The sequence below is a fragment of the Panthera tigris genome, chromosome A1, assembly GCF_018350195.1.
Source record: "Panthera tigris isolate Pti1 chromosome A1, P.tigris_Pti1_mat1.1, whole genome shotgun sequence".
Classification (NCBI taxonomy): domain Eukaryota; kingdom Metazoa; phylum Chordata; class Mammalia; order Carnivora; family Felidae; genus Panthera; species Panthera tigris.
Window position 1 is genome coordinate 173,535,892 of NC_056660.1, and position 71,361 is coordinate 173,607,252.

Genomic DNA, 71,361 nt, shown 5'->3' on the forward strand with positions numbered 1-71,361 from the left:
GTTGAAAAGATCATTTGGACAGGGAGATATGAATCCCTATTGAGAACTCTTCTTTGCCCCAAGGGGTTACCATGGATACAAACTGGTGAATTGATTGCTCAAAAAACAGCTCAAAACCAGAACATTCTCCGTATTTCCCGGGTGTCATGTCCTCACAGCCTGCAGCCAGGAGTCGATGAAACCAAAGTGGTTGGATGGCTGTTGCCACCAGGTAGTGGAAGAAGACTTCTATTAGTATGCTTTCCCATGAACTTTGGTGGATTGTGCAGAAGAGGAGATGGGTCTCTGTTGCCCAGATCAATAGCTGACTTGTATCAAGGCCCCGGCCCACCACAGTGGTCCTACAGCATGACAGAGGACCACAGAGGCACAGTGCGTTGGTGATATACGGCAGGAATTTTGCCCACACTCTCCCACCACATCCTAGGGAGCCCAGCTGGGCTTGTCAAGTGTATCTGGGCTTCTGTACAGTTGACCCCATCAGAAGTAGGGCAGGTGGGACAGGCTGCCAATCCAAGAGAACGTCCCCAAGTACATAACTATTTTTTATTTCCATTTTACACTTGGTGAAACTGACACACAGACCATGCCTTCTGCTTTGTCTTGAGGGATTCCTAACATCAGAAATTGTGACCACTGAGGGGCGCCTGGGTGGCTCAGTCGGTTGAGCGTCCAGGCCATGATCTCACGGCTCGTGAGTTCGAGCCCCGCGTCGGGCTCTGTGCTGAGCCTGCTTCCAATTCTGTGTCTCCCTCTCTCTCTGCCCCTAACCCACTGGCATTCTGTCTCTGTCTCTCTCAAAAATAAATAAACATTAAAAAAAATTAAAAAAAAAAGAAATTGTGACCACTGAGAATATACCATATTAAAAATAATTTTTACATAATCATGAGTTGAGCCGAAGCTATGGTTGACAAGCTATGGTAGACATCTAAAATGTATTTTGTAGCTCTTTAACTGAGCATCATTCATTTTTTAAGTTTACATTTTCTTATATTTTGGAAGCTCTGACTTGTTCTTTCGGTTCCCAAATCTCTTTGTAGGTCTCAGAACAGCATGTGGTTCTAGTGTCTAATGGATGGAATAACCCTGCCAGCAGGGGGCACCCCTGCCCATTGCAGTGGTTAGAAAAACAAGATTTTTGTCAAAGCAGAATTTTCAAAAGATTAAAAACACAACTCATGCGAATGTATAGTCAACACACAACAGAGTTTAATTGAACCCATTCGGGGGCGGGGCGGGGGGAACAAGCAAAGTGGTAAAGTTGGCTCAAAGAAGTATCTGAGAGACAACTCTGTATCTGGAAAGGAAGAACCTTGAAATAAGACTGCCAAGACACAAAACTGGTCAGCGTCCCACAGCACAAGAAACCATAACCTCTGGCATTATCTTTTCTACGGAAGAGAAGTCACTTGCATTTCTACCGGGCCACAGGAAAATCATCTGCAATGATCAGTCTTGTACAAATTAACATGTGGCTGCAGACTCTGGTCCCTGATCAATAATAAGTAGTCAGCAAAGGGACCCTTCCCCTAGAGAATCATCTAACACTGGTCACGCCTGCTAGCCACGCTCCAATATGACACTCGGAGGACACACCATCACCTTTAGCCCTATTTCCATGCTTTGGATACATTTTCTTAAGAATAGAAAAGATGTTTTCTGGGGCAAGTCCTGGCTGGGCTCAGGGCTGGATGTAGATGCATGGGTACCTGGGCAGGTAAATAGTTCGGCACCCCCTCCAGATCTATGTCTCTCAGTCTCTGTTCTACACTTAGTAGAACCAAGGGAAAAATGATTTTTCCGTAAGAACAACCAGATACAGAAAGAAAGTCACTCATTCACGTCTATGGTCCCAGCGAGTCAGTTCTGAAAATACTCAGCAAAACATTTCTCATTTTTTGGTGGTTATTATTCCTTCCTTAGGTTGCCTTTGGGAGTATCCAAATCAAATAACTAGTGGGGAGCATAGTAAAGAGTTTTAATTTTATATAAGACTTTTTTTTTTTTTTTTTTGTAAGCAACAGGAATGACTGGGTTTTAGAATTTCAGTGGGTGTCACTGTGAATGCCAAGCTTGCTCTGACCGTACACGTACATGCCAATTGTATGGAACGGGCAAGTCCATAGGGACTAAAAAGAGACTGGCGGTTGTCAAGGTGTCGGGGAGAGACCGCCAATGAAGTTTCTTTTGGGGATGACGAAAATGTTCCGGATTCAGACAGTGGTGACGATTGCACAACTTCGTGGATGTACAAAAAGTGATGCATTGTATACTTTGGCCATTGTGAGCGAATACCGTCTTTCACACCACCTATGTGACTTGGGCAGGCTGGCTTCCTCCCTGGGGACCCAGAGGAAGGTAAGACTTGGTAGCGCTCATGGAAAGCCTGGGGTGAGCCCAAGGAAAGCTTTGGGAATTTCTTCTAGTTAAATGTCCTGTCCTGCACTCACCGGAGGTAGGGCATCTCTAGGGGGAATATTCTAACTTCTAGGGGATGGAAGAAGCCAAGGCATGATAGAAAAGACAGGTGGGATGGTGGGGCTGTAGGGAGACAGGCCTTCCCCCCCACCCGCCAGGGTCATTGGTGGGAGCTTGGATGATCTGTGCCTCTCTGAAGCGCTATTGGGCCACACGTAGAGTCCATTTCCAGAATTACACATGGAGGTATGTTAAACACACATGCACGCCCCCCCCCACCACCACCAAAACTCACTTGCATATGTGCACAAGGAAATATTGTCAGACGATCAGCATGGTATCGTTTAAACAGCTAAAAATTAGAAATGACTCAAACGTTCATGGCTAGGGGGACACCACAGAACACCCTCTGGTAGTTAGCAACAGTGAAGGAGCTCTTTATGGGCTAATGTGGTTGACCCTTGGAGACACATTGCTGAATTCAGCTCCTACGGCGGAGTATGGCGTTTATGTTAAAGCAAACAAAACTGAACCAAACACCATGCAGCAGACTGGGTAGCAGAGGTTGCATCAGGGAGAATTGCTAGGGGGAAGGAGGGAGAAGGGTGGTCAAAGGGACTCTGGGTTTCTCTGGAATGTTACAATTTTGAAGACAAGCGGGTCTGGGTTGGAGCCTCAGCTGTGTCACTTACTTGGGTTTTTAACTGCTCACTTGGTGTCCCTCTTCAGGCCCCAGCTGGTGGGGACGTGAATCTCTACCTGGCAGGGCTGACTGGTGGAAGAAATGAGCTAGCGTCTGTGGAGGGGCTGACATAGTGTCTGGGCACAAGAAGGGACTCATAAATGTCAGTTGAAAGATGACAGGGTCGTCTGGGAGCCACACAGAGCCTGCAGGTCCCTCTGGGACATATTTCCTTGGGAATCCTGCCAGGACCACTGGGCACATGAGAGCCCCGGTAATGCCCCAGCAATGAGGGCTGTGGTCCAGCCAGGCTGGCACAGCAGCATCTCAGGGCATGAGAGGCACGTTGTGCTGTGTGGCCCTGAGTGGGGAGGTTGGGGATGTGGCACGGACACCTGCAGTGACCTCCAAAACTAACAGATTATGAACCCCTTAGAGCTACCAGCTGGGTGAAAGGAAGCTTCTCCCAGCCACTCTTCAGAGTGTTAGTGACCACGGAAGGCTCCTGAAATGTCCCTGGAAAGCTTGAAATTCTGGGAGGTATGTGTCCTTGGCCATTATTTCCTGCTTGGGTGGCCTGGAAAGAGCTCTCTCAGATGGACAGCGAAGATGGTAAATTCTCCCGCAAAGCTCCAGCTGCAGTCGGGTCAGCAAAGGTGAACCACTGGCTATGCAGCCGAGATGGGATTCCAAATGGATTCCCACAGTCTCGGCTCTGAGCGCTCCCCCCTCCCACCCACCGCGCTTCTAACCTGCGTTGAAGCACAGCCCGGCCCACGTGCCCCAGGAGCGCATCCCTTCAGAAGGTCACGGCTGCCGCAGCCATGTCCTCCCCACACTCCGCTCTCTGCACCTTCCACCAGGCCTTGGTCATCCCGGCACTGGCCCCCGTGTCCCATTCCTTCCATGGTTCCTTGGTGATTTTAGGTTCAAGCCGGTCTCCCTGGAGGGTGGGGAAGGTCCGTTCCTTTGGGCTCCCAGCATGGAGTCTATGGCCTGCAGGAGAGCCTGTGGTAGATCCTTATAAAATGCTACAGTCCACCCTCACTGGCAGGGGCCGCTCCCTCAGCTCGAGTCTGAATGATCTTTCCATAACACACACGGCATCGTTTTAGCCTCTCTTGATGAAGACGCTTCCAAGCCATGCCATGACTCCTGTGCCCAATGCAGCCGCCTTGGGGGGCCTCCCCGCGGTCAGCCCTTCCAGATGCCCTGATCTCCTTTTCCTCCCGCCGCCCCCCACCTCTTTGCCTAGTTAGCAATAATGGTTTTGCTTCTCTCCAGCTCCCTATTGGTGGAACCTAAGCTGGTTGGAATAGGATGCTGGGAATTGCGATTCCCAGGCTTCCAGCCCTGGCCGGTTGCCTACAGTGCCCCACTATTCGTCACACCCACTAGTACAGTTCGGGGGACACTCCCCTGTCATCTTCTTCCATCGACACAAACTGCTTAACACCGTCTATTGGCTCCATTTGCCACTCTCATCTTTCCCAATCCCCCTTAGCACATCTTGGTCTTTTCTCCCCTGAGAAAACCCACGTAACAACCCATTCTGAGCCAATCACTTCCCGTGAGCTTTGGCTGAGCTGACACGGAATCCCTTCTCTGCCTCCGGGGACGTTCGACAAGGCGCGCGCCTCTGGGCCTTCTCTGCAAGGCCCCACGTTCAGGATTCCACGGCCTCCTCCGGGCTCTTCCCTTCCCTCCCAGGGGACACTGCTCCCCGCCCTGTCCTCAAACGGTGACCTCGACTCTGGTCAGCTCCCCCTTTCACTTTCCAAACCCTCTCATCGGTGCCTTTGGGACTCACTCCTGGCACAAACTCCGTGAACTTCTTCTTGACCTTCCTGACCTTCTTGGTCCCTTGCCTGTGCCTACTCTACCGCATGCAGACTTCCTTGATGGACACGTTTTCCATTTTAAAGATCTCCTCTTCTCCTACTTCACAAAGGCGTCTCGGAAGCTGGCAATTTCAGAAATACTCCCTTCTACAAACCCTTATCGAGAGCCTACCACGTACCTGGCTCACAGGGCAAGCGGGACAAAGGCCTGATCCTTCCGACCAGCCTGTCCTTCATTGCCAGCATGGTGTCCTATGATGAACCCTTGTTCCCCGAGGACTCTTTTACTTTTTAAGGTAGCTTCCAAGTTGGCTTTTACCGCAGTGTTTTCTCATAACTCTTTTTCTAAATTAAGACACGCCGTACGACGAAGTCTGGGGAGTATTCCTCACCAGGAAGTGAAAAAATAAAACCGCAAGGCAGCATCTGTTTCGATAGCTTTATTGGAACATGGTCGCAACACAGAACATGGATTTGGGGACCCACCACAGACACTCCTCCTCTAGACAGCATGTGCCCCACTTCTGCAGCCAGCAGAGGCTCTAGGAAGCCTCCAGAAGGGTGGCGGCAGCTCAGAGACAGACCCGAAGGAGGCCCCTGCAGTGGCAGGTGGTGTGTGGGCACGATGGGTTGGAGCCCTGACCAGCTGAGACCGTGATCAGCCAGACCAGTCTTATGCCTCCAACTACTTGGCCATGACTTAGAGACCCACCTGCCTTAGACTCCCAAGAAAACTTGAGGAAGGGATTCTGGGGCTTCCAGATGGAATCCAGCCAAGAAATTGAGCATCTCTGAGGGCCACTGGGGCAAATCATGCCTTCAAGTATGCTGGCAGATAAACCGCGTAAAGCCCCTGCTATGTGCCAAACGCTCTTCTAGGGGCTAGACATACAAAGGTCCAAAGAAATAGGCAGGGCCCATGACCTCCTGAGTGCGGGAGACGGACAGAGAACCACACAGATGACTGTAAATTACAAACAATCAATGGCCTCTGAGGACAGTTCTGGGGTATGTGGGGGAGGCCTGACCTAATAGGGTGGGTCAAGGAAGACTTCCTCAAGAAGTGATATTTCAGCTGAGATCTCATGGTCTCACGTCATGGAAACAGCCTTGTGCATGGCCTAGTAGCTGCAAAGAGCAATAAAATAAACAAACAAAAGAGAGAAGCCAGTGGGGTTGGGGTGAAGCGACAGAGGGGACCATGGCAGGAGGAGGCTGGAGGGACAGGTCAGGGCTGACCATGCAGGGCTGGTGGGCCATGAGAAAGATGGTTTCTTGCATGCGCGACGTGACCATATTAGCGTTTTGCACAGCCCGTTGTGGCTGTTGGGTGGGGAGGCAGGCTGGAGGAAGGCCAGCAGGGAACATGGAGAGCTGTCAGGAAGCTGTCTCAATTGTCCCGACCGAGGGATGGCAGTGGGGCCGAGTGGGGACAGGGCAGGTGCGGAGAATCAACCAGAAGGTGGGGACGTGTGGAACTAGGGCTCAAGAAAACTGAGCAAGAGGAGCTAGAAAGGGAGGTGCCAAGGCTGACCTCCTTGGCCAGTGGCTCGGGCTCTAAAGCCAGTGGCAGACGTCTGTCTGAGACCGGGAACCCGGAGAGGAGCAGGTGCAGCGAAAAGGTCTAGAGTGTGGTTGTGGACATGCTAAAAGCGAGGTGCCTTTGAAACACCCAGGCTGGAGGTCGTGGCTGGAAAGCCACAGTCGTGGCTGGAAAGCTCCCAGAGGAAGCTTGGGGTCCAGGTACAAATCTGTGAGTCATTTCCTCACAGGGAAGCCTCCTGGTAACTTCGGTTAAGAGGGCGCAGACGAGGTCACAGAGGGAGAGAAATCGCAGTGAGAAGAGAAAGCCCTTGGGACAGGCACACCGGACAGCCGGGGAGAGGACAGTGAGTCGCAAGAGGGCTGAGAAGGCATAGGTGTGCAGGGAGGGGGACACCACGAGGGGGTCTTGGAACCAAGGAAGGAGTGGGCTCAGGGAGGGGCAGTGGCAGTGGTTAGCAGTGAGGGTCCACGCACACCCTCAGTTCTCCAGGCTGTCGTCACCCTCACTGCCTTGGGTCTCATCAACAACCCTGTAAATAGGCCATCTTACCCCCTTGGACAGAGGAGTCAAGAGATGGTCAGAAAGATCCCTACTGACGCACCCAAGGTTACGTACCCAGCAGAGGGCGCTGTGGGGCCAACTCCCCCCACCCGGCAAGGCCACCTCTCCCTCTAGGACTCCGGCGCACTAACCACCACCGCCCACCCCGGACCTGCCCCGAATGTTCGAATGCTCGCTCCGCTCCACACCACTTCTTGTTGATGAAAAGCACCAGAGAGGGTTAGTACTGCAGCATGAAGGGATCCCCTAGGCTCCGGCTCTGAGCCTCGCTAAGAGGCAGGTAGGCTGAGTCAAGGAAATACCTTGATCTCTCTCCTGAGAAGCAGTGCAAGGTCATGGCAAGAGCCTGGGCTTGAAGCCGGGCTTTTTACCCATGCTCCTACTTGCTAATTCCCTGCACAGCTATTTTTCGAGTGCCTTCTGTGAGCCGGGAACACATACTAGCTGAGTACCCTGAGGCAGGCCCCGGTCTTCTCTGAGCCTCAGTTTCTACCTCTGTCAAGTAGGTTGGTGATTCTTACCACCTGTTATAAGGATTATGTGAACTCATGTAGATGACGTACCCGGCACACAGAAGGTGCTCATTAAAGGCTAATTTCCTTCCTTTCCTTTCTCTTCTCTTCCCTTCCCTCTCCTTTCCTCTCCTTCATCCTACAGAACCCATGAGGGAGTGAGAGACTAACTCTTTATGGCAACGCCGTCTGCTGTGCTCAGAGGGCCTGCGCGTTCCTGCACGTACAAATCCATGCACACACCTGTGCACGCACCTCCAACGTCCAGCCATCTCTGCTTGTGACTCAGGGCCAGCACCAACGTGAGCTCTGAACCCATGGGATTCAGCGGACCCAGACCCAGGAGAGTTCTGAGCATCTGCTGAGAATGCCCGGCACAGGACAGGCCGTACCACACTAGACCCAAGGACCCCGGCACCCCGCTGCGTGCTCTGGGACTCCCTAGACTCGGGCTAGGGCGCATCTTCGGTGGCTCTGGGGGCTTCTGGGTCCTTAATGGCTCCAGGAGTCAAATCTTGGTGACCAGAAGCAGTATCTTCTGTGTCCTGGGCTGGGTCTAGACAGCCTCGGAGGGCAGAGTCCTCACCGCTTCCTGGGGTGGTGTCCTCAGTGGCTCCTCGGACAGTGGCTGGCCTGGCTGCTCCTCTGAGGGGCCTCTCACGTGTCTCTGGAGGAACCTAAGCCCCCACAGACTCTTGCAGCAGCTTAGAAGGTTGCCGGAGCACACAGTGCAGGATAGCGCTGGCTTCCTGAGGAGACACAAGCACAGGTCAGGGCTGAGGTGACCATGGAGCAAGGCCAGTGGGCCCAGGACCTAGCCTCTGGCCTTTGCTTCCTCTAAGCTGGCCTTGGGAAGGGTGGGGTGGGATGGGGTGGGAGCCCTTCCTTTGCCACCAGGGCTGCCCATGTGCAGCCGGGACTTCCCTCAACCCACAAAGGAGAGCATCCAGGAGACGTGCTTTCCGATCTCAAGTCTGCTTCTAACATGCTCTGTGTGCCCCTGAACTCCTCTGAACCCAAACGGAGGAAAAAGTAACCACCTTTCCAATTATTGGCAGGATTAAGTGTTACACAATATGTACGAAGGTATCCCACACATTGTCTAGCTCACAATAGGAGCCCAGGTAATGTTTGCTGTTTCTGACTCTAGATGAAATGATTCCCGAACAATCTACAGCATGCCTTGCAGGAGTTCGGGGGAAGGCTGGGAGAAGAAGACACACAGATTTATTCAGCCTTGCCTTAAAATCAGTTGCGAACACATCTGTCCATTAGAAAGTGTGCTCCCTAAAGGCAAGGCACTTGCCCCGACAATTATGGCTGGCATATAGTAGTTCCTCCGTTAATCTCTGTTGAGTCAATCTGATCAAAGAATAGATCGCTGAAGACTGAGTTAGCCCAAAGGTTGGTAGGAAAGTTTTTAACAAAGCATTTGGCATACATTTTGAGGAATAAGAGGATTTCCCTCACTTCTGGGCATACAAATTTCCTTGGCCCCGTTGCCTGTTGCAGTGTGGATGGCAGACCTGCTTTTTCTCTTTAGCTACTTTCAGGGAGTCAGAATTCCCTCATCACTTTTATTTCAAGCTTCATGAAGTCAGAGGGAAAGGCTCAGCGTGGCACCCCTGTTTTCAGTGCCTGGAGACCTACCCAACACCTGCAGGTCTCCCTTTATGACCGAGAACAGGTGGCAGGCTCAGAGCTTTCATCAGGCGATTGGGTCTGGTCAAACTTTGATCAGACCTTGTTTTGTGTCATCGTATCTATGTTCACGAGTTCTTTGTGTTTTCCACAAGTGATAGTACATTTCCGTTTATGGTGACACTATCAAGTTTCCTCACAAATAAATTTCAGCGCAAAGTGTGTTATCATGCAGGTGGGAGAAGACTATGGGCTGGACTGGATGGGGAAGGGAATGCGCAAGCAGCTGCGGTTTGGGGAGTGTGGTTCCTCGTCCCCGACACGTTCTAGCTCACCCTCAGTGCAAACACAGGAGAAGCTAAGTATTGTATGGTGACCTTAGAGACTCTGTCTGGGGTCTCTGTAGCTCCAGGGCAGGACAAAATAGCTCTGTCTAAAGCCACCAATGCCTCCTACTTTCTGGCTTCCCTGCCTAGGCTGGAGTGGTAACTTTCCTTGTCGGTTTCAAGCTGGGAGCCACTCATCGCTTGGTCCTGAGACCCACTGCAGTTCCTCGGGGTGTCCTGTGAAACTCACAGGGGGCCTCAGCTCCTGCCATCATCTGTTAAGGTAATCTGGCTGCCAGAGGAATCAAACTCCCTGCTCCTCCCTTCTACATAAAGAGAGCAAAGAGCACCGAGCTCACCTTTAGAATCTGTTAGATGGGGGTTGTGGGTTTGGATGCCTGGCTTTGTAAGACACAGAGGACAGTGGCCGCCGACCCCCTGGCTTTCCTAGGTGTGTAGGTACACTCCAGCTTAGCCACTGCTAGAGTCCTCGAGTGGCCCAAACTCTCTCTGTAGGTCTGGCCAGCCCTTCTCTCCCCAGAACACCTGCCCTCGCCTGGACCTCAAGGTCATACCCCTGGCACCTCCGAGGCTCCAGTCCTCCATGCCAGCCAGTGTACATATTTGACCAAGCAGGCAGGTATCTACCCTTGGATTAACATTCCAGACGCAGCTCTGATAAACTGACTTTCACTGAAATTATCAAAGAAAAGCTAGCTGTGGCTAGGAAAGAACTACCTCCCTTCTAACGAGCTTCCACATCACTTAAAATAATATTATTATGGAAATATCACATGATCCTGGTAAAAAATTCAGGCCGGAGAGACGAACAAAACAAAGAAAATAAACATCTCAAATAACTTCTCTACTCAGCCATATCTTTTTGTTACCTGTCCATTCTGTCATTAAATATTTTTAAATGAAATACATTATACACCCAAAGAGACTACATAAAAAACACAAACGCATCATTTAAAGAATATAAAAGAATACGAAAATGGATACCAGTATAACCACCTCTCAGGTTACGAAACAGAATTTACCAGGAACTGACTTGTTTCAGCAAATATTTACGTATCCCTAAAAAACATATTGCAGTGTTCTGCCTGCATTTTACTTTTTGGGTTGGGTGGTGGGGAGGGAGGCTGTAAATTACAGCTTTTTTCTTTTCATGAAATAATAATTAATTCAGCAGTATTGTCATTTTCCAAACGGGGACAATCCAGATTTAGCTCCCACAAGGCTGTTCACAGATGATAATCATCTTGAAATAAAACTTGAGTGGACAAATGTGATTTATCTGCCCCACATCCCTTCCTTTGGGAACCATCCACTCCCCACAGCATGTGGTCCGGGTGGGAGTGCAATCACTGGGCCCCATCCCCTAGGGGATGCTTTTGGATTAAGCTATCCACGTGGCAACAGTGACTGCTTGAGAGGTGAGTCCATAACTCAAACTGGGAGAAAGAGAGTCCTTTCCACGACTACTGTATCTTTCTTATGAGGCAGAGAAGCTGGGAGCATGTGAAACGAAGGTAAGTCAAGGGCTATCCAACTGAATTCCTATCGCTTGCAACCGAAACACTTTTGTCTAATACAAGAACACAGAGCATTAGTTGAGGTAGACTATTTCCAATAATAATACGGTCAGCAAAACAACCTTCTACAACATTTTATAACTAAACACAACCAACCTTCTAGACTTTATGATCACAGCAGTGCTCCACAACACTTTACGGCTGTAAACAAAACAACTTTTACCATATTTTGGAACCGCAAACGTAAGTTTCACATACCTGGAAAGACCTGCCACCTATTTGACGTTTTGAGTGCATTTAAAAGGCTTGAAAAAAATACTGGCTTATTTATCGCTTAATACACAGTTGCAGATACTAAAATTTTGGTTATTTAATGCATGTAGTGGTTTGGGGCATACACAATCTCTCAGCATACATCTCAATCATTATCACTTAGGTAATAAGCATAAACTTATGTAATAACTATAATTTACTCTGGACTAAAACATGCCACCGCTTGTAAAAAAAAAAACAGAAAAAAACAAAGAATGATTAAAAATACAAATCGAAAGTATTTAAAATTTAGTATTTCCCTTTTATATAAATGAAATCATGTCTTATGATTGTTTTTCTGTAGCTACCTTTTGTTGTTGTTACTGTTTAATGCCATATTTTTTTTCAGTTAGTTGAAACTGTGTTGATGCATGTCCCTGCAGTTCATTGCCACTGTTGTAAAGTCTATTACATTGTACTCCAATTTATTTGTCCATTCACCTGTCGATGCACATCTGAGTTGTTTCCATTTTCTTTTTTAGTCATGTCCTTCTCATACTTGTTTTTGAATTTATACTATAATGGCCTCATCAAATGAATAGGAGAGTTTCCCTTTTTCTCTCCTCTGATAGAGTCTGTGCAGAATTGGAATGATTTGCTCTTGGAGTACTTGGCAGAACTCCTTTGAAAACCAAGTATTACTGGTGTTTCATTCATTTTATTTATTTTTAATGGTTACAGGACCATTCCAGTTTTCTCTTTCATTCCAAGTCAGTTCTGGCAAGTTCTATTTTGCTAGAAAAAATTCCCTATATCTGAGTTTTCTGTTGTTTAGGGCATAGAATGGATTACAGCACTCTTATTATCTTTCTTAATCTCTGTAACATCTAAAATTTCTAAAATAATACCCCCCCCATACTCTTATTGCTTATCTATGATGTTTGTGATTAATCTTTGTAGTTCTGTAAATTTTACTTTACATATTTTTGAAGCTAGTTTATTGGGTATGTACAAGTTGAGAATTACTATCATTCCAGTAAATAGAATCTTTTTCAAAATATGGTGACTATATTTATCTTTAGTAATATATTTTGCTTAAAATTCACTTTGTCTGATATTAATATAGCTACCCAGATTTCTTTTGGTTAGTATCTGCCTAGCATATTATATTTTTCTTTCCTTATACTTTCAACATTTTTGTTTCCTTAAGTCTATTTCTTGCAAAAAAACGTTTAGGTTAAAAAACAAATCGGACAGCCTTTATTTTTCTTAAGTGGTCAGTTTATTCCATCTACACGTATCATGATTACTGATATACCTTGACTGATTTCTTCAATGTGATTTTGTGTTTTATATTTGCCCCACCTCTAACCTTTCCTGTGTTTTCTCGCTTTGCTTTACATTTTTTTTTTTTAACGTTTATTTATTTTTGAGACAGAGAGAGGCAGAGCATGAACGGGGGAGGGGCAGAGAGAGAGGGAGACATAGAATCGGAAGCAGGCTCCAGGCTCCGAGCAGTCAGCCCTGAGCCCGACGCGGGGCTCGAACTCACGGACCGCGAGATCGTGACCTGAGTTGAAGTCGGACGCTTAACTGACCGAGCCACCCAGGCGCCCCTCTCACTTTGCCTTTAAATTGCCTTTTCCCCCCTCATTCTCTTTCTTTCTTATCTTGTGGAATCTCTAGCCTCTTTTAATTTTAAGATGCATATTTAACATAATAAAGGCTAGTGGCATGGAGCCCTCCTCCGCTCCTTAGTTTGCCATCCATGCCAGGTGTAAGTTGGGATGAGACATTCAGCTAAATTTCAATATCGTGTAGACCGTACTACGTTACAGAGTCCAGAGAGACTGGTAGGGTTAGTATTTCCTGACCCCCTCCATAGTCCCATGGCCCGTCCCGCCCTGAGCCCTAACACTTGAAGCTAGGGTGTAAATGGGGTTCTTGAGGGCACATAAGGCAGTGTCCACACAGTAAGTGCCTATGGTAAGCAGTTGTCGTTTTCACCTTTTCCTATCCTCGAGTCCCCTTCTCTTTGGGATCCAGCCTTCCTCACTCTTTGCCCACGTGAGGGAGGGGGTTGACCTCTTACTCTTCGCCCTGGCTCCAGGCCTGGGTGCAGAGGTAGACACGTGACCCCCCCCCCCCCCGCCCCCTCAGCCAACGAAACGTAGGCCTGTAACTTTTTGGTTGCAAAAGTTGGAACCGTAGGAAAGGACACATTTCCCACTGGACCTGCCAAGGTGGTAAGATGTGACCTCGGAGCTGCTGGTGGCACCCCAGGGAGACTCCGACAGAGGCTGAAGTTAACACAGGGTGGAACTGAGTTGAAAGGTGGAGAAGGATAAATTTCTGACGACATTTGTGCATTTGGATCCAGCCATCCTTGAAGCTACTCTTGTTCTCTGCAGTTTTATGAGCCGGTTCCCCACCTCCACCAATCCCAGCCTCTTTTAACTGGGTTTCTGCTGCTGGTAGTCAACAGTGTCCTAGTAATATTCCTAGAATCTGAATTTGAATTTGAATCTGAATCCCCTCTTTTCATATGGAGGGTGTTATAATATATTCAGCCACCCACAGTCTGGATCTCATTTCAGTGCCATGCTCTGTAGAGGAAGCCTTGCCCAGGTCCTCCCTGAACCTGGGTTTTCTCATCTGTGAAATAAGTTGATAAGAGCAATCTCACAGGACATGCAGTTAATGACTGTCAGTGCCCTTTGCTATAACCTTCTATTGCTTATGGTACAAATTATCACACGGAACCACCACGTGCACGCATCCCTCTGCTATGACTTCTACCTGTGTCTTTGCACGCGTCCCGTTGCTTGAAATGCCTTTCTCTTCTTGCCGTTCAACTTCTGTTTCAAGGTTCTGTTCAGGCATCACCTCCTGTGGGAAGCTGTCTCTGAGGCTTCCCGGGATCGCCGAAATCTGCCCCAGCTCCTGGAGCCCCTCTGCTGAGGCCCTGACCTCCTTGGGTTAACCATCAGTTTCCCTGTCTATTTCCCAGACTAAAGCCAGGCACCGGACCTCTCGTCTGCATCCCACTGTCCAAGTTTATCATAGGCGTTCAGCCATGTGTGTGAAAAGGAAAAACCCAGTAAATGTCAGTTTCGATAGTGATTCTCCCATGTTCTGACTTCCCCAATTCACAGATTGGCAGAAACAGAAGCATTTCCCCTGCCACTCTGGCAGTGCCTCTGCTGTGTGAGGTAGCCCATGCCGGCTTTATTTCCATATCTACCTCTCTGCGGCTAGCCTGGAAGAGCCTCGTGGGCAGGAACTCCGGGAAGGGCATCGAGGGACGCCGGCCGTTTCAGCCAGCACCTCTGAGGCTAGCCATGTGCCGGAGAAAGTGTGAGATTTGGGACGAGGAGTCCTGAGTGTGGTTTGAGACTTCCTCATTCTCCTGCCGTTGGGTCGCAGTCAACTCCATGCCTTCTCCTGGGGACAACTCCAGCGAAAGGGCTGGGAGAGGAAGGCCCCCCTTCCCCCTCCCTTGTCTCCCGCAACGGGCCCAGCCATTGGCTGCTTTGTACCTTAGGGTCACCGAGAACCAGCGGTTGAGGGACTGTGTGTTGAGGGTCTGGGCTCACGTCTGAACCCAGGTCCTTGCTCTCCGGTTCCCAACAACACAGCAGAACCAACCACTGCCCGTGTCAGTTTCACCTACATCCTGGGAACTGGGTCACCGGAAGTCCTTTCTCCTCTATGAGGAAATGCAAGTGGAGATTAGAAAGGGGAAGAGGCTCTCTCACATCCTCAGAGCCAGCCACAACCCACCAGGGGTCTTTCCCCTGCCTCAAGCTTCTGTCATAATAAGGGGTGACCCCCCTCTCCAGGCCAGACCTAATTTCGGGTTGCTCTGAAGTAAGCCATGAGGTGGCAATTTGGGGACACCACGACGCCCAGACACCAATCGGAGCATTATCTTCCTATACCTGTGTTCCGGCCACAAATTGATAGTGCCTGATAGGCTGAAATGACCGAACTTCAGGCCTCTCTGCTCATGAAAGAAACTAATTTTTCACGCCCTCCTCATAATTTTCTGGAAGCAAACATGGAGAATTTGCCTACACCAGCATCTACTTTGAAGGGACGGTGGAGAGGTCTTTCTGTCCTTCAGCAGCAAATGTCAACAGCAAACTGGACAGAGGCTTCCTGCAGGAGTTTCGCTCACACGCTCGGTTCACCTTCATGCCAGACAAGGTGAGAGGCTTCCCGGAACTCCCTGGGACTCAGTTGATATAAAGAGGTAACAGTCATAAACCATTGGGCCCTTTAAATTTTCTCCCCATGACAAGGGAAATAGATGGTGACGGTCCAAAAGCTTTAGGCTCCTAAAAGGGATCTTGATTAGGGACCTCACAGGACATGCATCCCTGAGTGATGGAGCATCACAGCCTGGGACTGCTCTGGGAACTCAATGACGGAGGGGTTGGCTGCGACTCTAGCAGTCCCCGAGGGGCCTGCCACAGAGCAAGTATCGTGAGTTGTACTGGCGAATGAATAAGTGATTCACAAGAACTAGCATTTACTCAGTGCTCACGTGCTAGGTCCTGACTGGGCGGTTTTGCATCCTTTTTCTAGTTAGCCACTGGCACTATGAGGCAAGCACCGGTGTCCCATTTCACAGACCAGAAAACTGAGGCTCTGGGCATCTCAGCGATGCCCCTAGGTCACTCCCTAGCAAAACTCAAATATGAAACAACGGCCGTTGTCTCCCACCTGCACCCCCTTCCCACTGGGGCACGCTCCTTCTGGAAGACCAGACTGAATGAATTTGATAGAACGAGCTAGTATGAGAGATGTGGAGACGGTTAAGGGCGGGGCCGCTGCTCAAGCGACTCATGGGTGAGGGTTGGTGTGTGGACACACACAGCCGTGTGGGTGTGTGAGTGCGTGCCAGGGCCTGAGTGTGTCCGGGCGTGCATGGGCAAGACCGTGCGGCACAGAACCATTCCTGGCTCCAGGCCTCAGGGGAAGCGACGTGGAGCAGGTGGCATCTGAGCTGGGCCTGGGGCGATGGATGGGAACTGAAAGGGGATGTGGGGAGGGGGGGAGGTCTCTTTGGGCAGAGGAGGCAGCCTGAGCTGAGGGCTGTGTTCTGAGAGCAGGGGTGCCTAGTTCATCCGGAGAAGGAGGAGCCCAGGGATGTAGCTGGAGAGGAGACGGCACGGGATCCTATAGACAGAACATGATGGGCGCGGTGGGTGGGTCTGCATGGGACCTGGCAGGTGCTGGAAGCTGCAGGATGGGGGGGGTGGGGGGTAGGGGTCAGGAGCCCACCGATGGACAGTCTCAGCTTGTGGCCTGCCCTGGCCCTTCTCCATGATTTTACAACTATGTGGGTCAGTGAGATGGCACCCGAGTGAGTGCCAGGCATGGGGAAGGAGCATGACCCTTTGTCCCGTGTGCCCACCACGGGGAGGGCAGAGGCTGCAGGGCGTGGGGCCGCGCAGCGTTCAGGGGTGTTCTCTCTAAGACTCTCGGTCACCAGTCATGTTGAGCATTTACTGTGTGCCTGACCTGCCAGGTGGGCACCACCCACATCTTTGCAGATGAGGGGAGCAGCCCTTCATGGAATTAAGTGACCTGACCAAGGCCACACAGCATGTGGGTAGAGGAATGGGGTTCTCGCCATGTCTGCTTGGTCCAAAGCCTGTGCTCTGAGCCCTGAGAGAAAGCCAGTGATAGCCGCCATCCCCGGAGCGACCCCCCCACTCCGGCTCTCAGCATTTATACGTATGAGCTCATTTAATCCACACACCAACGCCAAGGGGTAAGTGCTATTACTCTCCCTGTCGATGGAGGAGAAAACTAAGGCACAGAGAGGTTAGGAAACCTGCCCGAGGTCACACAGCCAGTAAGTGGAGCTGGGTGTTACAGCATGCTGGGCTTGTTGCTTGAAAAACCGAAGGTGTGGGGGGCCCTAGTTCCACTCAACCCCTCCTGTGCCTCCACGTTATCCACGTCCTGCGGCTGTACTCGGACCGCCGAATAATAAAGTGCTCATGGGTTGGGCACTTAACCCTGAACTCTCCAGCACCTACATGACACATAGGATATAGTCGTTAACTTCTTATCTCTGACAGACGAGGAAGTCTGGGCCCCGAGAACTTTAGTCAGTTGCTCAGCGACTCCCAGCAAGCAAGTGGCAGAGCCTCGAGGGAGCCCAGTGTGGCCCAGCTGTAAAGCTGGAGACGCCCTGCCCACTCTGCCCCCTTCCAATACACAATGTGGCTATCAGGGAGGCCGGGCATCCTCCGTCGATCTGGGTCACACTCCGTTCCACCCTGGTCCCAGCCTTGTGCTTCCCCCGCCCTGTTGCTCAAACCCTCCAGTAACCCCCACGAAACCGGCATGCTTGCCCAAGCCTCTCCTTGAGACTACAGAACGTTTTGTAAAACTGAAGAAGGCTCCAGAGCCTCTGCCCTCTTACACCAGTGGGTGCTTATGTCGGAAGAACCCAGGGCCCCTGAGTCAATTATCAAAGTCATTTCCTATCACTCGTTCTGCCCTACTTTTGTGAGGCAGGTGAAGTGGCATGCCCATTTTGCAGATGGGGGGACTGAGGCTCAGGCAGGCCTGGCATTTGCCCAAGGTCAGGTGTGGTCAGGTGCTGCATCGTGGACCGAGCTCCCTGCATCACCATGCTGCTCTCTTCGGTTTGAGACTTGTTTGCTTTGAATGGCTCAGGACCTGGACGTGTGACAGGGCCTCCTCTCTCTGACGGCTCCTTCTCAGCCCTTTCAAAGACTCTTCCCCCCTCTTCCCTGTCCCCTCTGCCCCTTCTGGCCCCTTCTCCTTGCATCTATGTCCTGCCCTGGCCAGCCCCCCCCTCACAGCCCTTCCAAGATGCTTCCCTTATGTGGCTTTGAGGAAGTGATACCTTCAGATGTGGCTGGCGGCAGGGAGGCCAACAGCCTGTCTAAAAAACAACCGTGCAAAGTGTAACAAAAGGCTTAAAATCTCCCTCCCCTTCTACCAGTAATGCTCTTCCCAGAAATTCAGTTTCTAGGGAAATAATCTGAAAGACACAAAATATCCTCTGCGTGGAGATGTTCATCACAGGGTTGCTTATAATAGCAAAAAAAAAAAAAAAGCAGACACAACAGCAAAGTACGTAGGGAAACATTTCAGTCAGTGATGAGGCCCTTCATGCACCCCTCCCCCCGCAAGCAAACTGCCATGGGCCGGTGTCCACTGAGAGACACCCCCACATGCCAGGCACTGTTCTCAGGCCTTCATATTTATTCTCTCCTTTAATCCTGACGATTTTTTTTAAGTTGGTACTTAAAACGCCCCCATTTGCAGACAAACAAACTGAGGCAAGGAGAGGCTAGGTAAACTGCCCAAGGTCAGAAGCTTCCAGGCACCGCGACTCCACCAGACTCAACCACTCCCAGAGCCGTGGCGGTGACTGATGACCATCACCAGGAGTTAGTTGTTGAGGGCAGGCCAACGTGCCAGGCGCTTCTCCCTCTTGCTAGTCCCTATTGCCATTGCTGCCCCCCCACCATCCAGGCCGGCGAGGGCACAGATGATTCCTTAGGCCCCAGACAGAAACAGCAGTGAGAAAGTCTTAGGGTATTTGGCGTTCAAGAGTCCATGAGAGCAGTCCCCCACCACCCAGAGAGGAGGGACCAGCTGGAGGCTGGGCCAGGAGCCTAGAGTTAGGTGGGAGAGTAGGCCCTGCCCCTGCTGCCCTCCCTTGGGGTCACTGGGGTGACTGGAGGCGAGGTGGGGTCACTGAAGGACGAGTGTGGGGGTCTGAACGCACAGGGGCTTGTGCCCTACTCCCAGCTGGAAGCCAGGACAAGGGAGGGATCCCTTGCACCCCAATTCCTCTGCTCCCATGGGGGGTACAGGGGGTCCCCCAGATCTCCTGGACCTACGGTGAGCCCCAGCACATGACTGGCTTTGAGGCCTGCCTGCTGGGAGAGGTCCAGGGGGCTGGGAACCTGCAGCAGAGGCCAAAGCCCCTGAGAGAATGTGGTTGGTCTTCGGCAGTGCCAGATAGAGCCCAGGAGTAGGTCAGCGGTGTCCCCAGGCCCGACCATGGCACAAACACCACGGAGGGAACCTGGCAGGATAGGTCTATCGCGGTCCAGAGGGTGCTGTGGGGGTCAGACAGCCTGGGGAACTTCGCTTACCCTGGTGGGAAGGAGATGGTTGGGGGCGGGGGAGGAGAGTGGAGACGATCTCGTATTGAGTTGGTTCAACTTCCAAAGTCACCATGTTTACAGCTGGAAGTGACTGAGCTCTCGGACCTGGAAAGCATGCGTTTCTCCAGCTTCCACGAAATGGTCCACGGGCACCCAGAGCGGAATGCAGCAAAGAATCTTACAGCTGGGCGGGCACAGGGCACTAACAGCCCTGTTCCTTTCTCCAGCCTGGGACAGAGGTGCTGTCAGGACCAGCCTCACTTTTCAGATGGGGACAGAGTCCTAGAGAGGGGAGGACTTGCTCAAGATCAACTAGCCAGCACAACGGGGAGATCAGCCCTCAGAGCTCTCTCAGCAGACCACAGCACTACCCGGCATCTCATTGCCCACGAGCGCACCCCTCTCCCCACGCTGTCCCTTTGCCCAGAATGGCACCTCTGCTCCTCAGCTTAGAAAATTCCAACTGTCCTTCAGGAGTCAGCTGAGATGTTCTGAGACATCACCTCCCTCTGGGCCGTTGGTAAAGGAAGAGTGGACGAATGAATCAGTAAGACTTAGCAGCCCCCAAAACAGGAGACATGTGGCCTGCTGAGGAACTCAAAGTGTGTCACCTCTTGTTGCCAGGATATTAAAGCCACGTTGGCTCAGGAAAAGCCTGAAGGGAGGAGAGAGCCATGATTTCAGGGATTGCATAAGACGGCAACAGAAATGGGGTTTCTCTTTGACTTTCCATTTGAATGTTCCCTTTCAACAATGATTAAGTATCTATAGATACTGTGTTTCCAAAATCAGTGTGGAAGTTCCCTGAATCCTCTGGGCATTGGGACTGCCTTGCCGCCCATCCCAAATGTCCATCCCTGGGTCACAATGACACGTGTTCAGTCCCGGAATGAGGAAGACCGGAGTCTCATCCACGGGCCTGTGATGCCCAAGCCTGTGACCCTCCCTCCACCCTGCAACCTCCTGCACAATCCGTACAGAGAAGCGGACCCACCGAGGCTTTGTAGAACCACTTTTTGCTACTTTTTGCCAGTTGGGACAAACTCCCCTGTCCCCTCCTTTCTACCTCTGGGCAGAGAGTAAGTGGTCCACAAACCCCAGGAGAGACTCAGGGGCTGTGGACACCCTGAAATGCACAGCGGGTCTCAGGCATTACCCTACTCCTGTCCCCCAACGCTGCCACACACAGCCCCTACGGGTTTAATGAACACCCAAAAGCTGAGAAGCCTGTGACCCACTGCTGTTTCTGTAGGGGCAGTGGCAGCTGGCAGAAATCTTAGCTCTCTTTAACAGATGAGGAAACTGGGGCTCAGAGAGGGATGCGATCTTCTCACGGCCACACAGCCAGTCAGTGGCAGAGGCGATGAGAAATCCAGATCCCCCCATCTGCCAGGCTGGGGTTCTTTCGGCAGCCCCGCCATGCACCTGGTCTGCACCCCTACCTGCACTCACAGCTTGGGTCGTGACAAGGACACATTTTCCTGAATTTGCCTCCGTAACTCAGAATGATTCATTAGTATGAAAAACATGTTCTTTGCTGCCCTTGCCAGAAGATTCTTGACACAAACACACTGGGGGTTTGGCATAAAATCTCTCCCTTGTTAAGCATTTATATATAATGAGGGTTGAAATGGTCCCTTGAGACTGATCCAAGCCCCCCATTTTTGGAGGAGAGATATGAGGCTCAGGGGTCAGGGCCTGATTTGAACAATTCAGTGGCACAGCTGCGATATGAATCCACAAAGCCTGCCTTGAACTTTCCAGCTGCTCCTTTGTAGAGGGGTCAAAGAGAGGAAGGAAGGAAGGAAGGAAGGCAGGAAGGAAGGAAGAAAGGCAGGAAGGAAGGAAGGGAGGGAGGCTACCACTTACTAAGCATCTACTCTATGCTAGGTGCTTTGTATAAATTGATGCTGAGCCTTATTGCTATCCCCACAGGGAGACATTTTCATCCCTGTTTTGCAGATGAGCAAGCTGAAGCTCAGAGAGAGCAGACCATGGGCCCGGAGTCACAGAGCCCAGCAAGTGCTGGGGCTGGAACTGACACCCATTTCTTTCCCCTACACCAAGGGTTGGCAGCAAGCCAAATCGCCTGCAGGCCAAATCCAGCCTACCAACCTATTTTTGTTGAAATGGTGATGGTGGTGGTGATGGGCGGGAGTCAATAGAAGAATAACATTTCAGGACTCATGAAAATGATATGGAATTCGAATTTCTGCGTCCATAATAAAGTTTTATTGGAACACAGCCATCCCCATTCATTTACGTATTGTCTGTGGCTGCTTTCACATTGAAAGAGCAGAGTTGAGTAGTTGCGACAAAGAACATATGGGTTGCAAAGCCCAAACTATCTACTATCTGGCTCTTTGCAGATAAGATTTGCTGACTCCTGCCTGATGCCATGCAATTTCCCAGGGAGCCTGGAAAGTCTGCAGAGCTTCCCTTGTCCCTGCGCAAGGGCGTCAGGGCTGAAACCCAGGCCTCCTCCTGTTTGCCAAGCTGTATGCCCTGGGGCTGGATCCCCTGGAGAAGGGACCTTCACTCATTTGTTCACCTGGAGTGTTCACCCTCTTTTTATGGGGAGAAAGCTACTAGCAGTGGTCCCAAATGCACAGTTCCCCTTCCCTCCTCATCACAGCCCCTGGGAAGGCAGCCCCAAAGCATGTCCCATCAGATCTGCTACAGAAGGAGTGGACAGCGAAGGTGGGGAACGAGCAGGGGCAAGGGTCTGCATGAAGCCAGAGGGAGGGAGGGGGGATGGCCTGGGCACAAGCTGGGGCTTCTAGCTGGCTTCAAAGGCACAATTCCCAGGGAGTGAAATGAGGAGTTCTCTACCTTTCAAGTGACTCCTGGGAAGTCACTATTTATTCTCCTTGACTTTTAAGGCTGTAAAAGGCTTCCCACCTCCTCTCTCTCTCTCTCTCTCTGCTCTCCTTCCCCTAACTTCCTCTCTGGGGGTAGAAAGGAATCTCATTCCCCAAATGCTCAGAAGAGACAGAAGATGAAAAGGATTAATTTCTTGCTGTAGCCTGTCTGCTCTCCTGCAGCTGTGCTGAAGCATGAGCACTGCAGGCCTGGGAACGGGTGTTCTGGGCAGGTGGCAGGGACAAGGGGAGTCTAGGGGTCCATGATACAGCCTCATGCCTGGAGCTCCCCAAACAGGGCCTATAAATGGCCAAAAGCTTCCATAAAGCCCAAGCGCTTTAGTGAATGGGACCATGGATACAGGAGGGGTAGAAGGAAGAAACAGAGGGAAGAAAAGAAAACACAAAACAGAGAGGAAGAAAGGAAGGAAGGAAGAAAAGGCAGACGGAAGGAACCTGGAAGACATCATGCTACATGAAAAAGCAGGGCACGAAAAACCACACATTGTATGAAATGTCCAGAATAGGCAAATCTGTAGAGATAGAAAATAGATTAGTGGTTTCTTGGCTGGGGGCCGGTAGGGGATTGGGATCGGGAGGTGATTGCAAAAGGCTACAGGGTTTCACTCGGGGGGTGATGAAAATGTTCTATGATTGGTTGTGGTGATCCGGCACAGCTCCGTGAATATACTAAAAACCAGTGAATTGTATACTGAAATGGCTGAATTGCACAGTGTGTGAAGTATACCTCAATAAAACTGTTACAGGAATGGAATAAAGATGGAAGTTGGTGTCCAAGATGGCGGCATAGGAAGACCCTGAAATCGCCTTCTCCCATGGACACACCAAGTCTACGGCTACACATGGAACAATTCCTGCTGACAAAGGATGGAAATGTAGCGGCACATTTCTGTCCACAACAAGGCATAGAAGGGCCACATCGAGACAGGTAGGAGAGACAGAGATGCAGTCTCACCAAAAACCTCAACCCCGGCGGGATAATTCACAATACGGGAAGATCTCATGGGTCTGGACCCTCTCTCTGAGGAGAGAGGGGTTTGTGCTACACACTGGGCACCCCAACCTGTTGCACTTGCACTGAAGAGATGAGGCCCCCCCAAACATCTGGCTTTGGAAACCAATGGGGTTTACATCCAGGAAACCTGGGGTCTGTGGAGACGAGATACTCCTTTGAGGGACTTATGGCTCATGCACGGACTCGCTCATCAGGGGACCAGCAGAAAGGCAGCAGTTTAAGAGGTGACTGGATTGTACGTGCAGGAGATGCATTTGCGAACCTAGATTTTTTTTGGGGGGGGGAGGGGCAGAGGGAGAGGGAGAGAGAATCCCAAGCAGGCTCCACGCTGTCAACGCAGAGCTCGACGCAGTGCTCGATCCCAGGAACAGTGAGATCGTGACCTGAGCTGAAATCAAGAGTTAGATGCTTAATCGATGGAGCCACCCAGGCATGCTGCAGCTACCCAGGCGGGCTGCATTTGCTAATCTTACAGTATTCGCCAGAGAGGGCAGAGGTCAGTTAGGACTTTGGGGATGGAGGTGCTGGTGAGCGCCATTTTTGCATTTCCCTCTACCTTGCTAGCACAGCTAGGTAGGCCCCAGCCTCAACACTCTCTGACAACCTCACTAAAGCCGGTGGGCAAGTACAATCCACATGGGGGATACCCCTCGATCACCTGCCCCTTGTGGCCAGAGGTGCTTGTGTTTCCGGGCCCCAGGGGACCCAGACAGTTCTGGGAAGGCTACTATACCCAGGGCACTGCACAGACAGCAGACTGAAACATAAGTCCCACCTGCCTCTGAAAAAAGCCCATCTACTCGTCCTAGAGCTTTAACCCGAGGGACAGGCTTCAGGTTTGCCAGGCATCTAGAGGCTACCGAGGCACTCTCAGGGAATGTAGGCAAGGAGAAAGCCTTCCTTCGGCCTTTACACGGCTCACTGGCATCTCTTAGAAAAGAGCTCACACACTTGCCTGGAGCCCTGATTTTTGCAACAGTTGCCCCTAGGACACCTCCAGATTTTGTGGTCTGGAGGCCAGCAAGGTTTACAATTACAGTCCCACAGGACTATATATATTTGCATACTTAAAAAGCTGCTGCTTAAGGATCTGGCTTCTAATCAGCCTGAAATTAGGTGCTGCCTATGATTACTCCCTTTGGAACACTGGCAGGTCTGGGCATACCTTCAACAACAGAGGCCTATCAAGAATAAATCAGGATGGGGCCCCTGCGTGGCTCAGTCGGTTAAGCGTCTGACTTCAGCTCAGGTCATGAGCTCACGGTTTGTGCTGGCAGCTTCAGATTCTGTGTCTCCCTCTTTCTCTACCCCACCCCCACTCACGCTCATCTGTCTCTCTCTTTCAAAAGTAAAATAAACATAAAAAAATTTAAAAAAAAGAATAAATCAGGCTACTCAGACAATCACAAAGGTTTGAGGGACAAGTAAGAGCTGGGGCAAGGTTGATTCATTTCCTGTATAAGGCCACTCTTTCAAGACTGGGGGAGGTAGTTGTTTTGACTAATACATGGAAACAAACACAGAGAGGCAAGCAAAATGAGGAAACAGAGGGATATGTTCCAAATCAAAGAACAAGACACAAAATGTCAGAAAAAGATCTTGATGAAACAGAGATAATCATCTACCTGTTAAAGAATGCAAAGTAATGATCATGAAGATTCTTAGGAGAAGGATTGAAGTGAGAACTTCAATGAAGAGACAGAAAATACAAGAAAGTACCAAACAGAAGTGACAGAGCTGAAGAATACAATAATGGAACTGAAAAATACACTAGAGGGGTTCAAGAGCAGACCAGATGAAGCAGAAGAACAGATCAGTGACTTGGAAGACAGAGCAGTAGAACTCACCAAGAGAGAAAAAGAATTTTAAAAAGCGAAGACAGTTTCAGAGACTTATGGGAGAACACGAAGCAGAGTCACATTTGCTTTATAGGGGTCCCAGAAGGAAAAGAGAGAAAGGGGCAGAAAATTTGTGTGAAGAAATAATGGCTGAAAACTTCTCTAACCTGGGAGCAGAAACAAACATCGAGGAAGCTTAGAGAGCTCTAGATAAGATAAAACCAAAGAGAATCACATGAAGACACATTATAATTGAAATGTCAAAACTTAAAAAGAGAATCTCAAAATTAGCAAGAGAAGACAACTTCCTGCATACAAGAGAATTCCCATAAGATCATGAGCTGATTTCTTGGCAGAAACTTTGCAGGCCAGAAGGGAATGGCATGATATATTCAAACTGCTGAAAGGAAAAAACTTCCAGCCAAGAATACTCTACTCATCAAGGTTATCGTTCAGAATTGAAGGAGAGATCATGAGTTTTCCAGACAAGCAGAAGTTAAAGGAGTTCATCACCGGTGGCCTTACATGAAATGTTAAAGGGATTTCTTTCAGCTGTAAAGAAAAGGCACGAACTAATAACAAGAAAATATATGAAAGTAAAAATATGACCAGTAAAGGGAGTGGATTAACCATGCATAAAGCTAGTATAAAGGTTAAAAGATAAAAGTGGTAAAATTAACTAAAACTAATAATTAGTTAAGTGATATACAAAATAAAAGAATGGAAATATGACATGAAAATCATAAAACATGGGGGAGGGATATAGAGTTTTTAGAATGCATTCAAGTTCAAGTTGCTATCAACTCAAATGAGACATCTGTATACACTGTTCTATGTGAACCTCATGGTAACCATGCGGCAAAAACCTATAGCAAAACATAACGAGAAAGGAATCTAAACATAACACTAAAGAAAGGCATAAAACCACAAAGGAAGAGAGCGAAAGAAGAAGAACAAAAACAGTGAGGAACTATAAAACATCCAGAAAACAACTGACAAAATGGCCGTAAGTACATACTTACCAATCAGTGTAAATGGACTAAATTTTCTAATAACAAAACACAGAGTGGCTGAAAGCATAAAAATAAGACAACTATATTCTGCCTACAAGAGACTTACTTCAGATCGAAGGACACACACACACACACACACACACACACTGAAAGTGAAGGGGTGAAAAAAGATATTCCATGGAAATGGAAATGAAAAGAAAGCTGGTTTAGCTATACCTATATCAGACAAAATAGACTTTAAAGCAAACACTGTGATAAAAGACAAAAAAGGGCACTATGTAATGATAAAGGGGTCAACACAACAAGATGGTAACACTTATAAATATGTATGTGCCAGCAGAGGAGCACCTAAATATATAAAGCCAATACTAACAGAGAAAATGACAGCAATACAATGATTGTAGGGGACGTTAAAACTCCACTTTCATCAATGGATAGATCATTGAGACAAAAAAATCAACAGAGAAACATTGGCCTTAAATGACACATTAGGCCAGATGGACTGAAAAGATATATACAGAATATTCCATCCCCAAACAGTGGAATACACATCCTCTTCAAACACGTACGGAACATTCTCCAGGGCACATTACATGTTAGGCCACAAAACAAGTCTCAATCAATTTGAGAAGACTGAAATCATATCAGGCATCTTTTCTGACCACAACGGTATGGAACTAGGAATTAATTACAAAAGGAAAACTGGAAAAATCACAAATACATGGAGATTAAAAAACATATTACTGAACAACCAATGGGTCAAGGAAGAAATCAAAGGGAAAATACAAAAAAAATACCTTGAGACAAAGGAAAATGGAATGACAACAATCCAAAATTGATGGGATACAGCAAAAGCAGTTCTAAGAGGGAAGTTCATAGGGATACAGGCCTACCTCAAGAAATAAGAAAAATCCCAAATAAATAATCGAACTTTACACCTAAAGAAACTAGAAAAAGAAGAACAAATGAAGCCCTAAGTTAGCAGAAGTAAAGAAATAATAAAGATCAGAGCAGAAATAAATGAAATAGAGACCAAAAAAAGAAAAAAAAAAAAGACCAATGAAACTAAGATATGGTTCTTTGAAAAAGAAACAAAATTGACAAATCTTTAGCCAGATTCATCCTAAGAAAAAGGGAGAAGGCTCAAATAAGTGAAATAAAAAATGAAAGAAGACAAGTTATAACTGATAGCATAGAAATACAAAGGATTATCAGAGACTGCCAAGAACAATTATACATTAACAAACTGGACAAATTGGAAGAAATGGATACATTCCTAGAAACATACAATCTTCTAAAACTGAATCATGAAGAAATAGAAAACTGGAATAGACCGATTACCAATTGTTAAAGAGACTGAATTAGTAATCAAAATTCCCCCCTCCCACTCCCCCCGAAAAATCCTAACAAACAAAAGTCCAAAACTACACAGCTTCACTGGTGAATTCTACCAAACATTTAAAGATTTAATACTTACCCTTCTCAAACTCTTCCAAAAAATTGAAGAGGCGGGAATACTTCCAAACTCATGTTAGGGCCAGCATTACCCTGATCCAAAATCAGACATGGACACCATAGAGAAAAAGAAAATTACAGGCCAATATCCCTGATAAACGTTGATGCAAAAATCCTCAACAAAATATTAGCATGTCAAATTCAACAATACATTAAAAGGACCACATACCATGATCAAGTGGGATTTATTCCAAGGATGCAACCATGCAAGCATGGTTCATCTCAAATTAATCAATGTGATACACTACTTTCACAAAAAAAATGTATAAAATCATATGATCATCTCTGGGGTGCCTGGGTGGCTTAGTTGGTTAAGCACCTGACTCTTAATTTTGGCTCAGGTCATGATCTCACGGTTTGTGGGTTGAAGTCCTGCATTGGGCTCTGCACTGACAGCATGGAACTTGCTTGGGATTCTCGCTTTCCCTCTCTCTCTGCCCCTCCCCTGCTCATGCATGTTCTCTCCCTCCCTTTCTCTCTCTCTCTCTCTCTCTCTCTCTCTCTCTCTCTCTCTCTCAAAATAAATAAATAAACATTAAAAAAAATCATGATTGGGGCACCTGGGTGGCTTAATCAGTTAAATGTTCGACTTCAGCTCAGGTTATGATCTCATGGTTTGTGAGTTCGAGCCCCGCATCAGGCTCTGTGCTGACAGCGTTGAGCCTGGAGCCTGCTTTGGATTCTGTGTCTCCCTCTCTTTTTTCCCCTTCCTCACCCCTGCTCACTCTCTCTCTCTCTCTCTCTCTCAAAAATAAATAAATATTAAATTTTTAAAAAAAATCATGATCATCTCAATAGATGCAGAAGAAGCATTTGACAAAATTCAATATCCATTTATGATACAAGAAAACTCTCAAGAAAGTGGGCATACAAGGAACATACTTCAATATATTAAAGGCCACATATGACAAACCCACAGCTTACGTCATACTCAACAGTGAAAAGCTGAAAGCTTTTCCTCTAAGATCAAGAACAAGACAAGGATGTCCCCTCTTGCCATTTTTATTCAACACCATATTGGAAGTCGTAGCCACAGCAGTTAGACAAGAAAAAGAAATTAAAAGCACCCAAATTGGAAAGGAAGAAGTAAAACTGTTGCTACTTGCTGATGACATGATACGATATCCAGAAAACCCTAAAGACTGCACCAAAAAACTGTTATAAATGAATTCAGTAAAGTTGCAGGATACGAAATCAACATACAGAAATCTGTTGCATTTCTCTACAGTAATAATGAACTATCAGAAAGAGAAATTAAGAAAACAGTGTCTTTAACAACTGAATCAAAAAGAATAAAATACCTAGGAATAAATTTAACTAAGGTGGTGAAAGACCTGTACACTGAAAACTGTAAAACACTGACCAGAGAAATTGAAGACACAAATAAATGTCAAGACATTCCATGCTCATGGACTGAGAGAATTGACATTGCTAAAATGTCCATAGTGTCCAAAGCAAGATTCAATGCAATCCATATCAGAATTCTGATGGCTTTTTTTCACAGAACTAGAACAAATAATTCTAAAATTTGTATGGAACCATGAAAGGCTTTCTCCAGCCAAAGCAATCTTGAGAAAGAAAAACAAAGCTGGAGGTATCACACTCGGGTTTCAAACTATACCACTACGCTACAGTAATCAAAACAATATGGCATTGGCGTAAAAACAGACATAGATCAACGGACCAGGACAGAGAGCCCAGAAACAAACCCACACCAACCTGTAAGCAGTGGTGGGGTAGGACTTCTACTGGGGCTCCCTAGTTCCACACCAGAAGCAGGAGAATACCCCAGCAGCTTTGCTGGGTAACAGCCAGGCACAGAGGCAGAGGTGACAAAGCAGCCAGGGGGATTCCAGTGAGCAGGGGGGTGGCCAGGCCCCTTCGTTAGGGGGGAGCTGCTCTGGGCACCTCTGCAAAAAGCACCATAAAGGCTGTTAGGAAATGCTGGAATCAGTGTGCCAAAAAGTTAGACTACTTTAGAACCCAAACGATAAGAGTAAACAAAGCGAGGCTCTTGGCGGGGTAAGCTATGGGAAACTTCCTTTCTGAGCAACACTCCTTAAGAAGAATGCGCGCACGGCTCCTGGAACTCTTTCACACCAGCTGCATCCGCAGAGGCCGAACTTGGAGCGGCAGATGAAGTCAACCCCCCACTCTCTTGGGCCGCCAACCTCTGGCCAAACCCAGACATGCCGGGGAGACATCACGGACAGCCACAGAGCAGCAGGCTGTCGGGAACCGTGGGCTCCCACCCCTCTCGGAAGCTCCCTTTCTGTGCCCTCGGTGCGAGTTACCTCACCTCTCTGGGCCAGGGGGAGGGGCTGGGTTACCGTTAGGGGTGTCTTCCCTCTCCAACACCTGATTCAGAGCCTGTGGTTGGCTTCCGCTGTGAGGCCCGCCCCTGACACCACTATTTGGAGGGAGGCCCGTTGTGACATCCAAGTTAGAAAAGGGAACCAGGAATTTCTGCCTCCCACTAGTTCCTGGAACTTCCCTCTTTGAGTCTTGGTTTCCTGATCTCTGAAGTGAGGGCAGCATTATGCACCTCTTAGAGTTCTTGGGAAATCAGAACTAGATATTCACGCATTCACGCATTCATGCATTCGTTCATCCAACAAATATTACTGTGCCCATCCTATTAGGGATACAACAGTGAACAACACAGACACGGTCCTGCCCTTGGGGGGCATGCTGTCCGGGGGTGCAGACATTAAACACACAGAAGGCATCAAGAGGAATAAGATAGTCTGGACTGAGGCAAGGGTGCGTGGGGTACACGGCCTGTGAGGTCAGGATGAGACCTTTGTATTTTATTCCAAGAGCATCAGGAGTGGAAATCTGCTCTCTGGCTGCGGAGGGAGGGAGAGCAGATGGGGAGGGGGGCCTGAGCGGACAGCTGACCAGGGGCCTCGGAGAAGAAAGCACCTTGCCCTCCTCGCCTTCCTTTGCATCTCTTCTCCCAGGGTCTTTCTTGAGCTCTGACTCCAGCCTGCAGGTGCTCTGTCGGAATGAGGAAGCGCCACACCCAAGCGAGACTGTTGATACTCCAGGTGCCCATGAATATTATCTCCCTGCCCTCGGAGATTACCCAGAGCAAATGAGCATGTAGAAAAAGGACCCAAGAGCCCTGGGCAGGGGCCCAAAGAACTCTGTCTGCTCCTAGCTCCTCCAGTATTTGCATTGGACCTCAGATAGGTCACTGGCTTCCCGGTGTCCTCGTTTCCTCATCTGGTATCTATGGGACTAGCACTGAATCCAGGCTAAATTTAAGTCCAAGTAGCATTTACTGTGCAAAGACCCCAAGCTTTGGGGTCAGACAAGCTTGGGCTGGAATCCTAGATTCCATGTTTGAGGCTGTGTGGCCTGACGCTGGCTACTTTGCTTCTGGAAGCCTGCAGCTGGCTGAGGGCCCACACTTTGAGAACCACTGCCCTAGAATAACACCCCTCAGGGAGGAGGACCTGTGATTTGCTCATTGCTATGCCTCAGCAGGGCTGGCGTATAGCAATTTCTTGCTGTGTGCCTGGGGAGTCGGGGCGCTGAGAGGTTTGTTTTGGCAATGGCAGAAGTGGGTCGAGGGTGGGTGTGGGCCGTGGGATGTTGGCAAGAAACAGGAAGAGGGTAGAGCTTCTAATGCCAGGTGAGGAGCTGGGCCTTGTGGTAGCTGAACATGGTCCCCAGAGATGTCCACATCCTCATCGCTGGAACCTGAGCACGTTACCTTATGTGGCAAAAAAGAACTTCACAGGTGTGATTAAGTCAAGGAATTCGGGACGGAGAGATTATCCTGGATTATCCTGGTGGACTCTAAATATAGTCACAAGAGCCCTTATAAGAGAGAGGCAGGAGATCTGGCTACAGATGGGAGAAGGGGATATGACAAAGGAGACAAGAGGGACAAGTGATGGGAGAGAAGGGTCGTGAGCCAAGGAGAGTAGCTGGAAAAGGCATGGAAGTGGATTCTCCTCTGACGTCTCCAGGAGCAACCAGCCCCATCCACACCTTGATCTCAGACCTCCCAAACTGTTAAGAGAATCGCTCTGTGTTGTTTTCAGCCACCAAGTTTGAGGTCATCTGCTACAGAAGCCCTAGGAAACGGCTGCAGACCCCTCTATCCAGGAAGAACAGTGGAGGCCACTGAGTGGGGCGGGGCAGCACATGGGGAGAGGTGACGAGGGTGGGGTGAAGGCAACCAATCAGGGGCAGGAGAGGCCACAGAGAAGGGAGGATGGGCCAGCCGGGCCCCTCCCTCCTAGAGTCTCCCATTGGCTGGCACCCTGGCTGACCGTGTCCCTCCCTGCTCCAAGGGCAGGCCCAGGTAGTCCCTTCGGAATTCTCAGCTCAGACCTCCACCCACCACAGCAGTGATAAGGGCCTTTGGTCAGGTCAGTGCTATCGGTCATCAAGGAAGCTGGGAGCCAACCTGATGGAGGGCCACATGAGGCCCTGATACCCTGGCAGTCTCAGCGTGAAAATCAATCTTTGGCTGTTCTTGGCCTCCTGCGCCCCCCGGTCCCCACCATCGTGTGAAACCCTCCAAGCAGCTCACCATCCTCCTCTGCCAAACCCCTCTGCCCCCCATTTCCAAGGCCTGGAGAACAGAGCATGGCCACAGCCACACAGAACATGTGCTCTGAAGGCTTTGGCTCTGTGGCCACTGTGTGTGATCGGGGCAGGCGCAGCCTGGCTTCAGCTTCAGAGCCCCCTCCCAGGGTGGCTGTGAGGGTCAGAAGAAAAGATGGCGCCCAGCACCCAGAGGACAGCCAGTAATGGGGGCTGCTATCTCTACTCAGAATGTGGCTCAGAATGTGGCTTTGGCTGACACAGTAGCTTGCATCACTTGGGCCATTTACTTCACTTTCCCGAGCCTCACTTTTCCCATCTGTAAAGCAGAGATTAAACAAGCACCTACTTCATGGGGTTGTGGGAAAAGCAAAATGAGGTCACGAGGCCGAAAGTACCACCCTGGATGAATAAGGTCTTTCCCGTCCCCGTTTAAGGCTCAGCTCAGAGGTCTACTCCCTGGGATGGGCTCCCTGGGCCACGAGCCGCCTCATCCGGGCACCCAGCACGCTGGGTTGCGATCCTTGGCAAGTGCTGCACTGAACCGCTGCCCGTCTACTCTGCAACCAGACCATGAGCGATTACAGGTGGTGAGACCGATGCTTGGGGTGGGGTGGGGTGGGGGGCTTGCTTTATGTCCCTTTGCACCCTTAGCACCCAGCACAAGGGTGGGGACAGGATGCCCACAGAATGATTACACACAGAAACAATGGCAAACATGTAAAGCTGGCACCCAGTGGGTACCCAGTGTCAGCTCTTGTGGCTGAGTACTTACTGAATGCTGTTCCCTAAGGATTAGGGGCGAAGGCAGCCTATAAACCAGGGGATCACACGGGTAAGAGCAGTGGCTAGTGGCATGCATGACTACACTGAATTGTGTCAATGGGCTTCTACAGTGTCTAAGCCCTTCTTCAAGGTCTACGCCCCGTGCTTTGTTCTTTGCTTCACGAGCTAAATAAGCTTTGTACTCGAGGTCGCTTTCTGAATGAGGGAATGTGGAAGGACGTGGTCAGAAGGGGTCTTGCCCATCAGGGCCAGATGTGGAAGCCTTTAGATCTGCATTTTGGAGAGACATTGCTGGGTGGTTTGGGGGACGGATCTGAGACGGAGAGTCTCAAGGTTAGGAGGCTGGAGCAGGAGCAATGAGGCTTGTTCCAGAAGGCTAGCAGTGGAGGGGTGGAGAGCCCAGGATCCAGGTCTATGGTGGGACACTCCATACCTGGCTGCTGCCAGGACCAGAGGGACCATGAGGCCCAGGGGTCCAGTTGGGCCGTTTTGCTCCCACAGCACTCCCCAGGGATCAGAACCCAGAGGGTGTGGGTCTGCAGCATCCGTCCAAGCTTTCCTCAAGTCCGATGCTCAATTATTGAAGGGAGACAAACGTCCCATTGGGGTTGTAGAGCCTGTTCACCTCTCTTGGCTCACTTGTGCATCGGGCAACCCTGGGAGGTGAGTAGGGCAGGCTGCACGAGGACGGACCCCACACTCTATGCGATGAGGAAACTGAAGCCCAAGAGGGACAGGGACTTGCTCAAACCACAGCGCGAGTGAGGACAAAGCTGAGACCGGGGCTATGCAGTTGACTTTCCATCCTGTTCATCGCAATAAATGCCCAAAATGTCACCTCTGCATCTCCAGTGCTCAGCACAGTTCCAGGCATGTGGTGGGAAGTTGATAAATGTTTGCAGATAAATGTATGTATGTATGTATATATATGTGGATGGATGGATGGATGGATGGATGGACGGATGGACAGGTGTATGTATGTATGTATGTATGTATGTATGTATATGTGGATGGATGGATGGACGGATGGACAGGTGTATGTATGTATGTATGTATGTATGTATGTATATGTGGATGGGTAGATGGACGGATGGACAGGTGTATGTATGTATGTATGTATGTATGGATGTATGGATGTATATGTGGATGGAGGGACAGATGGATGGAATGGTGGATGGGTCAGTCACACAGACCAGCATTCTGGCATGGTCTGTTGGAAGAGTAAGGAAAGCAACATCTGTTGAGCACTGCAATGTGCCAGGTGTTCTACCAGTGCCCATTCGTTCACCCCTCTCAACAGCTAGAGCTCCCCCAGACCTGTAAACACCCTCTCCGTGCAGTGGGTGAGCTTCCTCAGAGCCACTCAAGTGTTTGATGGGGTTTCCCTTAATACCCCGCATTGGCTTTGCCACCGGTGCGTTTATCTACATCTCATTCTGATCCTGTTTTATCTTTTCAGCCTGGATACCTCTTGGAGGTGGAATCCTGGGGTGTCCTCTCTCTTGCATCTTCTGTACCCCTAACATCCAATGCTCTCCGAGCCTATTTTTTTTATAGCCTCCTAGATTTTGCTCTATTCCCTTCTCCTCTCTCATGGGCCAGTGCCACACCCCTCTTCACCGATGGCCCCTTCTCATCCCTCTTGTCCACACCTTACAGGGAACCAGAGCTCTCTATACAAAGCACAGAATTGCCTGGGTTACCCCCACCCTCGCTTCTAATCCTCCCACCTTCCCCTTAGACCTATGGTATAAGGTCCAAGCTCCTAGCCTGACCTTCAAGGTTGTGCCTTCCCAATTTGGCCCGTCCTCTTTCTCTTCTGACCCGAGTGCCCCTAGCATAAGAGCTGGTGCATAAGAGATGCTCAACGAATGTGGACCGAGCTGGGTTTGTGGTTACTCCCCAGGTGGCAGCATCAGCGCATGGCCATTTGAAGGTGGTCCTGGAAAGCCTGGGTGAACACTTCAGATGACGAACCAAGTGGCAGAGTTGGGCTTCAAACTTAGGGCTCCTGACTGTAAGGACAACGTAGCTAGAAAAAAGGGCCCACAAGTTCTGGAGTCAGAGGGCCTCTGTCCAGGTCCCAGCTGAGTGGCCCTGGTCAGGTTCTTTGAGATTTAATGTGGTCCTTTAAAAATGAAAGTACAAGATTCTACCTCGGGGGGATTTGGGAGGACGGAACCCCACGAGGTTTGCAAAGTGCTCATGAAGAGTTCCCAGCACAGAACGTTCAACCAGCGCCTGGTGAACAGCCGCCACCTAAGGGTTACCACTAGTGGGTCCCCCTCCCCATGCACTTGTCCTGCATACAAATGGCTGGGTGGTTACCTGTCTGTGGCTCCTTGAGGGGCTGTGACCTCTGTCCCACTCCACACCTGGAGCTTCAGGGGCTTGTCTTCCTGCCGCGTGGGCTCTCGGCTTTGATTCCTGGCCAGCTGAGAGCTGCCAGACCTCAGAGTAGTGTCGTGGGCATGGTGGCTGGCAGGTCCACAGCGGAAGAGCTGCTGGTATGCCGTGCGGAAGTCTCTGTTTAGTGTGGCGTACAGGATAGGGTTCAGGGCCGAGTTGGCATAGCCCAGCCACAAAACGACGGCTTCGAAGGCCTCGTTGATGGCATCATCCCCTCTCAGCCCACGGTAAACAAACACAGTGAAATAGGGGAACCAGCAGATAATGAAGGCTCCCATCACGGCGGCCAGTGTCACTGTGGCTTTGTGCTCCCCGATGGTAGCTGCCTTCCAGGAGCCGATATGGTGGATCCTCTTGGCCTGATCCCGGGCAATCTTGAAAATGCGGTAGTAGGTGATGCACATGACCAGCAGAGGCAAGTAGAAGGTGACCAGCCCATCCACCAAGCCATACACCAAGTTGACCTGGACTTTGCACTTGGGGATGGTGTGGTTGAAATTGCTGGTCTCATTCCTGCTGTTCCACCCCAGATGGATAGACAGAAAGGACAGGGTGATGGAAATGACCCAAATTAAGACAAGAGACACAGCCACTCGGACTGGGGTGACCAGCACAGGGTAGCGCAGGGGGTCCGTGACAGCGCAGTACCTGTCGAGGCTGATCATGAAGAGGTTAAGGATGGAGGCCGTGCAGAGCATCACATCCAGGCTGGTATAGATATTGCAGAAGACCTTGCCGAAGCTCCACCTGCAGGATAGCTGGTAGAAGGCTGAGAAGGGCAGCACCAGGAGGCCAAGGAGCAGATCAGTGATGGCCAAAGACACAATGTAGCAGTTGGTCAGACTGCGGAGCCGGCGGTTCAGGCCCACAGCCAGGCAGACCACCACATTGCCGGCGACGGTGATGAGGATGAGGACAGCGAGGACCACGCTGACAGTGATCCTACATGGGGGAGAGTCCAGACAAAAGGAAGAGGCTGTGCCGTTAGGTACCATCCTGGAACCTCACGGCTCCTTCCTCTGCCCACGGCCCCTGGCCGCCGCTCGTTCAGCTCCTCCGGGTGCCAGTTATGCCAATCACTGGGCTCTAGGCTTCCAGAAGAGCCAAAAGAAAATGTCCAGACATGGGGAGGCTACGATGACTGCCGCAGTACTGCTTTTCTAGAAATAAATAGAGCCGTCTCCGAGGAGGTATCGGGCACGAACATGAATGAAGAAGAGCGAAGGAAGAGAGAAGGTTCTGGGTTCAAATTCCAGTCCTCGAATTACCCCCTGCAGAGCCAGCTTCCTCCAAGGACTGAAGCAGGTCTCCACTCTCCAGGTCTTGCATAGAGACTGAGGCACCAGAGCATGTGTCTGGAGGTGGCTTTGGTTTTATGCAGGAGAGATCGCGTGGAGATGTGGCCACATCGTTCTCCATAGCTGATGGATGCTCCCACCCATGCGACGGGGGTCAAGGACTGCTGCGTCTGCCTCTTAGGACCATTGGAGAACAGGAGCTGAAAATGCAAGGGTCAAGTGTTGAACACTTTGCAATCAGACTAAGAGCGTGACTGATTCAAGGCGAATCAGTCTAGACCTCGATCTCCCGGCGAGGCTCCAGGAGGCACAGGGCCAATCTGGACACCTCTCCTTAGGAGGGACTGAGGCAATCAGGATACACAGTGGGAGGAGGAAGGGAGGCAGAGTGCAAGGGACTGGACCACTGTGTCACCTAGTGAGATACGGCTGGAGTGGATACTTATACGGGAGAAAGAAAGAACTAGACAGAGACTCTAGACACAGGAACAGGGACTGCATTTGCTGTTTGCTGCTGGTCCCCAGTGCCTGACCCCACAGGGAGGCATTAAGCCTCTAATGGATAAATGATAAAATGAATGAATAAATCAGCAAATGTAATGAATTTACTCTGATAAAGCACTGAGAACTTGACGCTGTGGGTTTTACAAAACGTCACCATACAGTAAGCCAGGAGCTGACAAAGTTTCTCAGGAGCAGGCCAGGTAGTCAGTATTTTCCGCCGTGCAACCCCCAAGGTCTCTGCTGCAATGACTCAACTCTGTCACTGTAGCACGAGGGCACCTACACAGACAAGGTGCAAATGAATGAGTGTGGCTGCGCTCCCAGAAGGCTTTACTATGGATGCTGAAATTGGGAATTTCACGTAATTTTCACGTGTCACCAAACAGTGTTCCTCTTTTGATTTTTTCCTAACTCTTTTTAAAAACGATTTCCAAACTATTTAAAAATGTAAAAGCCATCCTGAGCTCACAGGTTGCACAAAACCGGGCAGAGGGCCAGATTTTGCCCGCTGTCATAGTTCGCCAGCGGCACCTGCTCTCAACGTCTCTCTAAATCTTACTTTTCTTATATAGCAGCACACGTCGTCGGTCAGCCAGCACAGAGCTCACTCAGCCTCTCCAGTGGCTGCACAGCAGCCCGTGGGGTGGCTGGCCATGGTTATTCTATTATGCCCTTATCACGAGTATTTTGGTGGTTTCCAGTTCCTTCCTCCCTCCCTCCCATCCTTCCTACCTTCCTTCCACCTGTCCCCATGCAAACCCCACTTCAACAGAATGGTTGCACACACGATACTTCCTGGTTAAACCCCAGAGACTCCCTCCTACTGGTGGCATCCTATGATCCCATCTGATGAAAACAGCTAAGGCCCTGATGATTCCCTTTCACAGAAGCTGATCCTGATTTTCCAGACAGCAGCTAGCAGGCAATCTACCGCAACCGGGGAGCGTGCAGAAATCAAGCTGACGGTAGACCCCCTCTCAGAAGCAAGCTAATCGCCATGTGACAAAAATTAAGCCTCTCTTAGGCTCTGGCCTGAAGCGGTTTTGCAACCTGAATATGAGAAGCATCATTTAATCGTAACCACTGTGACAGTGCAAGGATCACGGCTCTTGGTCACCTTCTGCCACTCCAGCTGGTTCAACCACCAGGCCTTGCGAGCTGGGCCTCTGGGTATTATTTTTAGAAGATCTTTTCATTACATAAATACCACAAGCAGCATGGCTCTCACTGGTACATTTAATTAACTGTGGGGGGGATAGCAGCAAAGCTCTCTTTTTTGAGCATCCCTGTCTCCGAAAGCCATTTTTTTCCTGAGTCTCTGTATACCTCTTATACAGGTATAGGTATTTGTGCCCTGGGACCAATGTTTTCATTAGCGTTCGGGGTTTTCAAATCTGAATCGAAGCAGTCTCTCACATAATTCAAACTTCATCTGCCTTCCCTCCTTTCCTTCTCTTCCTTCTGTCTGTTCTTTTCAGCAAATACTTCTTTCAGAACGTAACGTGCCAAATGCTGTTCTAGGTGCTGGGGGCACAATGATGAACAGAGCGGCGATAGGTGCGTTTTTTAGGATGTCTCAAAGAAGAACCACTCTGCCGAGTTTCTATTTTACAGCCCAGGTCCCAGAAGTTTCCGGTGACCTCTCGTGAAGGCAGGTGAGCATCTGATGGAGATGCGTTCGCCTGGAGCTTAATCCATCCTGTGCCTTCTGGGGAGAGTGACTGCCCTAGAGGGCCACGGCACCACAAGATCATTATCATTATTTTCATCATCACAGCTAACATAAAAAAAAAACAACAACACTTTCTTGAGCTTTCCTTTCAAACTTCCAAAGCAATGACATGCTTATGGCAGTAAACCAAGTATGCTGAGGTATACAGGAAGGGTCAACGGTTCGAGCTATCGCACACCCAGACTTTCATGCCCGGAAGGTGACTGCTGCTGACAGTTTGGTATGATGGGGGCCTTCCAGTCTCTCCCCGTGTTTCTACTTGTACACAGGCACACACGCTACACAATCCTGAGCAACCTCCTTTCCCTAATTTCTTCATTGCATAAGGATGCCCCTGTAGGTCCCTTCGACCTAATTTGTTCTTTTGAGAACCTAGGCTGTGGCAAGATAGCCTCTGTCACGCTAAGATGTATAAAGGATTCTGTGCCGGGGTGGGGGGGGTTGCAAGAGGCAAAAAGTGGGAAACGATCAGGGTGCCCAGCAGCAGGGGATGGCTTGAGACATTACAGCACCTCCTTACTGTAGGATAGCCCTGGGCATGGTGAGATCCCATATTAAATGAAATACCATTTCATCCTCACAATAACTCAAGGGTGAGTGAAATCACCGCTCCATTTAATGTCTGAGAGACGGAGGCTCAGAGAGGCCATGGGATGTCACAGCCCTAGCAAGTGAGCAGAGAGCCTGGATTCAAACTCAGCTCACACTCCTCAGGTTGCCTTACATGCCTGTGCTTCGTTCGATCAGACTTCAACCCATCCTTCCAGCTGGATCTCACCAAACACTCCTGTACTTGTCCCCTAACTTTGCCATTGAGGCAACCCAGGCTTTCCCCAGATGTATTACCCCTTCTCACACCTGCCTTTGCTGTCTCCCTCACCTGGAGCTCTGCTCTTTCCCGTATTCACTTTAACTACTCTCCTTTTAAGGCACCGCTCAAACACCCTGGAGCTTTCCTGAATGCCTGTACTTTGTACCGAGTTATACCATTGGCACCTGCTACCTTATAGTGTAATATGGCTTTGTGTTTGCCCTCCCCACAGGGCCTGGATCTTGCCCACCTCTCTCCACCCCCTATCCACCCATCCACCCACCCACCCATCAACCCATCCATCCATCCAACATTTTCTATTGTCCACGTAACAGGAGAGGTACAGGGTATGTGGAGTGTGTGAGTGTGTGCGTGTGTGTGTGTGTGTGTGATTTCCCCACCTTGGAAATCTACAGGTATTCACCTCAGAATTCAGTGGGTCCGGTGAGCGTCTGATGGGCCTATTTCTCCCCGCATTTTATGGCGAAAATTTTCACACGCAAAAAGTTGAGAAAACAACACAATCTTATCTAACACAGATCTTACCCAACTGTTCACGAAGACCAGACAATCATCTGTTCTACCTCTCATTCAGTGTGTGTGTGTGTGTGTGAAAATTAATTGAAAGTCATTAGAACAGGCTCCAGCCACTTCCTCTACTCATCTTGCACGCTGACTGCGGATGTTACAGCTGCGAGTCTCACGGCTTCCTCTCCTCATCTTTGTCTTCATAGCCTTTGAAAAGGCACCTTTGGGAGAATTTGCTCAGGGTGGCAGTACCCTGCACTGCCCCCGGGGAGGCTTCTGACCTTTACCTGCAGTGATCACCCAGCAGATGCAGCCATAACAAAGAGCGAGGCACTGCGGGGGCATGCTGGCCAATTAGCCTTCCAGAGCAGCCCCAGCCCAGCGTGATAAATGCACTCACTGCACTCTCTGATGTCTTTCAAACCCACCGTGCTGGGCTCTGTGCGGGAGGAGGTCTGATTGCTCTCCATTACGAGCTTCGGTTGGTCTCTAAGTTTAGATCCTTGACGTGACATTCAAGGTTCTTCGTGACCTGGTTCTGTCTTCTCTCTTTAGTCTCAGCTTCTGTCTGCCATGTGCAATTTCGTGTCCCAAGACAACACTATGAGAAATACAGTGCAGGTGACATTGAATTCCTCCTGGTTTTGAAAGTCCCAGGCCCATCCTGACTCAGTGCCTTTGCACATGCTGTTCTCACTGCCGGGAATGTCCCTCCTCTCTTCTGTTGACTGGTGAGCCCTCGGTTTTCCTTCAAGGCCTGGCCTCCTCTGCTATCTCGTCCAGAAGCCCAGAAGCATTTGTTTTGCCCCCTCACTTCTACCTCCCACTTACACCCACCTCTGGCACAGGCTTGTGCTTTCTGGGGCACACTGGGTAGAATGCTGGGTTTTCAGTGTCCCCGGAAAACTCTCCTTCTAGGGGGATCCTTGGTGATTCAGCATCACAATGTGTCTCCCCAGGAACTGAGTTGTGGTGGGTGGGATCCAGAATATCATTTCCCTCTGCATTCCTCCCACACAGCACAAAGAATACGGCCGAGGGCCACCCCACCAGCACAGAGGTAGCCTGGAGGCAAACCCAAGTCTACTTCATGCCTCAACTTCCCTCTCACTGTTCCTCACAGAAGAAATGTCACTGGTTGTACATTCTGTTTGCTAACTAGAGGGATGAGGCCATCTAGAAAAGCCACTAGTCTCGAGGCTCAGGTCTCTTCCTTTCAAATTTTATCAAACTGAGTCCAGCATTTTCTTTTCTCTTTTCAGTGGGAAGTAAAATGAAGTTCCTCTTTCAAGGTATACGTACCTGAGTTCCAGGCACAGCCACCTGGGGAGTTGGCATTGTGCAAGCTGCCAGCAATTTGGGGGAGATCAGTTAAGGCTTGTCTGATTGGGTTTCTCACTTGGCCTCACAGATGAATCTGATTTTCCAGGCAATAATTTTATACTAGGAAAAGAAAACGGTATTCATCAGACGACCCCTGTATGCTAGGTACCTTCTGGGTGAACCAGTAGGCAATCCTGTGAAGAAGGGTGATTTGATCCCCTTATTCTGCAAAAGTTGACACACAGAGAAATGAAGCAGAGTCCCAGGGGCTGAGAGCGGGGACTTTGGACAGATCTGGGTTCTAATTCCAGTGCTGTCATGACCCTGGAAGGCTTTGTGACCCTGGGCACTTTCCTGCAACCTCTCTGAGCCTTAGTTTCCTCATTTGTAAAATTCGTAAAATAATATGCCCTCCCTCACGTGGTGGGTGTGAAAATGCACAGTAAGAGTCTGTAAAACTCTTACTGCCTGGCACATGGTAGGTTCTCACCAAATGTTATCTGTATTATTGTCTAAAGCTGCACAGCCGGGAAATAGCATTCACGAGCACCTGAGTGCCTTCCAGGGGCAGACACTGTACTGGGCTTTTAAATACAGCAGTGGGCATGACAGAAACATCTAGAAGCTTCTGTTACCGTGGGGGAGACAAATATTAAGTAATTCACTGTAGTATTGCTCATTTAATTACAGTTCTGCTAAGAGTTATATATAGAAAGGGGAGATAGAAAGGAAAAAGTTATATATAGAAAGGAGCCAAAAAGATTATATAATGGGGGAGCTGCCCGGGTCCAGGAGTTAGTTACTGAAAGCTGGAGGAGATATTTGAATTGAGACGTTAGATGCCAACTCAATGAAAATGGGGGACAAACAGGTTCCAGACGGAGGGAACAGCTCCCACAAAAGCTCCGATGCAAGGCCTCTGGGGTAGAGGGGGAGTGTAAGCGTAGTGATGTGACTGGAGGCAGGAAGAGGCTCGCTGCCCTGCTGTTTACACGAGGAGATGGGGTGTGGCAGTGGCGGTGGGCCTGAGCTGAGCCCTGCCGACCACACCCAGTAACCACTGTGGGTTCGGAGACATAGAAGTCACTGGGTCCTGGAAAGGCAGTTCTTTGTCTTTATGAGCCATAATTTCTTAGAACTTTCCCCCTATAACTGGCCATTTCAAATGTCCTAGGTACCTGTTGCTGAGTACATCAGAAAGTGGCCCCAGCAACAGACCCTCAGGAGCTCTGCCCCTGTCAGAGTCCCAAAAGGGCACGAGAAATGGGGGTTATGTCACGGGGCAACTTTTTATTCTTTAAGGAGGGAAGACAAGCCTTTGCAAGCTCCAGAGTGGCCATACCCACACAGGGTGCTGAGCAAGCGTGACTCAGGCTCAGACGGCGGGAATGGAAATGACCTTGGTCCTCCCAGGGTCCTTTTCTTCCCACTTACCGATGCCAGCCAACGCACAGCTCCGCTTAAGAAATGCTGACACGCTAGGAGCCCTGGGGGTTCCTTCTTACCATCACTCGGGAGCCTGAGGCAAGCTGTGGGGCAGGGGCAGGGAATGCAAACCCAGCGGACACGGCGGGTCCCAGCCCCTGCGGTTCGGACACAGCCAAGCCCCACGGTGGGGGCAAGAAGGAGCTGCAGGAATTCAAAAAACTGAAGTGTGACTCTGGCTGGTGGCAGGTGACAGCTGTGTGTGTGCACGCTCGCACACATATACAGAAGGCAACATTTTACTAAGCCTGGAAAACCCCATTAGTGTTAAGAACACTCAGACTCCTGACCCAGCAGTTGTGCTTCTAGGAATTTGTCCCGTGACTCCCCACAGTGCTGATCGTGTTAGCAAAAGCTGGAAATTGTGTAAAAGTGCACAGGACACAGAGCAATGATGCCATCGAAAAGATGAGGAGGCTGTCTGGGCCCACGTGGGATGGTCTCCAAACATGTGCCGAGTGGGGGAATGTGTGTGTGTGTGTACCCGTGCATCCACACGCGGCTGGCTCAGGAAGGCCACCTGCCAAAAGGGCAAGGTGGGCTGCTTCCCGCGGGGACCTGGGGGCCGAGCCGCGTGGGAGTGAGACTTCTTGCGCCATGCACCCTTTGTGACCTTTTGGAATCTTTTGTACCTTGGGTAGGTATCACCTTTTCAACACCTAGCAGCCACACGGTCCGACAGGTGGAGGAGGGAAGGGGCAGAGTACGCTGGGCAGAGGGAACAGCACACAGAGGCACGGGGGCTGGGTGATCAGATCAGGCTGAGGAGCAGGATCGACCACAGTGGTTGGTCAGGGCTCCGGGCCAGGGCTGGCACTCGGTCCGCTCGGTCCTTTGTAAGAAGTCCTCCACTCCAAGCTCATGGCCCTCAGGGACCATCCTCCCCCCACTCTCCCACAATCACTGCACAGGTCTGGAGTCAGGCTGGTCATGCCATGCCCTCCGATGCTTCCCCTGCGGTGAGCGTAAAGATAACCGCGGCTGCCACACCCTGTATGAGCTGGCCTCTCTGGCCGACCTCTCTGGCTGATTCTTAGGGGGAAGGTGGAGCCGGGGCTGGAGGGCTGAAGAGTTTGGACTTAGTTCTGAAGGCAATAGGGAGCCACTGAAGCTTCAATCAGTAGGCTCAAGATTGTCCAGGAAACCGGTAGAAGGTGTGGAACACATCTCTCCCGATCCCAGTCAGCCACCAATCAATGAGGACAGGAGGACACTCTTCTTCCTCGTTACCACATATAGAATGCTTACTTCGCGACAGGCTCAGGGCTCTCGATGTATACACCACCTCTCATTTACTCTTTATCACATCTTGAAGCAAGAGAGCTTTTCTGCATTTTATAAATGCAGGAACCAGAGCTCAGAAAAGTTCAGGAACTTGCCCCAAGTCTCAACACCTTTAGGTGGATTTGAATCCAGGTCTGTCGGACTCTAGAGTCCCTATCCTGGGCCACTGTATATTTAGCTTTTCCTGTGGAGAAAGGAATGATCCTTGGGCTTTTCAAAGAGATGGTGTGATTGGGCATTTGCGGCACAACATTCTTCCTGCTTCGCGATAACATTCGCTTTGGTCTTTCATTTGTGTGGTGGAGATTTCTAGCTCCTTCACAGCAGTGGGCTGGGTGTTTCATAAAAGCCCCGTAGGCAGGAAAAGACTTCTGGTTGAGACTCTTCTTACAGAGAAAGGTCCTAGACTCCCAGTCATCTGAGTTTTGGTCCCAACTTCCATTGCCTCCAGGGGCCCAAAGCCGGGCACTGTGTTTGCTTCTGTCCTCAAGAGTGTTGTGCTCCAGGGGGACCTGGGGTGGCTCAGTCGGTTGAGCGTCCGACTTCGGCTCAGGTCATGATCTCATGGTTTGTGAGTTCGAGCCCCGCATCGGGCTCTGTGCTGACAGCCCAGAGCCTAGAACCTGCTTCAGATTCTGTGTCTCCCTCTCTCTCTGTCCCTCCCCCACTCACACTCTGTCTCTCAAAAATCAATAAATGTGCAAGAAAAAATTTTTAATAAAAAAAGTGTTCATGTTCCAAGAATGGCCACCCCCCCTGCCACCACCGGTGGGGCCCCTATGCATAGGCTGAGAGGTGAATGGATCTGAATGTTGTGTGGAATCTGGGGCAGCTTGACACAGGTTGGGGAGAGCCCCACCCCCTCCTTAGTCCAGAGTGGGACGGAGGGAGGCGGGTCAAAGTGGACATTTTATTATGATGAATGTTATCACTCTGGCATCATACCTAGGGAGAAGGTGACCTGGACCAGAAGCTGGGACACAGATCACTTCTGTGTGCTGAGCTCCTACAGATATTCTCCTATCTCTGTGAGGCCAAGATGATTACCGTTCCTGTTGGACAAATGGCTCGGAGCAGTTAAGTCACTTGTCAAGTGCACACAGCTGGTAAGGAGGCGGGCAGCGGGCTTTGAGCCAGCCCTGGTTCTACGGTCTCTGAGTGTCCATAGGTTCCACACCTACCCAAGGTATGTACCTGGTCCAGCTCGTTCCCTATGTGTCTCACCAGTTCTTGCGAGGGTGTTTTCTTCTCAATGAGACACCCTATGCAGCTTGCCTGACCTCTTCCAGGGGTTGATGTGGGAACCCGAGCCACATCTGGTGACAATAAATTCCCTTAGTTATTATCGTCTGTCTGAGAAACTTTATTTCTCGTTTCCTTTTTGTTTCAATGAAGGTGAAGGTCACATCACATAAAGCTAACCATTTCCAAGTGTACAATCCGGTGGCATTCAGCACGTGGACAATGTTGTGGCTACAGGACACGTCCATCACCCCAAAGAGAAAGTCCACACCCATTCAGCAGTAACTCCCCATCCCCCATTATCCTGGTCTCTCCCAACTCCCAGCCTGCCTTCTGGCTCTTTGGATTCACCTATTCTGGATACTGTGGGCACAAAGTGCATGTAAGATTGGGAAGTGTGGGGCTGGGGGAGATCCCCAATTCTCCTTTCCACCTTCTGCTTCCCTTTCATCCACCTAGGTGCTCAGCTAAATGCGTAGGCATCATCCTTGACATCCAGCCTACCAGGGAGCCCAGGGAATCTCCCTCTGAAATATGTGTAGCTAGGATGTGGCTTGGCCCCTAAGGGGCTTCCTTGGCCCCTGCTGCCATCTTGGTGCTAGTCCAAGCCAGCATCATCTCTTGCCTGGACTTTTACTTTTAAGTTTCTTTATTTGTTTTGAGAGAGAGAGTGTGCATGCACATAGGAGAGGGGCAGAGAGAGAGAGAGAGAGAGAGAATCCCAAGCAGGCTCCGAGCTGTCAGTGCAATACCCAATGAGGGGCTCAATCTCACAAACCTTGAGATCATGATCCAAGCCAAAATCAAGAGTTAGATGCGTAACTGAGCCACCCAGCTGCCCCTCTTGCCTGGCCTTTCATGACAGCTCTTGACTGGCTCCCTCCTCTCTTGCCAATGCTATACTGTGATACCCTCACCTTGGCTCATAAGGCCCCATAGGCTCTGCGCCCTACCTCTTTGGTCTCCTATGTTATGCGCAAGGCCTCAGTGGGCACGTGGCCACCCTGACCTTGTTCCAGTGCCTTGGACATGCCACTCGCTCCCCCTTGGGGCTCTGCCTGTGATGTGATGGGCTATTGACCTGGATGTCCCAGTGTTGCCACAAAGATCAGTTCTGCACAGGGGCCCTCCTTGACCCTCAGAAACAACTCTCTTCACCTCTATCATACCCCCTCCACTTGGCTTTCCGGACAGCACATCTTTTTTTCCCGGCATTTTTCTTGCTTCCCTACTTGTTCGCTATTTCCCTGTCCCCACTGGAACACGGGAGCCATGATGGCTAGGATCCACTCTGTCTCGCTCCCTGCAAGCACTTAATGAGGGCTCAATTAATACTTATCGGATTGACTAAATGCACGTTGAAAACAGCCATCATAACAATATCGTATCCCATTTATTGGGTACTTTGAAAGTGCCAACCAATGTTCTAAGTACTTTATATACTTTATCCCATTTAATCTCTGCAACAACCCTATTATGTGCATTCCATTCTTCATTTCCATTTTCTAGATAAGGAAATTGAGATTTATGGTGTTTTGTGATTTGGCCCAAGTCCACAGCCAGCAGCAGCTTGGCAAGTGTGGGGAAGGCCTGGGGAAGGCCTTTTCAGGGCAGGGGATGGACTGGGCTAAATGAAAACTCTGCCTTGGTTCTCCTGAAGGAGGTGAGACCCTGGATTGCCAATGTTTGCAAGGGGGCCCAAATCTCTGCCATCCAGGGCAAACTGCCCAGGGGGCCGGGGTGGGGTGGAGAGGGCATGGGGTTGGGAATTTGGACCGTGAGTTTGAGTCCCTGGTACGATTCTGACTTGCTATGTTACCTCCAAGTTTTATATCCTAATTTTCCTCAGCAAAAAGTGACGACATGGGATTAGAATATCTCAAAGGTTTCTTCCAGCAACTTTATGTATGTGTGTATGTGTAGAGGGGGTGGGAAGGGTGCAATCATGAGCTCCCCAAATAAGAAAACAGGAGTGCTCTGGGTAGAAACAACATTCAGGGGCCACCTGGTGGTCAAGAACCCCTTGTTCAGCATCCCTGAAAGGTAGTCATCCCCAGTCACCTTGCATACCTCCAATGATGGGGGACTTACTATCTTACCAATAATTTGCCAACCAGTCATAGCCATTTAAAAACATATAGAGCCCTATACACGCTGTTTTGGAGGCATAGCCCACTGAATAATAAGTGCTTTGCAAAATACGTCTATTCCATAGAAAAGAGAATGTGTACTTAGCTATTTAGTATAACGAGCTGCCATTGACTAGCTGTCGTAGTGTTACATTTGTAGATAGCCAATTAAACACTCATTACTTGCAATTTTGTGGTTTTCTTTTTGTATGTTGGGTCTGGTACTCGCGTGTGCCTGTGTGAGTTTGCAGACATTTTTGTAGGTTCCTGAAAAGCTCTGAAGCCCCACGGGACAAATCTAAGTCCCCTTTCCCAGGCAGCCCGACGGGGCTTCGTGTTCTCTTGAGCTTCCGCTTCTTTATGATACAACAGCCCTCGGGCCCTCCGACTGGACTCACCACCATCATTTCCGCCATCGCGGCTGCCATCACTGCCACCACCGCCCTGCCCGTCACTGCTGCCATCCTCCTCCTCCTCCTCACCGTCCTCATCTCCATCACCGTCATCACCTGCACCCGCAGCAGCCGCCGTGGCCACGGGAGCTGGGTGCCAGAACTGCACCCGCCAACATGGGGCCTCCCTCCCTCTCTGATCTTCCTTCCCCCTGACCTCACTGCAGCTTGCGCCCTTCCCGCAAGGTACAGCTTGCTCTCGCAGGCACGCGTCGTCGTGTGGCCAGCTGGGTCACCTTTAAGGACCCAAGCAGCAAACAGCTAACATCTGCCAGGAACGTTCACCCACACTGGCTATCTTCTATAATCCTCCCTGTCCTCTCCCACCTTCCATGGCCCCTCCCCTGGCCCATGAACTCATTTGGGGTCCTGCAGAACTCTGTGGAGCAAGCAGTCAGGGTGTTCTCTATTACCCCGTTTTGCAAATGTGACACAGAGAGGCCAAATGCCTGGGCGGAGGCCACACAGCAGGTCAGAGGCGGGAAGAGCCCTCCCAGGTTTCCATTCCCAACAGCTTGCCCTGTCCCACACCCCCTGTGTTCCCCACACCTCATTCGTTCGTGCACCACCTCCACGGCTTTTGCCAAGCCCACAAAATGCCAGTCCTGGTTTGTTTGGTTTTTTTTGTTTTTACTTGCTATCTTTCTTTAATGTGTTTGAATTTATTGCAAAAGGAATGGTTTTTATCACTGTAACAATCAGCAGGATCCCTTTCCCTCCAACGGGTCACCCTGAAAATCAAGGCGGCGCAAACACAATCAGTGTTAAATTCCGTGTGGCTGCTGCTGCCCAAAGAGCCAGCCTCTCTCCCTGTTGGAAAGGCAGGCTGGCGTGCCTGGAGACGTGCTTAAGACGGATTAGCACCAAACTGACGCTTTCCCTGTGACACGAGAGGAGGACGTGAACGGAGAAGGGAATCCTCTCGCTGTGGGACTGGATGTGCGCTAGCATCCGTGGAACCGACCGTCCAGGTCCACTTTGGGACCCTCAGGGCCGGCCCCGCCCCTGAGGAAGCACTTTGCCCACCGGGGAAGCCAACCCCGTGTCGGGGAAAGGAGCCGGGAACTTCTCTGAGGCTCAGTTTCCCCATCTGTACACGGGGCGTGATCCCACGGGGCGTGATCCCACAGGGCGTGGTGCCGGTCAGATGAGATGCGACACGAAGGGCTGGCGCTAGAAGTGAGGTGGCACCCTAGCAAATGTCATTCCCAACCCCCCCCCCCCCCCCCCCCGGCCACTCTCTGCTCTTCCCTCACTGGATGTGGAGGCCTGCCTTTTCGGGGAGAGAAGGCACCCAAGGCGGCCAGAGCAGGGGAAGAAATGAGCATGGCAAGTGCACACAGGCCTCCACGGGGACAGTCCGGGAGCAGGGGCAGCTCACGGTAGGCCCGGGAGAGCCTGCCGGGCCCGATGGACCCGTGTCCCCGGTAGCACGCTTGTCCTCTCAGCCTGCAAACCTCAGTGAAACACCGGGTCCCCCACAGCAGCTGCAGGGCCTCCTAATTCCAGCCCCGCTGCTTATCAGCGGGGCAATTCTGGCCAGGCCACCTGGCCTGGAGCCCCGAGTCCCCTTCCTGTGAAACGGGGATGATAATCTCAACAGCACAAAGGCGTGGAGAGGCTTTCGGGCTTAAGAGCAAGGCACTTCTAGACAGCCAGCTACCCTGCTGCTCTTGTCCGCGGTCACAGCAAGCACTGGCTTGGTGTCTCTCTGCCTCAGCCTCCTCGACGGGCACAATGGAAACGATGACGGGTTCTACACATTTGACTATTGTGAGGAATAAACGGGCAGAGGCGTGGAAAGCCCTAGTAGTCGGGGTCGAGGGGGTGAAAATCCCCTACGGGATTCACAAGCCCTCAGCACCACACTTGCTGCAGAACCTGCCTTCCTCCAGCTCTCCACTGGGCTCTGTCCTGCCCTGTCCCGTCTCCTTCCACGACCTCACCACGTCCCCTTTCTCAGCTGTGCCCCTAGCAGCACCCCCAGCTCCTACCCCCTGCCCTGGGGAACCAACCCATGACCCTTCGGCATCTGACCCAGGTGCCAGGATTCCCGGAGACGTCCGCTCAGCTCAGTCCAAACACATCACACACTGTAGGACCAACTGTATTATTTACGACAGCTGAATACTGGAAACGACTTGCAGGTGTTTAAAACTAGAAGACTGGCTGAGCAAATTATGTCATAATGGAATTCTGATAGCGCTTACTATCACGTTTTGCAAATTACGAAATAATAAGGGGACCTGTTTATATTTAAGTAATAAAATAGCAGGATTGAAAGTGTATATAGAAGATGACTGGAACTCAGAACTCCTACCTTATCAACCTACAGGGGAGAAAAACAACTAAAACTTATGTCTAGAAGGACAGGCTGCACAGTAAGAGTGGTTTTCTTTGATGGTGACAATGACTTATTACTGTCTTCTTCCAGATCTCTTTACCAAACTTTTCTACATTGGGAATTAATTCTACGGTGACTAAAATAACAACACAAAGGTGCAGAAGTGTGTATGACATGCTCCTCCCATGTCAAAAATATGCACATACGTATACATGTAAAGCGTATATGTTTTTGTACAAAGCGAATTTGAAAGGATACATCACCATGAACTAACAAAAGTGACCTCCTCTTTTGGGCAGGGGACTGGGCGAATGGGGGTCAGGGTGGAGGGAGGCTCCCTTGTATATTGTACTTCTAACCACACGGATGTTTTCTCTAATCAAAAGGTGAAAAGAAAAAAAGCCCATAATCGTCTAAGAAATCTTTAGCAAAGGCAGTAAGTATTTTTCCAAATGGGCTCTGTGGACATTTGTTCAAGTTGCTACTTAAAAAAAGGAATTTGTGAGGCGCCTGGGTGGCTCAATTGGTTAAGCGTCTGACTTCAGTTCAGGTCATGATCTTGCGGTTGGTGGGTTCCAGCCCTGCGTCGGGCTCTGGGCTGACAGCTCAGAGCCTAGAGCCTGCTTCTGATTCTGTGTCTCCCTCTCTCTGCCCCTCCCCTGCTCACACTCTGTCTCTCTCTCTCTCTCTCTCTCTCTCTCTCTCTCAAAAATAAACATTAAAAAAAAAAAAAAAAAAGGAATTTGTGCTGGAAGTACAAGGTCTTAATGGTGGACTTGACTTATTTTTCCCATGGAGCCCACCCTACAAATAATGCTCCCAGGACCACTTTAGGGAACGCAGAGCAGGGGAAAACTAGGAAGATTGCCCTGCCTCCCAGGCCCGAGGGTGCCCTGGGCCAGGCAGGCTGTGTGTGAATTGTCTATACCCACTGTGGGACTGTGGGGGTGTGGGCATGGTAACCCAGAGAGAGGATGCATGCCCCGGCCAGAGGGGTGGCCTCTGTGGTTACGATGGGTCAGTGCCACCAGATTGCCACGTTTTTCAAGAGAAGCTGGAAATCTGGATTTTAAATGAAGTCTTCTGGCTTTAAAATAAAATATCTAAACTTTTCAACTTTTTTTTTTTTTTCTCTGACATCTTCTGATTCCCTGTCAAAGACCTCCACCAACTGCTGGCTATGAGCTCAGCATATTCCCGGTGTTCTCAGAAAGCTGGGTCTGCCCTGAGGATTTACTTCCATTTCTAACCACCCACCCTCTTTCATTATTACTTTGAGAATTTTGATCCAGATCAACATAAACTCACTGGCCAATTGCTCCGGGAGCTTGCCTTCCTTGTGGTTGAAAGTCAGGCTGACTTTCACCACCTCTGTCCCGTGAGTGTGGTAAGGAGTCCCAGAGAGGGACTCTTGATTAGAGGGCTCAGTTTCCCTTCCCTTCCTGCCATCACGCCCTCTGTGCACCAGCCAGCCGGAGAGTCTCACCCTCCCTTTAACTCTCCATATTCTTGCACCTCAGTGCCTTTGCACATCCCGATCCCTGAGTCTGGATCACCCCCTCCAGCAGCTGCCTCTGTCCTCCATCCCTCAGCCATCTGGACAGTGCCACACTCAAACGTCAGCTCCTTGTGCCTTCTCTCTTATAGCCAGAACCCCAAAAGGTTGGCATCCACTGTTCTTGCATCGTTCATTATTTAGACTCCTATTTCTCCTTCAAACCCGCCCCCACCCCCCTGCATATGCCTTCACCTTCCAAACAGCTTTTGAATCTGTTCCCTTCTCTCTGGCTGCACTGTTCCACCCTTGATCCCAGCTCACCTGGACAAGAGCAGGGGCATCCTGACTATGTTCCAGGTCTCGGCTCTCTCTTAGCCCCACCCGCCTCCGCACTGTGTTTTGGAAAACACAACCTGGTCACCTCAGTCCTCGGCCTAAAATCCTTGCGTTGCTCCCCGGCCTACAGCACAGAGTCCAAACTCCCCAATTTGACATTGTGGGATCCTGCCCTGTTGACTCCTCTGTTACCTCCTTCCACTGCCCCTTGCACCTCGGGCAAAATCTAATTAATTGTCCTGCGTGCCCTGAGGACACCTGGAGGTTTCGTGGCTCAGTGTCTCTTCACACCTCTTTCTCCACCTGCAATCCTCTTTGTCTACCTGCTGCCTTGCCATTGACCTCTGCACCCAGCTCTGGGAATCCTGCCCTGATTCCCCCAGGGCTGTAGGTTTGGAGGCTAGACCATTATTCTTGGCCGGAAAGGTGGGTGATCGCTGAGCTGAAAGTGGCCAAGGCGTCCAGTCCTGGCTGGGGCTGTTGACAATTCTTCCTGCTGTTCCTGGAGGCTGGGCGCCAGGTCAAGGCTGCCACATGCTCCTGGAGACCGTCCCCACGGGGCTGGCGGTAATCAGCCATGCTGCCTGCTCCAATCTGTGACCAACTTGGCTCCAGCCACCTTTCTCTCACTGCCACGGCGCCAGGCCCGCACCCTCCTGGCAGCGCTGTCCCACGGAAGCTGGCATCAAAGAAGGACAGAGTCAGAAAGGATCTGTGAGATCACTAGTGTGCCCCTGCCTGGTTTTAGACGGGGTAGCGGGGGGCCCAGAGAGGGACAGTGGCTTGCCCTGGGTCACACCGTGATGAAAGGTATAGTGGTGCCTGGAGCCCAGTTCTTCCAGATCTTATCAGATAGGAAAGAACGAAAGAAAGAAAGAAAGAAAGAAAGACAGAAAGAAAGAAAGAAAGAAAGAAAGAAAGAAAGAGAGAGAGAAAGAAAGAAAGGAAGAAAAGGAAAGAAAAGGAAAGAAAAGGAAAGGAAAGGAAAGGAAAGGAAAGGAAAGAAAAGAAAAGAAAAGAAAAGAAAAGAAAAGAAAAGAAAAGGAAATAGATAGAAGGAAACCTTGAAATGTGCTAGGGAAGGGAGGAGGGCCTTGAAATTGAGAGGACAAGGAAGGCCCCCCCCTGAGGCTCACCCCAGAGCTCCTAGGTACATGGTGATCTGGCAGAGGAAAACAGCCCATGCAGGAGACTCTAGCGGGGACCAGCTTGTCTCCCTGAGGGCCAGTGTGGTCAGAGCACAGGGAGTGAGCAGAGATGCAGTCAAAGCAACACACAGGGCCCGATCACGCAGGGCCCTGTAGGCCTTGGTAGGGCGTGCCTTTTGGTCTAAGTCAGGGGGTGACACAACGAAGTTTTGACTCTGATCTGAGCGGACTGTTCGGCGAACGAGACGTACAAGTGGCCAACGGGCACCTGAAAAGAGGTTCGAATTCATCAGCCAGCCGGGGAATGCAAATCAAAACCGTAACGATAGCCCGTCATGCCCACAGAACCCAAAAATTGGGTAATAAGGGTTGGTGAGGATGAGAAGACACTGGAACCCTCATACAGTGCTGACGGGAACATAAAAGGTTTGGCTGCTTTGGAAAAAGCACTGTAGTAGTTCCTCAAAAGGTGACACATGGTATTACTATATGACTTAGTAATTCTATCCTTGGGTATATCCCCAGAGGAAATGAAAATATATGTCCTCAAAATCTGTACACAGATGTTCACAGCCGTATCGTTCATAATGGCCAAAACAGTGGAACCAACCCAAATGCCCATCAACTGATGAATGGGTAAACGAAACATGGTGTATCCATGAATGGAATATTATTTTGGCCGTATAAAGGCATGACGTACTGATACGTGTCACAACACGCATGAACTGTGAAAACATGCTACGTGAACTAAGCCAGTCACAAAAGGCCACAGGTTATTCCATATTATCACATATTATATGATGCCACTGATACGAAATGCCTAGAATGGGCACTTCTATAGACACAGAAGAGAGACTGGTGGTTGTCTAGCCTTGGGTGGGAGTGAGGATTGAACGGGGAAGGACAGTTAACGGGTACAAAGTTTCTTTCGGGGTGATGAGAATGTTCTGGAATTAGATCGTGGTGACGGTCGCACAATATACTAGAAGCCACTGGCTTGTAGACTTTAAGTAGGCGAATTTTATGGCATGACAATTATGTCTGTACGATGCTTTAATTTTATCAAAGAGCACTCCAGTTGCTGATGGCGGCAGAGGGGCAGCAAGAGGGCCAGGCGGCCGATAGTGCAGTCACAGCCTCAACGTCCCCAGCACACAGGAGGCACTTAGGGACTATCTGTGGGTGCCTCACACAGGCTGATCACTGTTCAGGAACGCCCTTCTCTTCAGCTCCAGGGTTTCTTAACTCTGCACGGTTGACATTTTGCACAGGATAATTCTTTGTTCTGGAGGCTGTCCTGTGCATCCTGGGATGTTTAGCAGCACCCCTGCCCTTCCTCACTAGGATGTGAGCACAGCCTTCCGCCCCAGTTGTGACAATCAATATCCAGTCCCCAGTCCTAAGAGACTAAACTGACCCTGACTGAGAATCACACCTCTAACCTCTTTTGCCCACCTGGTGAATGCTTGCTTACCCTTCCGGAATCATTTCCAATATCATTTCTTCTGGGGAGGCTTCACCCTTCGTTCTCTGACGTTCCATGGTTTCTTAAACAAATCCCATCGAAGCCCTGGCACACTGTATACACACCAGTCTTCCCCACAGCTGTGTAGTGATGGCACCTTATATACCTTTGGGTCCCCAGCATCTAATACAGAACCTGGCCCTGTGGGGGTCACTACTCAGCCCTTTCCTCAGCCGTCAAGTAGGGACATGCACGGCCTCCCCCAGGTTTTCTGTGACTAGTGCTCACACGTGAGCTAACTGAATCTGCCCACCCCTCCTGACTCTGCTTAGGGGTGTAGGCTCTGGATCCAGATGGCCTGGGTTTGAATGCTGTGGGGTGCTGGGCCAGGGACTCAATTATCTAACTCTTGGTTACAGATCATTCTTCTCTGTAACACGGGGATATTGATAGTATCTACCTTGTAGGGTTACCATGAACACATAGTAAGAACACAACCAATATCAGATATTATTGGTAATAACAATGAAGTATTCTTTCTTTTTTCCAAGGGGCCTTCCAGGCCTCAACAGAGAGGTGGCCTTGTCACCGATAAGTGTCCACGTGCCAGTCCTGCCCTGGGTGTTGGCCAGGAGGAGGTGGGAGCGGGTGGGTTATACCGTCCCTAGAAGCCAGAGGGTTCTATGTCCGCTAATGAGCATATTACATAAAATGTGGGATGTTCAGAAATTACAGTCAGGGAACAAATCTATAATCCCACCACCCACTGGCAAACATTATTAACACTCTTTGGTCCATTTCCTTCCAGTCTTTTTTCTAAGTGCTTGCCACTAATTTGTGACCATGCCCTATATTTGCATATGCATAGGCATGTCCCCATTCATTAAAAACTCTCCATTTTTAGTAGCCACATGGCTGTTCCATAATTTACTTAATTGATCCCCTATTTGACATTTAGGCATTCTCGGATAGTTGATGACCATCTTTGCATTTGAAAGAGCCTTTGTTCACATTCCCATCATTTCATTTGGATGGCCTCCCTTCTTTTAAAACATTTTTGGCAAAGGGATGCCTGGGTGGCTTAGTCTGTTGAGTGTCCAACTTCAGCTCAGGTCATGATCTCACTGTTCATGAGTTCGAGCCCCACTGCTATCAGCACAGAGCCGGCTTTGGATCCTCTGTCTCTCTCTCTCTCTCTCTCTCTCTCTCTCTCTGCCCCTCCCCCCCTCACATTCTCTCCCCCCTCCTCTCTCTCTCTCAAAAATGAATAAACATTTATTTGCAAAAAACATTTTTAGTAAAGGAACCTCTCTAGCCTGCTGAGACACCCACTTTCCCATAGCTGGGTGCCCATTTCCCCATTATCAGGGATTTCCTCCCCAAAGCTGAGCTAAATCCTTGGGATTGGGACTTAATCCTGTTTCCCCTTCTCTGGGCGTTGGTGGAGATGGACCACAGCTGGCCTTGTTTTCCCGTGGGACCCATCAGCTGGGAGGGAGAGTTTAGTTAGTCGTCAGCAGAGTACGGAGAACAAAAAGTGTCCGTGAAGCTAGGAGAGGTAGCCTGGGCCGAGGTTACCAGAGACGAGGTTAAGTGGAACTAGGTGGCAGAGGAAATGAAGCTGGCTGGCTGGGGTGAGCCGGCTTGATATCTGCTTCCTATGTGATGTTGATTAATGACCAGCTTTCCTTCCAGAGAAATAACCCCTAGAGAAATCACTAGGCAAAGATACCCCAACCCCAGTGCTAGACTCAGACTCACTTTCCCCAGTGATGATATAGCAGCTCCCTCCTCTTACACATGGAACAAGAAACCAGCGCTGACTTGGCCCCCACCAGGTGCCAGGCCCCATGCTGGACACCTTCCACGGTCATCTTTGGGGGAGCCACTGTGGTACCATCACAAGTACTCTGGAGTCAGGCAGATCTAGGGCCAATCCCAGCACAGGCACATCCTACCAGTGTGACCATGTGGCAACCATTCACCCTTGTGAGACTTGGTTTCCTTGTCTGGAATTTGGGGGTTTAATGACACCAGCTTCCCAGGATCCTTGTGTAGACTACAGCCAACATTGTGTATACAATGCACCAAGTACAGGCCTGCACAGGGCAAGGGCAGGAGAAATGTTATTTCTCGTTCCATTCAATTCTTGTCGTATCTCAGGGTCAAAGATGTCAATAAATGTAATCTATCTAATTGCCTTTCATAACCTCCAGCGACAGGGAACTCATTAGTAAGTATGAATTTATAACTTCCCATTACAAATAAGATACTGAGGCTCCAAGAGATTCCCCCAGGAGTCTGTCAGGACAGAAACTGTCACCTCACAGTTTTCATGTCTTAGAAGATGATCAGGATGCATGTCTAGACTGGAAGGGACTCCTGCTCCCTATCCCAGTTCCCAGGACCCCGCTTCATGCCCAGCCAGACCACTGGCCACCTCTGGCAAAGGAGAGCAGAAGGAGCCTGGCCAGGACAGATGAGTTCCCAGGAGGCAACCAGAACCAGGAATCTGGCCATGGAAGTTAGGGTATGACAGCTGCCACTGGGGGACACCACAACCTGCAGGTACTTTCCTGCCCCACTTTCTTATCCTCATAGCCTTCTCAAAGGGGGCAGTGGTATACCCCTCTTCACGGGGTGGGAAACTGAGGTTCACATGGTCAAGGTCAACGGCACTTTCACTTAAGTCAGCGAACTGGGATTCCTGGTTAAGGCCACTTGCCCAGCATATCCTGGAGGCAAATCGGGCCAGGCGAGGTCAGCTCCGTCCTCGCTACTGGGCATAGGGCAGCAGCCCAGGAGGACGAAGGCCAGATGCCTGGGCTCCCTGAGGAACTCGGAGCCCCCCTTCCGGCCCGCCCCCAGCCCTCCACTGGCTTTCCCTCAGCAGAATGTGACTCCACGCTCCCGCAGACAAATCGCCCCTAGAAAATGCCGCCGCTCAGAGCCTGGGGGCAGGACAGAGGCTGTTTCGGTGCAAGTGGACTTTCCAAATCCACCCCCACCCGGGCAGCTGGGGCGATACACCCCACTCCGCGCCCTGAGCACTGCTGCGAACCCGAACCCGGGCTGCGTCCCGTCCTTGCAACGCCCCCTTGGCGCGCGCACGACCTCGGCTGGTCACGGAGAAGGAAACTGAGGCTCCGAGGCGGAGGAAATCGCCCAAGGTCAGGCGCAATCAGCGAGCCCCGGGGCCGGGAGCTCAAACCCGGGGTCAGGGTCGAGACGGCGGCGGGGACCCCACCCGGAGCCGAGGCCTCGCGGGGAGGCGGCGGCCGCGTTACCTTGAGCTGCTGCGCCGTGGGGCTCCGGCTTCGGCTCCGGGCTCGCCGCGGTCCTGCGCCCGCGCCGGCTCCGCTCGGGGCAGGGATGGAGCGGGCGCCCGGCCTGCGCCCCGCCGCTCGCGCCCACTTCCTCGTCTCCGCCCCCAACTCGCTCCTCCTCGCGCTCAGCTGCTCCCGCCCTCCCTCCCTCCCTTCTCCCGGTCTCTGCTGCTCCCCTCTTCCTCTCCCTCTCTCCTCCCGCCTCCGTGCCCAGCACACTCTCCCTTCGCTTTGCTCGCTCCCCACACTCCCAGGCCCCCACGCTCCCCCACTTTCTCCTAGACCTTCCTCCCTTCTCTCTCTGGCTCCGACGCTTCCCCCTTCCCCTTTCTTTCGGTCACACTACCCTCCATCCTCTCATTTTCCCACCTCACTTCCACCCACCGCCCCGACAGCCCGGGCTGGGAGCCGGTGTCCAGCTGTGCGGTGATCCAAGTGGAAGGGAACTCCCGGGCTGTGGCCCAGGGGTCAGGTGGCAGCCTTCCGCAGGGGTGCCCAGCGGCACCTGGAATCAGGCTACATGAGAGAGAACGGTCTCGTTTCAAGGGGAGAGCCTGGATAATTCCGGGATCAGAGGAACTTCAGAAAACCCCAGAGTGGATTTGTTCTAGTTGAAGGAAGGGATGGAGAAAGAGAAGAGGTAGAGAGGAGGGAGGGTCTTGGGAAAAGGGAATTTGGGGTATGGAAAATGGAGGTTCAGATGAGAAAAATCTCTCTTAAATATCAAGATGTCAAGGCTGCTGTGCTAACCACGCAGCTCTGGGTGGAGGGAGCTCCCCGCTGGCGGGGGAGGGGGGCAGGATGGCCAAGGGTGTTGGCCAGACCTGCATAGTCAGCCCAGGGTACGAGAAGCAGGTGGTCAGATGGGCTGCCCGTGGTTGCTCAAGGAACCTGATATGAGCAAGGGAGTTTGTGCAGAAGCTAGGCCAAGGAGAGCAAAAGGATCCTGGCTCAGTTGACCATACGTTTCAGAGCCATGCTGATGATGACTGACAGCACACCAAGCCATTCTGTCACTATGGGCCTCACCCTGTGCTTCTGTGTTGGGATACTGACTAAGGCCACAGACCTCTGCAGCTCTGAGGTCACAGCTTCTGCGGGAGGAGGTTGTAGGCCATGCATCCAAGTCACCAGTATCGTGGAATGACAGCAAGAGCCTCCAAGCCTGTCTGGGGGACTCCACACTTGCTCACCTACAATTCACAAAGCAGCATAGGTCATCTCTAAAAAAAGGTGCAAATCACCTCTTGCCCCTGTACTCCCTTGCTTAAAACCCTCCCGTGACTGCCTGTTGTAGTTAGAATAGAATCCAAGCTCCCTACCACTACCAACATGATCTGGCCCACTTCTCTGACCTGATGCCTCTCCACCCTCTGCCTCACTCCGTGTGCCTCAGCTATGGCAGCTTCCTCCTTGTGCCTGGAACAGGCCATGCTGGACCATACCACAGACCGTTTGCACTGACTGTTCCTTTTACTGAGAAGGCTCTTCCCCCACGTCTTCCTGGCTGCTCGAATGTCAGAGAGGCCACAAGGCCTGCTCATCTTACCTAAAGCAGTCACCTCCTTACCACAGCGTTTTTCACATCATCCTGTTTTATTATGATGAAAACACTTCTCAGTATCTTCAAAAAAAATTTTTGTTTTAATGCTTATTGTCTGCTTTCCCAGGATGTCACCGGTGAAAGAGCAGGAACCTTGTTTGTATTGTTCCCTATGTCTCCCCAGAGCCTGTTAACAGTAGCTGATACGTAGTCATAAATGCGCAATAAATGTTGGTTGAATAGGTGAATGAATGAATACTATAATGAAAAGGTTTAGGAAAAAGGAAAGTCTCTTGACCCTGCCAAGGGAAAAAAAGATGGTCTTGAGATAGAAGTGGAGAAGGAGGGAGGGCACAGCTGGAGGGAACAGCATGGAGACAGGTTTAGGGCATCAAACAGCCTGGGGCATTCAGGGTGAGCCAGCCAGCAGGAATCAGATGGGGGGGGGGGAGGTGGGGGGGTGGGGAGCTTTAAGGACACCTCAGTGATGGGACTTTGGACTTGATCTTGTGAGCAATGGGAAGCTGTGGCAGGTAATCGGGAGGGGGGCTGGAAAGGCCGGGGTGTGTATCCTGGAAGAGAGAAGCCTCCAGCAATCTCTCTCTCTCTCTCTCTCTCTCTCTCTGTCTCTCTCTCTCTCCCCCTCTCTATGAAGGGTTCTCTGAGGGAGCAGATGAGACTCCAGCACGTGGCGCTATGGTGGAAATAGCATGAGACAGATTTGGTCTCTGTAAAGAATTTTTTTTAAAGATCCAAAAAGGAAAATTGGCTCTGTGTGGGTGAGGTTACTGTGCACTCATAGTCGGTGCCTCTCCCAGAGGGAGGATGATATGTCTGTGACCCGTTTGGCTACTGATGTGTTGGTGAAGGTGATCTGTGTCACTTCTATGCAGGAGGGTCTGTGACAGCCAGCGTCTGCCATGTCACTCTTCTGTCTTGAGACCGGCTCCAATCAGGCAATGTTTCAGGCTTCATCACATTGGGTCCCGGAGTGAAGTCCCAGAACCGGCCCCAGCCCGCAGGGGACATGTAGGGTAATTGAGAGATAAATTTGTTGTAGGCCATTTGGAGTTCTGGAGTCACGTGATGTTGCGGGATAATCGTGGGCGTTCTTTACTAAGTCGGTTCAGTCAAGCTGGTTTCAGCTTTTCACAGCACTTACTAATTATTAGCTGCGATAGAAGGTCAAAGAGGGCCACAGCAATTTGGCCCAAACCCCTTTGCAAAATGGCAGCACCTCCCACCAAGAGGTGGAACCTGTGTGCCTTCCCCTAGTCTGGGCTTGCCTTGTGACAGAAGCCAGCGGAAGGGATGCTATGCGACTTCTGAGGCTAGACCTTAAGAAGCCTTGGTGCTTCAGCTGGCACTGTCTTGGAACAGTGCTCTGAGACTGCCAGGCCGCAAAGATATCTGGGGTGAAGGGTCACGTGCAGAGAGATGGCCAGCTGTCCCAGCTCTCACAGCCACATGGCTGAGCACAGGGAAGACCAGCAGAAGAGCCCCACAGCCCACACACAGAACTGAGGCAAATGATGCATCTCTAGTGTTTTAAGTCAATAAATTTTGGGGTGGTCTGTTACAATGCAATGAATCAGATAAGGGGCCTTGGGAGGAATCAGGTCTCTGAGCTCATTTCCTTGACCGTCACATAAGCCTAACAGCAATGTCTTCCTCAAAGGGTTTAGATGAGGCTCAGATGAGAAGAGAAATGGATATTAAATTCATTCATTCATTCATTCATTCATTCATTCATCAACACATATTGACTGGACCTACTGTATTTCAGGCCCGGGGTTGACTATGGAATACAGCAAGGAACAAGATAAGCAAGGATCTGAAACGTGAGGAGGAAAAAGGCAATGAGTAAGCCAGATAATTTCAGCCAAATGTAATTGCCACGAGAAAAGCAAAGCAGGGCAATGTAATAGAGAGGGCCTGGAGGCAGTGCTTTGTTAATGATGGTTGGAGAAGGATTTTCTTTGCACATGACGGTTAAGCTAACCCAGGTGTATGATAAGGGGGAGCAACGTCCCATGTAGTAAGAGTCGTAAGTACAAATGCCCCAAGGTACAGAGAAGTTTATCATGGCTGAGTGCATGAGGGAGAGGGGGAAATGGTTGGAGATTGTGTTGGTGCAAGGCTTTGGGGGGGGGGGGTATATAGATTTCATCCTAAATTAAATGCAGCCAAGGAAGGATTTTAACAGGGAGGTGATACCCTTTGTACACTACAAAGCAAGTTAGTACTAGAGTTATTGCTGGAGTCATTTCATGGTCAGTCACCCCACAGTCTGGGATGACATTTGCACCCCCTTCCAGCTCTAAAAGTTTCCAGTTCTGTAACAGATCTGAAAAACCTTTGGAAACTACTAAAAGCTTTGATCATGTAGGAAGTTGTCATTATTACTAAGAGGCTCCCCACCTTGTAAGAGGGCTTGGGATCTGATAGCCTAAATTTTCTCCTTGCTCTGAATACTTAATAAAAGCCATCTTTCAAAGGAAACGGAAGAAGCTTCTTATTCTGAGGAAACCCAAACCACTATTTGACCAAAATAGAAGAAAAAAAAAACCAACAAAACGTGCCTTCTTTGAATGAGTAATCTCTGCCGAGTCTGACAGCTTAAAATTGAAAAAAAAAATGCAACAATTAAGATAACGAATGACATGGCATAGTGATAACATTTACTAAAGTGGTCTGCGGAAAATTCCAGCGAAACCCATTGGTTTTTTTCATCGGTTATTTCTTGTCTCTGTCCTGGGCTCTCGGGTGGCTCTGGGTTTGCAGTAGGGCACCTGAGACTGTAAGTGGAAGTGTGGGATGCAGTTTCCTGGCCATCATGTGCTCTGAGTCTTGAGAGAAGCTTTGGAAAAGTCTCAGGGCTGAGACTGGGGTACCCCAAAGAGCCCAGATTTGCCAATTTCCCCAAGGTCTCTAAGCTTATAGATGTCCCAGTTCTGGCTTACAAGATAGGAAGGAACACAATTTGTTGGATATATACCATCTTCTGTATACTGTGATGGATTTTTTTGCATAAATCATCTCAAATAATTCTCACCCATAGCCCTATGAGGGAGATACATTTATTATCCCCCACCAGCTCCTCCTTATAGATGAAGAAACTGAAGCTCAGAAAGTTAGAGTTTTTCTCCAAGGTCCCACGGCTAGCTGGGGAATTCAGTCGACTGGTTCCAAAGCCCCATCTTTCAACCAGTTGGCTCTCCTGGTGCACTCCACTCGCAAAATAGAAGGTTCTGTGGGAATCCAGAGTTGGAAATGATGTGTTCAGCCTGAGTCTCCAGCCTGCCAGCCCACCTTATGCATTTTGGACTTATCATTCTCCATAATGTCATGAGCCAATTCCTTAAAATAAATCTCCCTCTCTCTTTCTAAGTTTATTACTTATTTGGAGAGAGAGAGTGCTTGCACTCACGAGCAGAGGAGGGGGAGAGAGAGAGAGAGAGAGAGAGAGAGGAAGAGAGAGAATCCCAAGCAGGCTCCGCCCTGTCAGCTCAGAGCCTAATGCAGGGCTGGAACCCACAAACTGTGAGATCTTGACCTGAGCCGAAATTAAGAGTGGGATGCTTAACCGACTGAACCACCCAGGCATCCCTTAAAATAAATCTTTCCATGTCCACATTCTATTACTTCTGTTTCTCTGGAGAACCCTGACTAGGACATAGAATATTACTATGTACTATTAGCCATAATGCAAGGATTTCCTAAGAGCAGCTACAGGATGTGTTGGCCTGTACAGGCAGCCCTGAACTGGCACTCCAGTAAGAGAACAGGGCCCAGAATGAAGAAAAAGCCAGGGCTTGGAATCAAGCTGGGCTAACCCCCTGGATGCCTGACTGGGTTATTAATCCGTGTTCCAGGAGGCAAGGAGTTTGGATGTGAGGGTCAGAAGGTGAGCCTGGGACCCAGCCAAAGACGACTTGGGCAGCTTGTCCCTGGTCTGGGGGTTGGGGGCGGGTGCGGAGGGCTCTGCTGTTGTCTACAACAGCGACTTCCACCGTGCTGTCGCGGCCTCCATTACAAATGGAGATTGTCATGTGACCCAGCATGACCAATGAGAAGGGAAGGCTTTTGGAGGGGGATGAAAAATTTTCCTCCTATAATAGGAGACGCAGGAAGCACACCTCCTCCTGCTTTGTTCTGCTACTTCCGTCCTTTGATCCTGCAGCTCCCGCAGCCCTGTTGTGACCCTGAGGGAAAAACTATGAGAACTGCAAAGCAATGGACTCAAAACCCAAAATTATAAGGCTTTTGGACCCACTTTTTCACCTGTGAGATAATAAGCCCCTCTCCCTCTTAAGTCGGGGTTTCTATGATTTATAGCTGAACACATCCTGATTCGAAGAGGAAATACAGAAACACGCAAAAAATATGACCCCATCCCTAATCTGCTGCCCTTTGAGAGTACGGTGACCCAATTTTCCTCTGCTGGGACATTTTCCTATCTGGTCCCGTGTCACACTTAGATATTACTTTCTCTGCAAGTTCAACCTTAAATTCCCAGGCTGGGTCACATGCCCCTCCTAAGAGCCTTCTTATCCTGGTGCACCCTCACTTTCATAACGCATCCCAAGAAGGGGCAGGAAAAATGGCGGTAGGAAGCGGGTGAGATCTGTTCCCCTCAGCAGGGTTCCACTTATATCTCATTTGCCCAAGTCTACCACGTGGCCACCCCTAGCTGCAAGGGAGGCTTGCAAAGCGACAACCTGGCCCTCCCAGCCTCCAGAGCGGGAGGCAGGCAAAGGGGACCGCTGGGAACAGAAGTGCCAGGTTGGCCACGAAGCAGCATCTGCCACAAATGACAAAATTTCTTATTAAGTTCTTTGACGTTTCAACTGTATATTCTTTTTCTTTTTCTTTTTCTAAAGGGAAATACTTTATTTTTTACCGATTCTAAACGTAACAAAGCTGGTTGTAAAAATGCAAACCATACGGGTTAAGCAAGTTTCCTGAAATCTTATTCCTCCAGAGATAAGCTGATGAATAATTTGATCCCTGTCTCATTCCAGACTTTTATCTATACATAAAAATATATTTTAGGTATTTATTTATTTAAAAAAATGGAAGAGGGTGTTTTTCTGGTAAGATCATAAACAGATCACACCTTGCCTTACGAAAAATGGAATACACCCGCCAAAGCTCTCTGCGGCCACTCCCTTCACTGCTCGCTCTCCGGGGACCCGGGAAAGGATACCACTTCTCTCCACCCATCTGTTCCACTTTCATCTCCTTCTTTATTGATCAGCTCCTCCACTTAGAGAAGGAAGCTCCCTCGTAGCTTCCTTGTAGGTTTCAAGATAAAATATAGCTGTTCTGAGAATGTGAATTACTGTAGATGTGTACAAAGTCACATGTCATAGTGTGAATTCCACCCCAGTTGGTTCTCTCAGAGTATTGGCAAGTAACTATTTGATGCATATCTTCCTGGTTTTCTTGGTCAGTGGATGAAGATGGTGCAAGCCTCCAGTTGCTGAGCACTTAATATGTTCCTCACATTGTTCGAAGACAATACATGCTTTAGTCTTCATTAAAACAACCATTTGAAGATGATATGGTTATTTCCCACTTTAGAAATGAGAAAAATTGGGATTAAGTAATTTTGCTCAAAGCCATATGGCTGATAATGTCAGAGCCAGGGTTCAAACATTCAAACCCAGCCACCTTGAATCTTACACACACACGCACACACACACACACACACCATAAACATAAATAAAAAACTATGTTTTTTTATAAAATAAAAACCCAGTGATTTTCTGCATTGTTTCCTATATATAAAGTTTTACCTGACTCTTTATTTTTTATTTTTTTTTTAACGTTTATTTATTTTTGAGACAGAGAGAGACAGAGCATGAACAGGGGAGGGGCAGAGAAAGAGGGAGACACAGAATCTGAAACAGGCTCCAGGCTCTGAGCTGTCAGCACAGAGCCCGACGCGGGGCTCGAACTCACGGACTGTGAGATCATGACCTGAGCCGAAGTCAGACACTCAACCGACCAAGCCACCCAGGCGCCCCTACCTGACTCTTTTAAATTCCTAAAAGATACTCCATTATATGGATCAACTATACTTTTTTTTTTTTTTTTTTTTTTTAGCCAATCTCCTATTAATGGACATTTAGTTGCTCCCGATTTGTCACTTGACCCTCTTCCTCACCAGAATGTCTGACTTGAGGCTTTAGCTATGTGGAAGCGACTTAGGCCTTGCCCTAAGGTGACCATTCAGCTCATCTTCCTACCACCAGACCACAGCTATATAAGTCATCTCTTCATTCAGATCTTCAAGAGAGAGGATCCGATGGGTCTCAGGCCAGCAGATAAGCACATATGACTCCAAAGGCCGGAGGGAAGGCAGGTCCTTTGGAAGGGGCAGTGTGTGGGGCCAGCAACCTGCCAACACTCTTTGTTTTTTGGTTTGTTTGTTTGTTTGTTTGTTTTTCCAGTGTTGCCTGTTCATGAACTTTGCCTGTTTTTGTATCAGAGTGGTTTTCTTTCCTTATGGGCTTATAAGAGTTCCTTGAATATCAAGCTTTGTCTGTGCTGCGGGCATGCTTTCTCATTTTGTTCTTTGTGTCCATGCCTTGTGCTATAAAGTAGCTTTAAACTGCAATGTGATTAGATCAATCGATCTTTTCTTTAGCATTATTGACCCTCCTGTCCGTCTGAGAAAGGCTTTCTCAACTCAAAATTATAAATCTTCTCCCCCCATGATGGTCTCTATTACTTTCATGAGTTTTGTCTCACGTTTAAATATCTGATCCAGGGGTGCCTGGGTGGCTCAGTCAATTATGTGTCCAACTCTTGATTTCAGCTCAAGTCTTGATCTTATGGTCATGAGATGGAGCCTCGCGTCAGACTCCACGCTGGGCATGAAACCTGCTTAGAATTCTCTCTCTCCCTCTGCCTGTCCCCCTCCTGTCTCTCTAAAAAAAATCTGGTCCCTTAATTTTGTCTATTGCTTTTATGGATTTGTCTTACATTTAAATATCTAAGCCATTTTGGATGTGAGGGCAACCTGGCTGTGACATCCGTCACCCCATTATTGCCAGGGTTGATTCGGCTGATCTGGCTGGCCAGGCTGGTGTCTCCTTCCTCCCTCATGGCTCCCTGTGCATCCTCTCAAAGCCATGTGCTGCCGAAGAGAACGAACTTCCCCGATAGAGGAGTACTGCTCTTCGGTCAAGGGTATAGGAGTAGTTGCGCTCTCCCACTAGAACCTCCAAACAAGCTCTCCAGGTCCATTTGTAGGACAACATAGGGTGGTCAAGCTTTCAAGATTCCAGACACATCCAAATGAGGCGCTACATGTGTCAGTCTGCCTTTAAAACAACAGCAATAGGGGCACCTGGGTGGCTCTGTCGGTTAAGCATCCGACTTCGGCTCAGGTCATGATCTCACGGTCCGTGGATTCAAGCCCTACGTCGGGCTCTGTGCTGACAGCTCAGAGCCTAGAGCCTGCTTAGGATTCTGTGTTACCTCTCTCTTTGTCCCTCCCCCACTCATGCTCTGTCACTCTGTTTCAAAAATAAATAAACATTTAAAAAAATTTTAAACAACACCAACAAACACAAACAAAAACCCAATAAATATCTCATCCATTTCAGATTTGTTTTTAAAATCAAGTTAATAATCTCTCAAATAATTATCCCAACACAATTGGTTGACTAGACCACCTTTTCTCTACTGATCTGCAATGTCTTGATGTCCTATCATATCACATGTTTTGGTGTTCATGAGCAAGGGACACTAGAGTTGGACAGACATGGATTTTTGGCTCTGCTCTGCCACTTACTGGCTTGTGACCTTGAGCAGGTTAATATCTCTGGGTTTGTGTTTCCATATGTGTAAAGTAGGGTTGATCAGGATTCCCGATTCACAGGATTACTAAGGGATGCAATGATACAGCACAGGCAAAGCACTCCATGAACATCCTTATGATTATGATTTCTTAAGTTCCCCGCCTTCAAGAGCCTATGCCTGGATCCTCACTGTTTCCTTCCGTCTGCTTCTGCCACAGAGCCACACCATTCACATGACCCTAGTTCTATAGTATACTATCTATTAGACTGGAAACTTCTTGAGGACAGGGATGGTGTTCTATAATGGGCGTTCAATAAATATCCACAGAAAGAATGAATGAATAGCGTGAGCTCCTCTCCTTATTCCATTTCTTGAACATTTTCTTGGCTACTCTTGAACATTTTTTCTTCCAAATTAATTTTAATGAACGTGCCAAGATCTTCTTCTAGGCACTAATGGGACTTTTATTGACTTTACAACAAATTAATGGGGCAATTTGAGGAGCAACCCAGGAATGTGATCTGCAGTCCCTTTACCCAGACTTCCTGCTTTGTCGTGCTTCGCAAAGCGGCATCATGTCTTTGCTATCGGCCTTGCCCACTTGCCTGAAGATTATTCCTGGCTATTTTGCTATTACTCTTGCTCTTTCGAAAGGGGTCTTTCTCTACAATAGTAGCTGAGCATTTAGAATCTTGAGTCGGACCTCCCCTTCTTTCTGAACTTCTGTGGTTCAGAGCACTGGCTTTGGAGCCTGGCAGATCTGGGTGCTAAACCACTTAATAAGCGTGTCACCTTGACAAATCATTTGACCACGCTGCGTCTCACTTTCCTGGTCTGTGGCAGAGAAGTGGTGTCTGCTCTATGCATGTAAACATTCAGCAAAATATTGTGGGTCCTGCTTTTAGGGTGTTGCCTGGTATCCTTGCAAATATGCAATAAATGTCTGCTCTTACGATTACTTAGTAATATCACTGACATAAATATTTTATAACTCTTAAGCAATGTATTATCATGCTGGGCATTTCATTATTGCTACATACAAAAAATATTTCTAACCCCCTCTCCCCACCTCATCTCTTTGGTAGCTGGGGACCCTTCTGTTCACTAAGCACATGTGTTGAGTACTCAGTCTAATGACCTTTCAGATTCTTAAAGCTGATATTGATGTTGGGTGTGGAGATGCTGGAAGAGCGTGGGATTTCTCTGCCTAAGACCCTGGAGCCTGGAGCTGGGAGGCAGGAAATCTTGGGCAGGATGAGGTGGGTTTGGGGGAAAGCGTCTGAGAGAGAGACAGAGAGAGGAGAGATTGAGCATGAGATACACAGGTAATGGGAAAGGAGGGTTGAACCAATGTGTCAAATGTCATGGGGATTTGGGAGGTAACCCCCCCTTCCTAGCTCCTTCACCCCTACACACTCTTATGGCTACCATGTTTTTTTTTTTTCGCAATGCCACCGAGCTGGGTGTCCTACAATTCAACCCAATTCTGACACTATCTACTAGAGATAGCATCAGATCCTGCCAGTTAAGGGCTCAGTCCCACAAGACTGCCCCCACCCACTTCAGATGCCAGTCTGAAGACCAGATTGCCACCCGTGCTTCTGACTGACCAGACCGATCACTGGCCACTGGGGACTGATTCATCCTCCAGCCTCCCTCCTCTCCCCATAAGTGAGAAAATAAGGGGTTAGGGGTGGGGACCAGAAGTTCCAACCCTCCAATCACCCGGACGCAGACCCACCCCCACTCTCTCCTGCCCTCCTGGCAAACTGCCCACTAGCTGAGCACAATGGATTCTCTTAATAAATCCCTACTAAATTTTCCCAAAACCTGAACCGGGTGCTCAGATTTCTCAATCTTTTTTTCTCACATTCTAAGTGTGACTGATGTCTTGCCGGGTAAAGCATGAGCTCCCTTATCTGATTCTATTCCAGCCCAGCTCCAAAGAGAGGGGGTCTTCCCTTCCAATCCTCAGCCAGAATTCTCCAACATGAAGGGATGCCTCTCTCCAGAGGGTCTGCAGATTCAGCTGGAGTTCTCCAGCTGACTAGATGGAAGATGTTGTATTTTGAATATTCGCTGCATACCCAACGTTGAAGTAAGCATGTATGTCTATATAATAAGTTCATTTCACTCTCATAGTTACACAGGTAATCATCCCTGATTTATGGGTGAGGAAAGTGGGGCTTGGAGAGGAGGAGGCCCTTGCTTAGAGTAACATACGAGGCAACCATATGTTGTGCATTGCACAACTCCAGGCAGTGACATTCATAAACTACGTGAATTCACTGGTAAGAGCCAGTGCCAAGACTTGAACTTGATCTTTCTGGCCACACAGTGCATGCTTTCAATCACTGTGCTACGTGCCTTTGTAGAAAAGAAGACCCATGGGTCCTCAGAACCCACCTCGCCCAGAACTTGCAAACTGAGGAGCCAAGAGTTGTGTCCAGCCTGTTTTGTTTGTCTGGCATATTGGAGTCAATGGTTACAAATTCGAAGATGTCACCTAAAAACCCAGACTTTTGTCTTCTAAGAAGTCAAACACTGGGTTAAGGCTCACAAGGTAGCGTTGGATGGGAACTGAGGAGTGGCTTTCTTGATAGGGCGTGAGTTCTCTACTTCACTGAAGTCCCCACACTTCCTTTGGTCTTGGACACTTGTCCACCTCACTCATGTGCATTACCTCCTGGGCCCTGCAGTCACTGGGCTATGTAACTTCTGCTACAAATGTCCAATATACATATGTGAGTCCTTGCCTTCTGGGTACTCCCCAAACCATTGCCCATGTGGATTCCTCCCCTGGGAAGCCCAGTTCCCTTTCTCCCCCGAGAAACTCCTACTCATTCCTTGAGCTTTAGCTTGATGAGCCTCTGATTGTCCCTCAAGTATTGCAATGAGCTATTTACTTCTCCCTTCCCCCCGGTGATGGGCTTCCTGGGGATTGGGGAAGTGTCTTTGATCCCTTCATCACTCCCCGCTCCCCTCCTCTTGCCCAGCATGATATCTGGCCCAGAGTCTGTAGACACTAATCAGCTGGTCTATCTCCCTTTCCCTCTTCTCCCTACTGGCAACACCCGCCCCCCCCACAAGGATCAGAAAGGACATGTGACTTTTCCCAGAGCACACAACACAGACCATTTGAAGAGTAGGAAGAGCCCTTGGTGATCATTTTCTAGAACAGCAGGCAGAAGGGAGTAGCAGCTGGCTTGAGGACCCCCCCCCCACCGCCGCATCCCCCACAACCCATTGGTCTTCTCCCAGTGCTCACAGTCTCTTTTCCACATTCAAATTCTGGCTCATGCCTTGACTGTGGTAGAATCATGAACTCCCCATCCAGTTCTATTCTGTCCCAACTCCAAAGAGTGGGGTCTTCCCTATTTCCCTACTCTGAACTCAGCAGAAAGAACACCTCTTCCCCAGGCCCTCAGGTTCAACTCCATGTGGGGGACGGCATCTGCTAAGCTGTCGGTGACATTCCCTTTGAATTCTATTTCCTAACAGAGCCCGGGAATTTTTCTGGATTTCCAGAACATCTAATGCCATAACTGGATTGGGCAAGAATGAAAAGTGGGGACCCCTGGCATTTTTC

At 49.7% G+C, this 71,361-nt stretch overlaps 1 protein-coding gene across 2 annotated transcripts; it reads right to left on the reverse strand.

Moving 5' to 3' along the window:
• Window positions 1-5,378: 5,378 nt before the first annotated feature.
• Window positions 5,379-58,449, reverse strand: HRH2 (histamine receptor H2). 2 transcript variants are annotated; one of them, XM_042991995.1, is made up of 3 exons: window positions 58,376-58,449; window positions 35,429-37,007; window positions 5,379-8,312 (listed from the first exon to the last, which is right to left on the reverse strand). In XM_042991995.1, exons 2-3 carry the CDS (start codon window positions 36,502-36,504, stop codon window positions 8,120-8,122), a joined length of 1,269 nt encoding a protein of 422 aa, XP_042847929.1. In that variant the 5' UTR covers window positions 36,505-37,007; window positions 58,376-58,449; the 3' UTR covers window positions 5,379-8,119. The 2 variants fall into 2 exon arrangements, with proteins under 2 accessions (XP_042847929.1, XP_042847936.1); XM_042992002.1 differs by lacking the exon at window positions 58,376-58,449 and adding an exon at window positions 40,811-40,949.
• Between the last annotated feature and the right edge of the window lie 12,912 nt (window positions 58,450-71,361).

Excerpts from the sequence above, each read along its gene's own strand:
- HRH2 (XM_042991995.1), bottom strand. The coding sequence starts at position 36,504 with ATGGTACCTAACGGCACAGCCTCTTCCTTTTGTCTGGACTCTCCCCCA. Across the intron at positions 8,313-35,428 it reads CCTCAAGGAGCCACAGACAG|GAAGCCAGCGCTATCCTGCA; the intron begins GTAACCACCCAG and ends GTGTCTCCTCAG.